The 70874-nt window shown below is 51.2% G+C and overlaps 2 protein-coding genes across 2 annotated transcripts; one reads left to right on the top strand and one right to left on the bottom strand.

Moving 5' to 3' along the window:
* Window positions 1-8135: 8135 nt before the first annotated feature.
* Window positions 8136-10298, top strand: Fam181a (family with sequence similarity 181 member A). The gene is made up of 2 exons (XM_008821689.1): window positions 8136-8322; window positions 8999-10298. The coding sequence occupies exon 2, from the start codon at window positions 9083-9085 to the stop codon at window positions 9959-9961; it is 879 nt and encodes a 292-aa protein (XP_008819911.1). The 5' UTR covers window positions 8136-8322; window positions 8999-9082; the 3' UTR covers window positions 9962-10298.
* A 4171-nt stretch (window positions 10299-14469) lies between these two features.
* Window positions 14470-52979, bottom strand: Asb2 (ankyrin repeat and SOCS box containing 2). The gene is made up of 10 exons (XM_008821688.2): window positions 52668-52979; window positions 39172-39448; window positions 30957-31061; window positions 28610-28776; window positions 27742-27897; window positions 26636-26881; window positions 23711-23882; window positions 17668-18232; window positions 16558-16711; window positions 14470-15097 (listed from the first exon to the last, which is right to left on the bottom strand). Exons 2-10 carry the CDS (start codon window positions 39375-39377, stop codon window positions 14961-14963), a joined length of 1908 nt encoding a protein of 635 aa, XP_008819910.1. The 5' UTR covers window positions 39378-39448; window positions 52668-52979; the 3' UTR covers window positions 14470-14960.
* Between the last annotated feature and the right edge of the window lie 17895 nt (window positions 52980-70874).

The raw sequence follows: 70874 nt of genomic DNA, 5'->3' as shown, positions 1-70874 counted from the left end.
CCACCTCACCAGCAGATGTAGTGACAATGTTGGTGGGAATCCTTGGCTGGGATAAAGGTAGGTGTTAACGAATGTCCTGGAATTGTGCTGTAAGAAAGAGTGCTGGCAAATGTGAGCCACCTGCTTGGCCAAAACATATGGACTTCCCAAGGACCCCGGTTCTGCTCAGGAAAAGGAGAATAGGTGACTTGGGGGTGGGGAGTAGAGGGGTGAGGGGGAAGGAGAATGCAGGGGGCTCTGTGTTTAGTGCAAGCACTGGGGTGGGAGAGGATTCTTGTCAGGATTCTGAGAAGGAGCTAAGAAGCTGCTGGCCTGAGTGGCTCCTAGCATGGCAGATGGATGGAAGAACCGAGTGAGTCACTGTTGCCCCCTTGTGGCTGCTTGAAGCCAAAGCTGCGCTCACAGAAGAAAATCTGCACTGTCCTGTCTTAGTCAAGGATGTGGAAAGTGGTTTCAGAAGTGGGGGGAGGAGCACTGGTCTCCACCCTGCCACCAGTTCACCATGTCGCTCAGAGCGACCACTGTACCTCTTCATCAGATGGGTAAGGGGATGGGATGAGGTGAATGGCTGAGCCCCACCAGCCCTGGGACAAACACTCTGCGTGCATTTTCTTTGCATTCTCCAAGGACAGTGTAGGTTGAGGCAGGGTACAACCAAGGCTCAGAGAGGCCAAGGCTGACCCTCGGCCACCCAACTGGTGAGGGGCAGGACTAGCACTTGAAGGCTAGTCTGTGACTCCAGATGCCCTCTCTCCCCTACCCTGTGTTTTGTTTTTGTATTTCTCATGGTCCCAGGTCTCTTCCATCAGTAACTGTGGCTCCAAGCATCTGCTGGGGAAAAGAGATCCGCGACAGACACTGGGGATGTGGTAGGCAGACAAAACGGGAACTAAAGAGTCAGTTGACAAGGTGTTCAGGCAGAGAGCAACCTCACAGACAGAGAGCCTTGAAGCATAAGAAGAAACTTTGGTCACCACCCGTCCATCCACCCCATCCATCCTCCATCCATCTGTCCATTCACCCACTTATCCATCCATCTACACACCTACATGTCCATCCAGCTGCCTACCCATCCATCCACCCACCCTTCCATCAAACACTGATCCTGAAGTCATACACCACTTCTCTTCCTAATAAAGAGAAATGAAATTCATTAGAAGAGAGTTACTAAATCTAGACTAAAGAAAGGAGTTTGGGCTCTAGCCCTCACAGGGAGAAGCAGCAAAGGAATTTTGCCAGCACATGTATGAAAAGGTCTGTGATGGCGGTGTACAGGGACTGAGTCACACACAATAGAGGCAGCTCTATCTAGAAGGATGGGGGTGTCAGAGGCAGTAAAGAATGAGCTTGGTTCTAGTCACTACTTGGGGTATGATTGTAACCAGTTCCCCATCCCTTCCTGCACCTCTTTGTTGTACAAATAAGTGCAAACCAGCAGAGCCCATTGCTAGTGGGCTTGCTGTAGCCAGGGAGCAGGCCATTGCCGATTGTCTTTGGCAGAGACGCAAAGGCAGGTGGGAATGTTCTAAAAGGAAAGGAAGGCCAATCTGGTGTCCACTTGGGGGTTGTTAGTATGAGATGAGAAAGCTGGAGGTGGGGGAATGAGAAGCAGGACATCTCTGTGACTGGTTTGGACTTCCTAGTTGGTGTTGAGTTGGAAGCTGAAGGGATCAGTGGGCATCTGTGGCTGTCTGAGCCTGCTGCCCTGGGCTCCTTGCTGCAGGAGCTGGCTGTGGCTGGTTGGGCCTTGGCTTTCTGGGCTGCTTGCTGCAGGGGCTGGAAATCTGTTTTCTATTGGGTGGGACACTCTTCTTTTTAAAAATATTTTATTTATTTATTTATTTTATGTGTATGAGTGTATTGCCTGCATGTATGTGAGTGCACCCGTCTCGTGCAATGCCATGGAGGTCAGAAGAGGGCTTCGGATTCCCCTGGAACTGGAGTTAAGGACGGTTCATAGCCGGCGTGTGGGTGCTGGGAATCAAACCCTGGTTCTCTGCAAGAGCAGTTGGTGCTCTTAACTGCTGAGCCGTCTCTTCAGTCCCAAGGGACACTGTTCTTTTATATAGTCAAGGTTTCAAGGTTCTGAAGATCAAGGCTCAGTCCCAAGAACCAACTCCCATAAGTTGTCCTCTGACCTTCACATGTGCACTGTGGCACATATGTGCCCCACCCTTCCCCCAGACAAAGAAATATAATAACCAACTAGTTAAATAAACTAAAGAGGGGCTGGAGAGATGGCTTAGCAGTGAAAAGCACTGGCTGCTCTTGTAGAAGACGGGTTCAGTTCCCAGCACCCACATGGCAGCTAACAGCTGTCTGCAACTCCACTTCCAATGGATCTGATGCCCTTTTCTGGCTTCTGCAGGCATTGCACATGAGTGCACTTACGTATCTGCAGACAAACTCATATACATAAAAATAAATACATTTAAATGTTTTAAAAAAGAAAGAAGTCAGGTGTGATAACGCACACCTTTAATCCCAATCCTTGGGAGGAAAAGACAAGCAGATCTCTGTGAGATTGAGGCTAACCTAGTCTACATAGAAAGTCCAGTCCAGCTGGAGCTACAAGGAGACCCTGTCTCAAAAAGACTCCAAAGGGGGGAGGGGCTAGAGAGATGGCTCAGTGGTTAAGAGCACTGGCTGCTCTTCCAGAGGACTCAGGTTCAATTCCCAACACCCACATGGCCTACAACTCCAGTTCTAGGGGATCTGACACCCTCTTCTGACCTCCGTGGGCATTGCATGATCTGGGTGCACTTACATACATGCAGGCAATACACTCATACACATAAAATAAAAATAATATTTTTAAAGAAGAAAGAGGGGAATGGCCAGGCATGGTGCCACACGCCTTTAATTCCATCACTCGGGAGGTAGAGGCAGGTGAGATCTGTGAGATCCTTGATCTCTGAGATCAAGGCCAGCCTGGTCTATATAGTGAGTTCCAGGCTAGCTGGAGTTATAGGGAAACCCTGTCTCAAAAAGACAAAAAAAAAGGGGGGGGGAGGAAGGAGGGAGGGAGGTTCCTCCAATAGACCCTCCTCCTTGGGAGCACTTCAAAGAGTTATCTCATTCTAGGTGACCTTCAGCACCCCAGGATCTTTGAGCCTTCAAGGTTAAAGATCACCTCAGTTGATTTTTTTTTCCCAGTGCACATTCGGTGCTTGGATGCAGGCCGCTGTCTCCCCTTCAAGCAGAGTCCACATTGCATGCAAAAATGTAGGAGGGATTCAGCATTTCTTTCTAAACTTTTATCACTTTACCGCTGCAGTCACCCCACCTCTGCATGGTGAACTCTTGTCTCCAGTCCCCAGAGTGCCAACCCTCTGTGTCTCAGAGTCTTCTTCTAGGCTACAACTGCTGTTGCATACTACACACAAAGCAGTGTGTTAGAAAGATCCCAGGGTCTCAAGCCAGGAAAGGCTTTGAACCTGTATCTTAGCTGTTAAGTCACTTAACCGCCTTGAGTCTTGGTATTCTCCTCTGCCAAGGGTTGGGCAATACTGGGATCCATCACAGAGGATTGTTTTGAGAATAAAATATGGTTAGACGTATAAGACACCTACTGTGGTTAATGGTTGGCCTGGTGTTGAAGCTTGTTAATAATTGTTTGTAGCTAGACAAGGTGATGGAGCCTATAATCCTAGCCCTTGGGAGACTGAGGAAGGAGGATCACATGTTCCAGATCAGCCTGGACTGTAGAGTGAAACCCTATCTTAAGAAAAACAAATGTCTGTTGAGTTGAACTGATGAATGTTCCCCTGGGAGGTAGAGACATGAGTCCTGGTTAAAGGAATATGTGGCTTGGATAAGTCACTGCCCTTCTCTAAGGCTCTGTTTGCTTGATTAAAAATCACAGGGATTAGATTACTGCAACACCAAGGTTTGTATTCTGTGATCTCCACACTGGCTCAGAGACCTGGCATTCAGAGCCTCATCTCCATCCACCCTCAGGGCAGACATCACTAGCTGATCAGAGCATTCCAAATTCAGAGCCATGCTGGCCTTGGAATCTTCCCACAAGGCCCCTTGGAGGCATCACCAATCAAATCCGAATTGACAGTTGAGAATAAACCGACTTTTCATTACTGGCTGGTGCCCTCGTTGGGCAGGACGAAGTGTCAGAAGGGCAGGAGAGGACACGGTCAAGGTGAACGGTCTGTGGTGGGTCTGGGGAAAGGCACAGGGCGGTGAAAGGTCTGTGGTGGGTCTGGGGAAAGGCACAGGGCAGTGGCAGGAGTGGGTGGAGAGTCCAATTGGGCTACCCATGGGGGCACAGAGCCACAACTGTCATGCTGTTTGTGCCACACCAGCCCCTCTTTACCAGGGGAAACTAGATCTAGCTCAGTGGAGTAGCAGAGGGTTGGGAAGGGTGTTGGCTACCCACCAGACAACCTGCTCTTTAATTTTTGTGGACTCTTTATCCTTGTATCAACCCTGCCAGGGACTTAGATTCCTTTACCTTAATGGTGAGGAATCTGAGACACAGTTCATTGCCATGATGAGGAGTTATAAACCTATCACAGTCAGTGTGGGCTGGATGTCAGCCTTACTCATCATTGTGAGGCAAATCTCATGGTCTGTGCCTCACTGGAGCAGGGGTAGCAGCCCGGTCCATATGCTATCCAACTTATGACAGTCCAACTGATTCCTCCAAGACCAGGAGGCAGACAATGCCTGCTCTGCCACCTGTGCCTGGAGCCTTCTGTCCTCAAATTCCCCAGCTCTGATCCCTCATCATACCCAGGCAAGCAATTGAAGTTAAATATGCCCTGATCTGTATTAGGAGAAACCAATGCATTTGCCAAGTTTGGGACTCCTAAGTGACCATCAACTAATAACACTCCAACCCCTACATGCATCTCTCTCTGCCACTCAGCAGCTAAGAATTGTTCATGACATTCATCAGGAGACCAAGGCCCAGAGATGGTGAGTGATGGTCCAAGGTCACATAACCAGAGAGAAGCAGAGTTGAATGTTATCTTCAAAGCCAGTCCTCCAGTCAGTGGTCAGGAAAACAGAGGTACCTGGTCACTCAGAGGGCTGCCTTTGTTGTTGCAGAGACTGACCACAACAGGCTATAACTATCCATGGAGTTTCTCTGTGGATACACTTATACTGGAGGATCAACCTTAGCCATGAGGTTGGGCAGGATGTGCTCATCCCCAGTAGCCAAGGGAGCTTACACGCCATGGCTCCCGTCCCCAGTTGGCTCTGATTGTGGTTGACACATGCTGCAAGCTGGACTTTGATAGAAATGCTTCTGTTATGTAAGGGGTTATATAAGTCACCGTGTGGTGTGTGTCCTGTGTCATCAAAGGTTCTGGCAGGTTGCTGTGCCCCACGTGGCCTTTGCATGTTACCTAAGTCAAGGTGGTCAGCTGTACTCCCTCCCCAGAGCATGGGTAGTTACAGTGAACCAGGAGAGCCACAGTGAACTAGCACATGGCATTGGCCTAGCAGAGAGGGGAGAGTCAGGGCCAGCCCTAATTGACAACCAAGGACTAGAATTTGCTGCCAGCAGCAATCTGTCATTCACTGCACACGGGGCCAGTCAGTCCTGCCTCCAATTGCATGGCTCTTTGTTGGACAGTAATCCTAGCACCTGGGGGAGTGAATGACTTCACACCTGTTCCCTTCTACCCTTGGATCAAGTAGGATTCCCTACTGCTGAGGTCAGAGGTCACAGGGAGTAGATCTAGCAATGGGGATGCCCCAGCTCTGTACTGGTTTAGTCCCAATCGCCTGAGCTCGTTGCTCTAATTGGGAGCCCCTAGCTGGACACCAGAGTCCAATCTGGAGTGTGCCTTCAGCTTTAAGTGCCATCCCCCCCGAGAAGCACAGATAGCCATTGGATATAATCATAGTAACTACCAATGCCCTTCACCAATGCCTGCTCCATGCCTTGGCCATTCTGGGCCCTGGAAACTAGAACAAACCTGAAAGCCAAGCTCTCTCCCCTATAGCATTCACCTGGCCAGAGACAGACCACAAAACAAGACACGAAGCAGCTGTTTCCAGTCAATGGGATACATGCTAGTGGAATGGATAAAATATTGAATTCAGCAAACAGTAAGAAACCACTCTGCCAGGCCTCGGTAGGACAGCCAACGTTACGAGCTCTGGAAAGGCTGGTTAGGGTTGTGTGGGGGTTTCACCACTGAGCTATAACTCCTGGCCTGGAAAGACATTTTAAGGTTGGACGTCTCTGGAGCACGTGAGCCGAGAAGTGTGGAGACAGGACCATGAGAAGGAGATGCTGAAAGGCGTGATGCGAACCTATAGGAAGCTGAGAGGTGAAGGGAGCAGCGATGCTCTTGGAAGAAAGCAGCCTCATTCCAGGGTGCAGGGCCCGTAGGGCGCAGGGAGGGTGCAGACTGACAGTGTAGGAGTGGGGCCAGGGTGTATGAGGCAGTCTCCCAGCAGAGCGGGAGCTGGTGGGGAGCAGTCCCAGATATTGAGATGCTGCAGATAACGTCTCTGTGCAGGCAGCAGGAGCCCTGAGGGGAGCTGGCAGGAGCCTGATCTATTGGCCACTCAGCCTCAGAGTGCATTAGTAGTACACTACACCAGGTGCTCAGAACATAAAGGATGGTGCCTGCCTATGTTGGTCAGGGTAGGTCGGGAGATGCTGCAGAAAACACCTTCAAATCCATGGGGTTTAAAACAGTGATGACACAGCCCTCAACCATGCCAAAGCTGCTGCGCAGGGGACAGCTGTCAGGAGCACTGATGGCTGCCACTACAGGGGTCACAGCCCAGCCTTGTCTATCCTTCCCCGGTCCCACAGCACAGGGGAAAGCACAGAGAACTTCACACTGGCTCTGGGTGTCTGAGTCACAGCTCAGGAGCCCTGGGTTAGCCCCTCCAGAGAAGGGAACCTCAAGTCACTGTAGGCAGGTACCTAGTCCCCACAACACTGTCTCCTGGCACCACTCCTGAGTGAGGTCACCTAGCCCCACCCATCTGGCATTTAGGCAATGAGACGAAGGTGTGGGCTAGTGTGCAGACAGGAGGACTAGAGAAGGTGGCAGAAAGTGAAAAGGGAGGAGGGGAGGAGAGGAGGAGTGTGGGGGGCACAGAGCTGGGTGCCATGGAGGCCTGGCTCATGAGCACTTCCCAGGCGACCCTCTTTGCCATGTTGCTGTCAGCCTCACCTTCCCTCTGGGCAGTTGGTGGGTAGGCCCAACACGGCCTGGGTTCCCTTGCTTGCTCCAAGTGAGTGGGCCCTGCTTGCAGCCCTGCCGGCGTTGGCACGGTGACAGTAGCCAAGTGTGCAAACTTGTGCCATTGTCCCCAGGCCAGGGGGAGCCATGGAGACTGGCTAATATGACACAGGAAAATGTTTGCTGATGGCAATTCTATGGGCTTTGTCCACCTCTTTCTCCATCATGACGACTCGATTTAAGTCCCTAACTGTTTGACTACAAATGCAAGGGGACCGTGCAACGCCACCCTTTTGTCCAGCCGCGCTGAATGGGCAATTCAGGCTTTGTGCAGCTCAATTGAGGAAGCAAACATAAAGACAAGATTCCAGAGAGCTGCGGTTCCCTTCCCATGGATATCCCAGCACCCCTTAGCCAGCCAGCCCTTCTAGGCTACCTTTCCCCACATCAGCATACCTCCCCACCCCACATGCCCTCAGGGTCCCCATCCCAGGGGTTCCTCCAGTGAGGGAGGGTGGGAGAGGGGAGAGACACGAAGACAGAGACAGTCCACACTCAACACTCAAGGGCAGAGGGAAAGCAGCCCATCCCGGCTTACCCCATCTGATTGTCTGTCTGCACTGGAGCATGGCAGCTGCAGGCCTGGAGTATTTGGGAAAGGTTTGGGTGCCTGTCTGCACTCCGTCCAGCCGCCCTCATCCCTGGCATTTCACACACACACACACACACACACACACACACACACACACACACCACCCCCTTGAGAAACCAGGGTACCGAGGTCAAGGGGAGGAGGGGCGTGGAGGCCGGGAGAGTGGGGCTGAAGGGTAGAAATTTACCGGGAAATGATTGCATTTGGGAGCTGTCTTTTTTTGTGATGGTCCCCATGGTGACAATTTGTGACGGCAAAGAATGTGGGACCGGGGCGCCGCCGCCTGATTGGGATGCTTTGTATCTGGAGAGGCGCTCCTGATTGGCCTGAGGGCCCCCCAGCTCCGGACTTGTCCTCCATTCAGCCCACTCAAGGGCTGCACAACTGCTCCTCACCCTGCACGGAGCTCGCGGCACGCCGGGCCTGCCAGGGAGGGTCTACCGGTCTACGGTGGGGAACCTGCCCGGCCACGTTGGCGGGGCCCGGCCTGCACCTTCGGTCAGTGTGGAGGCCCCAGCGGCTCGGCCAGGCTGGGCCGGGGGTCTGGGCGGGCTGGAGTCTGGGGGAGGGGCGCACTACTGTGGGTGGTGGCCGAGGAGGCATGAAATTGCGGCAGATGCTTCCACAGGGGAGTCCCCGCTGCCTGCCTGCAGTCTGGGATGAGTCCGCGAGGCAGGTCTCCATTAAGTGCTAGACAGGGGTCCTGCCTGGCCCTGCACGAGAGTTGGGGGTGGAGCGTGGGGACCGCGGAGGGGGCGGGGTGGTGGGAGGGGAAGGCCACCACCAGGAAGGGGGAAGGGGGCTTGGCCTTCTTTAAGTGGAGCGGTTGCTTTGGCTCTGAAAATCAAAACTTGGATGGCTAGTTGTGCACATTGGTCATGCAGGAGGTGGGAGATGCGACCAGCTAGGAAAGTAACCCCAGCAATGCTACTTGTAGCTGGGTGGCTTCGGGCAAGTTACTTTTCAAGAAGAGGGCGTCCAACCCCAGACTACATGACATAGTTGGCACCTGTCCCATCTCAGATGTTGAAGAAATGCTGAGTGATTTACAAGTGTCCCTTGGCCCACTGGCTATTTAGGTTGGCAGAGTGCTTTTTAAGCACCCAGTCCCCAGTGGCCCTGGGGAGGGTGTGGCTGCCCTAGAGAGACTCCAACTACCTGTTCTGTTCCCCAGGTCTGCTCCGTGCTATCCTCGGAGCTACCAGCCCCCAGCAGGACCCACACTCTTCATGGAAAGCCCCGCGCAGTCCCCCTGGTGATGGCAGCCGACAGTGACGTGAAGATGCTGCTGAATTTTGTGAACCTGGCTTCCAGTGACATCAAGGCGGCCTTGGACAAGTCTGCACCATGCCGCCGCTCCGTGGACCATCGCAAGTACCTGCAGAAGCAGCTCAAGCGCTTCTCCCAGAAGTACTCGAGGCTCCCTCGGGGCCTGCCTGGCAGGGCCACCGAGACCCACCTACAAAGGGGACCTGAGGACCGGCCTGGGCGGCTGCCTCTCCATCCCTGTCCCCATTCCAGCCCTGGAGGGGGTGGGAGCTGCAAGGAGAAGGCCCTGGGGACCCCCTTTGGGGAGGAGTGCCTTTCTAAGGAGCAGAGCCTCCAGGGACTAAGTCCAGAGGCTGCTAGGCCTGGCCAGGTGCCCATGAGGAAGAGACAGCTACCCGCTTCCTTTTGGGAGGAGCCAAGGCCCACCCTCAGCTACCCAATGGGGCTGGAAGTGGGCCTGGGAGCCAGGGAAGCATCTCTGTATGAGAGTAAGAAAAGTTGCAAGGGCCTGGAGTCCCTGGGTCCTGAGACTGCCCCGTTGCCCATGTCCCCTAGGGCACTGGCTGACAAGGAGCCACTCAAGATGCCTGGGATCTCCTTGGTAGGCAGCCTTGATGCCTGGGGCTACTGCCCCTTCCAGTACCATGGACAGCCCATCTTCTCTGGCCTTCCCGGGGTTCTGCCTCAAGGCCCAGTACCCAGCCTGGGCTTGTGGCGGAAAAACCCAGCCTCACCTGGGGAGCTGGCCCACTTTTGCAAAGATGTGGATGGCCCAGGGCCCAAAGTGTACAGACCTGTGGTTCTGAAACCCATTCCCACCAAGCCAGCCATGCCTCCACCCATCTTCAATGTCTTTGGCTACCTCTAGCTGGACTGGGAGGGCCTCCGACCCCTCCTTCAGCCTTCAGGATGGGGTCCCTGATGAGTTCTCTGCGTCAGAAGGGAGCTAGGCAGTGGCAGGGTCTCTTGGGCATCTTTTCTTTGTGTCAGAGGGCGGGCTGCCTCAGGCAGGGGCCTCCTCAGGCAGACACCAGTTTGGTCCTTATAGCCTGTGGAGCCAGGCACAGATATCCCTTACTCAAGCAGGCTGGTGTCCAGGCCGTTATCTCCCTGTCCCTGCGGAGACCATGGGTAGTGGGACCCTAATCTGGCAGCCACCCAGACACCAAGTTCCACACCTGTTCAGTTGCCACCCACTGCGGGGAGGGGCCTCTCAGTTCTTTTGTTCTTTGTAAATATTGAGAAAGTTAAAAGAATAAAAACATTTCTTTTGCAATTTCTACCTTTTGGGTGTCATAAAGTGGAACCATCCCAGACTCAGCCAGGGCTGATACAGAGGAACTGGCTACAGGGATGCCAGGACTAGAAGATGCTATGACTCAGTTTTCATAAGAGAGAGGTGGGGAGGGATGTGGGGAGGCCCTTAGGGAAATGTCCACATGTCAGAAGATAGAGTGAGCAAGGCCTGGACCCCAAGGGTGCATGATGCTCTGACCCAGGGGAGGTAGATCTATAGTTCTGTCTGGTCTGTGCTAAGGTGGTTGAGCCAACCCTGGCCAGTGGGAAAACCAGACCAAACAGGATTTCAGTTCCTTATGGCCAAAATAGGTGATTTGACCAAGCTGTCCCTTTGAAGCAGGATCATTTGTTATATGTCCATGGCAAACCAAAACAAGGCAAAATAAAACCAAAACCACCAAACTCTCAAACCCTTCTAAGTAGCAGTCTCTAGCTAACTCATGTCCAAGTTTTCTGATTGATCTCAGTCACTGTCATGTTTCAAGCACATGTCAACGGAATGACAAGACTTCTGCTTGTAACTGAGTAGAGGGGTGTGCTGGGGGCAAGTAGTGGGGGGCCTGTCCTGATAATTCCCAGACAGCAAAGTCACCGGAGGGGAGTCCTGAGCATGGGCCCAGGCATGCTTTGTTGTGGCAGTGATGTAGCTGAGGGGTTCCTGGGTCATTAGGCCACACAGTTGATCAAACCACCACCTTCACACCAAGCCTGGTGCTGGGTGAATCCCTGCCCTCAGCACAGGGGACTCTATCAGGTACATTGACCTCTTCTGCCCTGGCTTCATCGCTTAGCTTCTGAGTCAGTCTTTAACTAATGCAACCTCTAAGAGTAGAGACTGCACAGGGCCCTTCTGTTCTAGCCTGCTTTCCCCAGGACCCATCAAAGCTGGGAGTCCACTGGAGGGGGCAACTGGCCAAGAGGATGCAGGCAGTGTTCCCAGGCTTTGTCCAGTGGCCTCAGAAGATTTCAGTTACAGATGCTGATGTGTTATAGAGTTGTCCTGAGTCATTTTCTGGCATGTGGGAAGGGGGCAGGGCCTCAGCTTAGGCCCTGGTGAACATCGAGGGGTCAGGAGCAGGTATGTGCCTCTTTTGCCCCTGAACATTAGGACAAAGACCTCCTGAACCCACTGTGATGGGCTGGCCTCAGCTTCCTTCAGTCTGTACAGCAGGGAGTTAAAAACTCACATCCAACCCTGACACCTACTGCTGCATGATCTTGGACAAGCTACTTTTTTGTGCTAAGATTTCCTCACCCCAAAAAGTAGAATTGGGTGAAGACTTGCTTCCCAAGCTGTTGAGCAGATGAGCATCAGGTCTCCTGTATTCCCAGAAGCTGCCCCTTACACTTAGGTGCCTGTAAGCATGCTGATAGCTCAGTAATAGCCATATATCATGCTGCACTGAGTACCTGAGCCACCCTATCACTCCACCTGGAGAGCAGGAGTCAACCCTCAGAGGCACATCTCAGGTACCTCTGAGTCCAGGCCTGCCTGAGCCCTCACCCCAGCCTATCCATGCTGGGACTCAGCTTCCTCAGGAGAACCTGCAGATCCATTCATTCAAAAGCCAGATGACTCCATTTAAAAGCAGAAAACTTTGGTAAGGCATGACCCAACAGGAGCCCATGGCACCAAACCTTCCCCATGTGGAAAGCAGCTTGGAGGAACACACTGTAAATCTGGGGAGATTTGATATTGGCTGAGGAGTGAGTGAGGGGTGGGAACAATCTTAGTAGCAGCAGCAGACACACCCCAACCAAAAAGCAAGTTGTGAGGCTGGAGATGTAGCTCAGTGATAGAGTGCTTGCCTAGTATACACAAAGTCTTGGGCTTGGTCCCCAGCATTGCCAATAAAATAAATAAATAAATAAATAAATAAATAAATAAATAATAAATAAATAAATAAATAAATAAAATAATGGAAAGGAGGGAAGAAATGAAGGGGGAGGAGAAAATACCAACTTATGTTGATGTTGGCTCAAAGTCAAACCCGGAGCCAGGGGACTCGAGAGATGACTCAGTGATTGGGAGCAATGGCTGCTCTTGCAGTAGACCTGGGTTCAGTTCCCAGTACCCACATAGTGGCTAACAATCATCTAATGCCCTCTTCTGGCCCCCAAAGGCATTGCACACATGTGGTACACTTGCATACATGTACACAAAACATTCATAAACATAAAATAAAAATTGATACTGTTAGGAATGGCTTTAATTCTAACACTCAGCAGTCAGAGGCAGGCAGATCTCTGTGAGTTCCAAACCAGCCAGGGCTAGATAGTGAAACCTCATCTCAAAAAACAAAAAACAAACAAAATAAAACAAAACAATCAAACCCCCCTCAAAATAAAAAATAAAATAAAAAGAAAGAAAAAGAGAAAAGTCTAGAGTCAGCCTGGAGACTCTTATCTGTCTCTAGTTCCCTCCACTAGAACAAGCATACTCCTGCTCACCCAATGCAATTGAGATCAGACTTCCAAGACCATGTTTGTGATACTGTGTATCATCTCTAAGGTAGGCATCTCTAGGTGTGATGAGACTATGGAGCTCAGGGTGGTCCTAAGCAGTGACCCACTGGAGCAGGCCGCAGGCTAGGCTTTGTATCTGAGTTGTGAGGAGACAGAGACAGCGATTGAAGAAAGCACAAAATAGTTCTAGTGCTACCCAGCCAGGGCACTTGACACAGGATGAGTGGTAACTGTGTTCGGTGTGGTGGCTGAGCTCTGCTCCCACCCCTCCCTCTGCCTCCTCTCCTCCAGGGTACCCATCAGGTTCAGCACCTGGATTTCTCACTTGTGAAGCTGTATAGCTGCTACCTGGTAGATTATATGGGGATCTTGCAGTGTCATAGCCCACCAGGTAGGCACCCAAACAGTTCACAGACTAGTGATCTAGTGCCTTAACTCAGACCCCGCTTTCCTTCTGATTGCTTTTGCTCAGAAGTTAAATGTGTTTAGTGAGAGGCTTCTTTCACTCAGTCTCCTGCACTGACCACACTTAGCAGCGTCCTCTGTACCTTTGAGGCTGAGCATTCATAGGAGAAAGGATGAAAACTTCCTTCTAGACTTTCTCCAGCAAGACATCAAGGGACTACAGCCAAGCACAAAGCTGGAATCCACCTGCAGGGTCGTGCTGTGTGTGCTCAGACAAGTGCCTTCCATCAGGACCTTGGTAAGGGCAAGATGCTGTTGAGTCGCCTCTGAGCCTAGAAGACTTTTCCTTTCCTCTTGTTGCAGACACTGGGATTTACCGGTTTCGTGAAATCTTGGGGTGCCAGAGCCAGCAAGGCCATTCAACAGAAACTGCCTGGTCCCAGAAGAGGAAGCCAGACCAGGGCCTAGAGTCAGTGCCTCTTCACCGGCCCAGTGGCTTACATTTTGGAGGACCAGAAACTACCTTTGACTTTGGTGTGGACTTTCAGCAAGATGACCTGCTCTGGTGTGACTGCAGACTGGCCTGGCCTCACTCACAGCAGTTTTAGTCCCATGCTGAAAGAACACTGAGGAGTTCCTCCAACTACCATGGAAACAGTATGTGTTAGGTCTCATCTCCTGGGGCCCAAAGACCAGTGAGCAAGGGTGGTGACAGTGTCAAGTCTCAGCTGTCACCTGCACCACTGAGAAACAGGATACCTGCTCCTGCCCGGCCTACCCCACTGAAACACGGAGGCCAGGATTTCCTGCACTCCCAGCTGCCTCCATCAGGTTGACCCTAGCCATCCTGCCAGCTCTGGATTGTTTTACTTACTAGCTCAACTTCTATAGCAAAACAAGGTGAGCAGGCAGGTCAGGAAATGTGTAAGACAACCCCAGATATCAGGGAACTTGTGGGCATGGACCCCCTTCTAGTGATGAAGCTCCTGTTTCCATGGTGATTGGACCTGGAGAAGAAAACCAACTGGGTCTCTCTTGGTCCATAAAGGACACACTCTCTTGAGTCTTTCAGAAGCCTGGCAAAGGTGACATGTTCAGGAGTCTGCATGCTCTGTTCCCACCCCGTCCAGCCTCTACTGCTGCCAGAGGCAGGGCTGAGAACCTCAGGCCTGGAGAGTCTGATGGGAAGGACTTGATGGGACAGAATGTTTGTATGCAACATTTATTGTACTTAACAAAGCCCTCAGGCTGAGGGTCTCCCTCCCAGCCTCAAAGTTCAGAGTCCAGTGGGGGGTTCCCAGGGGAAAGAGTACAGGGATGCCCTGGACAAGGTAATCCCTGATGGGCAAACTCATTCCTATAAGTTCTCCAGCTGAAGGCCAGGTCCCTACTGGGCCTGCCTCTCCCAGATCACATCTGCCCTGGCTCCAGGTCGAAGGTCTCTGGCACACCCAATGGCAAAGCAGGTCTGGGGTCCACTCAACAGTTTGAAACTGGTGGTTCCTCTCCTATGCCACACATCAGGCTCTCGCTCTGGTGAGAGCTTTGGTACAGAGACCCAGCAAGATCACAGCTGCAGCCTGGCTGAGGCAGCACACTGCAGCATCTTTCTGTCCCCAGGTGCTCTTGTATGTAGGTCACCACCATCTTGAGCTATCTTGGAAACAGTCTGAGGGCCACTCCTCCTTGCTAAGCTGTTACTGGCTGTTCTCGTATTTCAGGTACCTGATCAGTCTGCCCGGGAGTGGCAGTGTGTCTAGGAGTTTTATTCGGTATTTTCCAATGGCCTTCCGAACCCGTAGCCGGCAGAGGTGAGCCAGAGGTCTCGGGGGTTCTAGGAAAAGGCAGAAATGAGAGATGCACATTGTTACTTGCACCAAGCCAGGTTTGTGGCCTGTGAGTTGAGCCAATGATGTGGCTAAGTCTAGCCTGCTGCTGCTAATCCCAGTCCCCAAAGCTGGGACTGGGAAATGTCTTCCTGCCTTTAGCCCGTATGGGCTGCACAGGTCATCAGGTCATCAGGGAGGTGTCAACCCACTTCCCAGATGAGGCTGTCAGCCTTGCTCAGGATGTCCCCAGAACTCATCCGCCCATCTCTGTGTCTTTATCCTTCTCTTCATACACAGCCCAGACCCCCAAACACAGCCTCAGCAAAGGGGTCAGAATTTGACCTCTCAGGTGGTCCCAGGCACAGACCTTAGCTCTGGGCTCCTGCTGACTGTTCATAAATGTTAACTAAAGGTCTGCATCCCTGAGATAGAACCTAGATGTGAAGGGTGATCTTTCTCTAAGGAAATCAAGAACAAGAAACAGAGCCCATGAGGCCCACAACTAGGCATGGGCCACTCCACCCTCTAGTGGCCAGGGATCATGGTGACAGCAGTCAATGATTCAATAGTTCAATGAAGGTTTATTGTACCCGTGGAGCTGGACCCAGGGAGGTAAGTAGATGACACCAATCCTCTACTGTTGCCCACTAACTTTGCAAAAGCATCAGCTGAGGGCTGTTCACCCAGCTGTGGATCCTGCTGTAGTTTAGGGCTCAATGGGTGGAACTGGACACATCAGAGTTGGGGTTCTAGGGAAGCAAGTGGTGGCACAGTGCCAACCTACTGCAGGCCATCTCTGTGTTACCGGCCTGAAAGACAACTTTTAGCCTCTTGGGCCTGAGCTAGCTAGGTTGCCCCATCTGAATGCTGGAAATGTGTAGGCCACTAGTCTGCCTTCTTTCTCTGTTCAGGTGGGGAGGCCCTGCTCATGGTGGCCCTGCATGTCCTTGCAAAGTCAACTCAGGCTGCTCCAAGGTGGTTGGCAGAACAACAGTCCTACGGCGTACCTAGAATCAGGTAGGGATGCAGGCTCTCGGCCCACACAAAGCTGTGGAATCAGGAGCAGCCCTTGGAATAAGGCTTCGTCAGCACTCTATTAGTTGCTGATACCCTAGCCCACCATCCCCCCTTCCCCTGCCACTCTGCATCTCAGGGACCCCAAAATTTGGGCAGTAGACTCCACAGCTCCCTTGGGGCACCAGAACATTTCAAATAGATTTGAAATAGGGACTAACACTTTGTCACGTCTGGATTGGAATCCAGGCTCTGCTACTGCCTAGCTATATGACTTTGGCTCAAGTAACATGATCTCTCTGAGGCTGGACATCCTCATCAATCACCCTGGGTGGCATGGACACATGGTATGGGCCTGGCACAGCTTGTGCTTGTAGTGGACACACTTCCCTAAGGCCTGTACCTCTGTGTGGGGCAGAAGATGAGCCAGTGGTGACAATCACAGGCCTACCTGCCTTCTCCTTGATGACCGCCCAGTCCTCGAAGCTGTCAATGTGTTCCTTCAGCCGTGAACACAGCTGCACATTGCCCACATAGTCCAGGAGGACATCAATGATGGGTCCTGCCCAGCGGCTCACCTCAGGGGCTGACAAGAATTCACAGAACTGAAAAGAAGCACAATACCCCTTACAGGTGAGCCAGAAAGGTGGAACATGTGTCCAAGACCCGACTAGGTTCCCTTCTCCAATCCCATCCCCTCAGCACAGGCTTCTGACACATGCAAATGGGCAAGTTGGGCTGTCCCATCACTTCTCTGAGTTTGGACTTCTTTGTCTATGAATTGGGCATATGGCATCCACTCCAAGATTCTTTTTTTAGGAATTCAGGTAATAGGAACATAAATTCCTTTGCTCATAGTAGGCAGTTTTTAGTCATAACAATGACCTTCAACAGAAACGTGTTTCCAGTTTCTAGCTTCGTTCTTTATTTTCATTTAAAGGAATGACTTCTGTTGTATTGAGCATCGAATTGGGGCCTTACCTGTACTAAACTAGTGCTGGATTCAGTTAATCCCTGGTCCTTTCTTTTACTTTTTATTATGAGACAAAATCTCATTAAGCTGTTAAGGCTGGCCTTTAACTTGCTCTGTAACCCAGACAGGCCTCGAACTTGGCAATCCTCCTGCCTCAGCCTCCCAGGATTACAGAAAGGCTTGCATCACCACGCAGTGCCGACTTTTAGTCCTGCATTCTGGAGCTTCTCCTGACCTTACACCAGCCTGCCCTGCTGCATGCTTCCTGACCACTGCACACCACATGCCGGGGTAGGTTTTCCAGGGGTGATGAGCCCCCAACTTTTGCAGAGCTCCTCTACCCCCAGTCCACTTTCTGAAGGTGTTAGGCCCCTGGTTCTACACCCTCCAAAGTGTGCTAATTCTCCCTCTCTCCAAAATCCATCACCTTAAGTGATGATCAGTGACTAACCCACACTGCCTCAGAAGTGTGCCCATCACCCTGTCCTGCCGCCTCTGGGGCCGTCCACACTCTGGCCAGCGCACCAGCTGCCACTGTGCCTGCCCCCCCACCCCCATGCAGACATCTGAGGTCCTCCTCTGGCGCACCTGCACCACACCAGGCGCCTTGTCGTCCCCTGGCGCGTCCTGGAAGCGGCTGGAACGTGGTGGGGCTGGAGGGTGCGGCCCATTGCCATACAGGCAGGAGAAGCAGGGCTCGCCGTTGCAGCCAAGATCCATGAGGAACTTGAGCAGCGACAGGCACTTCATGGCGAACATGATGGTGGCGGGGAAGGCGGTGGGGTGCGTGGCGATGTAGGCGTCGATGTTGGCACCGTGGTCCAGCAGCAGTTGCATGGTGCGCAGGCAGCCGTGGCGGATGGCCACCAGCAGGGGGTTGATGACGTCGCAGTTGGGGTCGGCGCCGGCCAGCAGCAGCAGCTCGGTGGCGTACACGTTGTTATTGACCACAGCGAAGTAGAGTGCGGAGCTGCGACGGTCCTCATAGAGGCGCGCGCGCTCGGGCGCCAGCGGCGCGTTCACGTCGAAGCGCGCGGCCAGCAGCGCCTCCAGCACCGCGTCGTGGTTGCGCTCCGCAGCCAAGTGCAGCGGGCTGATCCCACTGCGGCGCACGCGCGTGCGGCTGGTCACCGGCAGGAGCATCTGCACGATCCTGTGGGCGGCAGGAACACGCGTGGGTCAGGCGGAGGTGGGCACCTGGGCGGCCCTGCCAGCAGGGGTCGCCGAGAAACCAGCCGTGCACACGACCAACACTACGGACCCCACTTTACAGATAAGGAAACCGAGGCTCGGAGTTCGGACCACCTCACCTAAATCATATAGACAGAAAAGCGTTGAGCTGGGTAGTAAGCCCAGAGCTCTGAATCTTCAAATTCTAAGCTCTAAAAAACCTTAGCCAGATGGGCTGTGACTTCAAGAATCTCACACAGACTCATTCCAGCCTAGTAATCTGCAGAAAGGAGCAGGAAAGCCCACGCACCCGGTGAAAGCCCCAAGCTACTCTCTGCAAGAGGTCCTAGAGTTGGATGCTGAAGTCTGAAGCCAGACCCTTCCCTACCTAGGGGAGGAAGCCTTAGGAATTTGGTTTTATCGCTACCAGAGCCATAAAAGTGTCTTCTTACTCCTAATCTGCAGATGAGATCAAGGCTCAGGAAGGCTAAGGAATTTACTCAGGACAGGTGAGGCAGGATGTGTATGCCCTCTAACTCTCTTAATGTTCTGGCATCTGGTGGAGCATCGAGGCAGGGGGTGGGGAGGATACTGGGACAGGAAAGGCCAAACTTAGGTCTCAACCACTATCACCCCAGGCTCATTAGCTCACTGTGCCGGTGAGGCCCCTTCTCCCCTTGGTGACAAGATGCATCTTTCCCCCTGAAGGTGAGCACTAGCTTCTCCAACCCCTCTGTCCACCTTTGACTGGGGAACTGGGTCAGCCCAGGGTCCTGACTACTGACTGGAACACTGAGCTCAGCACTTTGCCTGTTTCAATCCACACAGTTCTCCTAGGGAGCCCCTTTAAGGTAGAACTTGCATAAATCCTCATCTTACAGATGAGGAAGCCCAGAGAGAGTGTGTGACTTCCCCCAAGGATAGGCATCCAGGAAGTGGTAGAGTCAGGATTTGAACCCAAGCTGTCTGATTCTTTAGGTCACACTCTTAACTACTCTCCTACTTCTAGTGTAGCAATTGAGGTGACAGCTGATATGTCATGGGGTTTTGCAATTTTCACAGTGTATTAACTTGCCTGGCCCGTTTTACCATCACTGTAGCCTTGGGGGTACCCAGAGCAAGCTGTGGCTGTCTTTTTTTAACAGATGTGCTCAGAAAGGCCCAGTGACAAATCAGAGGTCATAGAATAGCTCTGGGGTGCGACCCCAGGATCCCTTGTCTTGGCTTTCTTCCCTGGACCCCCGCCGCCTATGAGAACAAGCTCTTACATTGGCCCTGACGTGATTCCAACCCCTAATCCGCCCAAGTCCTGCTGGCAGGTGACCTCACAGTCTTGTGTGAGGGGGCTTCAGGGAGGTGGCTGTGGGGGTGGGGAGAGCAGGTGCCACCAGACTGGTTCCCACGCCTCTTGCCTGGCACTTTCGTTGCCTCTGGCTTCCTGGAACTTGGATGCCAGCGACCTCCTGCTGGGGTCTCAGAGGACAGCATTATTGTAGTTAGTGATGCTGTGTTTGGCTAAAATCTGCCTCTGAAACCTCAAAAGGAAATTCACACACCCAGGGGAGCTAATTGCCTCCTAATTTCTGTTTGTGCAGGCTCTAGAGACCTGACCTCCTCTGTAGAGGTGCTGGTCAAAGGCAGGGATGGGGCCCCTGGACCACCGCCATGACCAACAAATGCAGGGTAACAGCCGTGATAACCGTGACGCGCCCAAGCACGGGAAAGAACAGGATGGGGCTGGCTGGGCTGAGGGCCCACAGGCTGAGATCTCGGCAGGCCCCAGCTGGTCTCTAACAATTCCCTGCCCAGACCAGGGAACAGAGCAGAAATGTGGGAACCTGACAGTCCTTGCCCTAAGTCCCAGGAGCATCAAGTCAGCAACTCAGTGAGTCACGGCATCGCTGCTCGCTTCTCTAGGACTTTGTTAGTGAGGGTCAGCATGCAGTGCTGGCGGGCTCTGAGAGCTGTACAGGCAGCACTCCCATTTTATAGAGGGTGAAATAGAGACCCAGGATTTGGGTGGGGAACAAGCAGGGCTGGATAGAGGTTGCCAGAAAACCAGTACAGGCTGGAGGTGCCTGGACACCCAGAGCTGGGCCTTTCTACAGTGCCCCATTTTTTTTGAGAGGTGGCTTCATGCAGCCCAGGCTGGCCTCAAATAAACTCTCTATGTAGCAGAGAATGACCTTGAACTTCTGATCTTCTTGCCTCCCCCTCCTAAGCACTAGAGATTACAGGAGTAAACCACCATGCCTGGCTTAGGTCCCCCACTTCTGACCATTAGGATTTACCCCTGTGGATAGACTATTCCTGTATGTCTCTTCCCCCCGCCAGACCATTGGTGGGATAGAGATCAGGAAGTAAGGGGGTGACTCCAAGAAACAGGCTTGGATTAGCCCACTTCTACTAGAGGCAGTTGTTGGGACTGGTGTGGTGTTACTCAAATGTACCAGTAGAAAGGAACAAAAATGACCATTGCCACAGAGGCCCCACAGTCTGGAATGCCTGGCTCCTTCTCTCCCCAGTTCAGGGGTTGTATCTCCCAGTTCAGCTTTGCACTCAGGTCCCAAGCCAAGCAGACCCAGCTTAGCCTGAAAGACCCCTTGAAGCATCTGGGCAGGCCTTACAGACTGCTGGGCAGTCTCGGACTTGGGACCTCAGGCCAAGCCCCTCAGTAATTCACCAAAGTGAATTTGAGGCCAAAATGGTACCTCATACCCTAGTCTAATAAGCACATGGTAGACAGTGAGGGAAAAAAAAAAAAGTGGCTGTCGTGTCCTGAGCATGCGGTGACAGCAGCTCCTGCCCTGTTGGGCCAAGTCAGAGGGGTTCCTAGTTACAGGATTGCAATGCCCTGACAACTATCCACTATCAACGTGATGGTGAACTTGACTCTCACCCAGAAACTGTTGCCCATCTGGGGCTCTCCTGTCAGCATACTAAACCCCACTGCCATGCACACACTCACAGGTCACATGTTGTAAAGAAAATAATATTTTAACAGGTGAGTCTGGGCTGGAGAGGTGACTCATCCGTGACCAGCACATACTGCTCCTGCTGAGGACCAGAGCCTGGTTCTCGGCACTCATATTGGACACCCTACAACCTCCTGTAACTCCAGCTCTGGGGGATCCAATGCCCTTTTCTGGTTTCTTGGGCACCTGCATACACCTGCACACACACACACACACACACACACACACACACTCGCACACACACACTCGCACACACATAATTTAAAATAGCTGGGCATTGACACACACTTTTAATCCCATCACTTGGGAGTCAGAGGCAGGCATATTTCTGTGAGATTGAGGCCAGCCTGGTCTATATAGCAAGTTCCAGGCCAGCTGTGGCTACAAGGAGACTCTGTCTCAAAAAAAAAAAGAAAAAGATAAGTGAAATAAAAATCTTTAAAAGGCAGGTCAGACATGAGGCCTCTCTCAAATGCAAGTCTGTATTTCCTGTTAGCTTATAGGAACCATGGCACCGCTCCCCAGCCAAGCTCAATTCCATGAACATGTCAAAGGTGGGGCCTGGGTTTCAGGTGTTCAATAGTCATGGTTCTAGTACACACCCACTGCTCTGGGGCTGCCCTTGTCTAAGTGTAGTTTACCAGATTCTTTGAAAGCCCACCTGTGCTATTTGTTGGTCTTTAATTCATAAGGTCCCTGTGCCACAATGGAAATGGAAGACTAGAAAACGTGCCCCTTGGTGACTACGGTGTGGGAATGTTAGGGCTCTTCTCTCAGCCATGCCCAATCCCCCGACTCCAATGCACTGAAGAGCAGGCACATCTGTCAAACAGCCGCAGGCTCCAGTGCTGCACTCCAGGCAATGTGAAGCGGGAGTGTTTGGGCAGGTGGCTGAACTTGGAATGCCTATGGAATGTCACATCAAATCCCCGTTCAGCCCGTAGGAAGCCAGCCTTTGGAGGGCCTCTAATGCCACATGCCCAGGGTGTGAGCAAAGACACATGGGCCAGCCAGGTGGCAAAGGCTGCCGGGAACCAGATTTAACCCTTCACTGGGCAGCCCTCAGAAGCTAGCCATGTGTGCAGACAGCCTACAGGAAAGCCCTAAGGGACAGGATGGGCTCCTGTGGCTTCCACTTCATTTTCTGTGACGTCACTCTCCCCCCCCTTAGTGATGATGACAAATGCAATCTGTTCTCTTTCTACTGCCTGAGAAATTAGAATGTTTTCCAGTATGCCACCCAGGGCACAGGGATGGGCTTTTAGCTGCAAGTTTTCTAGTAATTGCAAATTATCTTCCTACCACACCACTGTGGTTAATGTTTTCTTTGAAAAACGTATTTAAAGGAAAACACTAAGCAATGAAAATATGTCTAAAATGCAAAGAAAGGCTACCAGGGGTCAAGGCTGGCAACCACCAGAGCAGTTGGGCATAAGTCCTAACCCTGAGGGAATGGCCTGCTGAGGCACGAGGCTCTTGGCTACCTGGGCATCAGTTTCTTGTTCTGTAAGAGAGGCAATCAAGGTGGAACTGCACACTATGGCTCTTCAGTGAGGCCTTAAGGCAGCCAGCATCACACCTGTCAAGCATCCTTCCCCACCCACAATGTGTACTGAGTGCTTAACAACCAGCTCTCAGGTGGATGGGGTGGTGGGGGGCACAGGGATAAGCTGACTTCCGTGGTATATTAAACTCTCATGGTGTTCAGTTTTATGAAACCAAGAGAGGCAGGTGAACACAGAGCTGGGAAGATGCATGAAATGGGCTTGCATGAGCCAGCTCCTTCTAACCCACAATGGTCCCTTTCCATCAAGCCTATGTCTGTGAGTGCTTGTGCATGACAGTTATGCATATAAGTGTGACTGAGAATGTGCATGCACAAGCATGCATGTACCTTCCCTCTTTGTAGATTTAGCCCAGAGAACATAAACTCCCCCACCCGAGCATGTAGTACATGGGGGGGTTGTATTGCTGTAGGCATTCCCAACATGCTCGCTAATTACCCAGCAGGTTATCTTTGCATCCCCCACCCCCTCCCCCGCACCCACCGCCAAATAGGAGTTCAGTTCTCTGGGTGTAGCTGAGTCATTTGGAGCAGGTGAATTCCTGCCACCTACAAGCTGTATGACCTTGGGCTAGTCACTCAACCTCTCTTTGTCTTAGTCTCATCTGAAAATAATAGTTCATCTCTGCACCCACCTTCCGCAAGCTGTTGAGAGGACAGAGCAGGTTGGCCACGTAAAGCAATGGTTTGAGCTACCTCAATGTGTGCTCTTATATGGTGTTTGTTACAGAGAGTCACTGCATGCTGAAATAGCTGAATGGCCTCCTCCTTCACAGGGAGAGAGAGCACTTTACACACTGACCACTGATGGCCTTCCTGCCCCTGGAGACAGGCTGGAACAGGTGCCCTGTCTCACCCTACCCTTTCTGGGCATCCCAGGAGAGCTCCGCAGAGCAGTGGGGATGGCTGAGCCTGGGCTGACCTGTAGTTGCCCTTCTTGGAGGCCACGTGCAGCGGAAGCAGGCCGTCCTTGTTGGCCTTGTTGGCGTCTGCGCCCTGGGAGAGCAGGAACTCCACCACCTCCTCGTGCTCATTCTTACAGGCTTCATAGAGGGCCGACGCACTGTCACTGGCCTGTGTATTGATGTCAGCACCTGGAGAGGGAGAAGCAGAGATACATGTGATCATTGGCCTTGTCATAATGTGGTGGCCCAGTGTGCTAGGCACTGCTGAGCCAACCACTGTGTGCCTAGCCCTGTCTGCTCTCTGCACTGTCTCTCTGAACCCATAATGGAACACTGGAAAGTCAAAATTACTGTAAGTTCTTCTCACAGACCAGAACACCACAGCAGGGAGGACCCAGGACCACCCACTCATAAACGTGGAGTCAAACTTGAACCAGCCTCTCTGACCTCAGTGTGCCTAAGGGGACCCAGGCTCTACCTTCTGCCTCAGTTACCACTAGAAAGAGTTCTTCGAAGAAAAACTCCAGGGGTTGGAAAGATGGCTGAACAGTTTAGAACACTGGCTACTCTTGCAGAGGACCTGGGTTTGGTTCCCAGCACCCACATGGTAGCTAACAACCATCTGTAAATTGAGTTCCAGGGGATCTGACACCCTTAGGGCTTCTGCGGGCTTTGCATGCACATGCATGCAGGCGAAACACTCATACACATAAAATAGAAGTAAATTTAAAAAATTCTTTAAAAAGGAAAATCCCAATGACATTATTCATTGGATTGGGTGGGTTGATTGGTTGGTTTGAGGTTCAGTCATATGTAGCCCACACTGGCCTCAGACTCCATCTTTTGATCCTCCTGCCTCTACCTCCAGAGTGCTGGGATTACACACACAGGCCACCACACTGGTAATACAGTGTTAGGAATGGAACCCAGGGCTCTGTCATGCCAAGCAAGCACTCTACCAACTAAGCCACATCCCCAGCCCTGAATTGGTTATGTTCTCTACCAGAAACAAGAGAGAAATGACTTCATCTCTCCTCTCAAGATGTCTCTGATGTCTTGGTAGGAAAGGCAAACAGAGCCTGGTGACAGCCTGCCCTCAGCTCAGTCTCCTACACCTTCTGCATCGCCTGGGGGTGAGGGAGAGAACCACCGGGCACATGAATTCTCTGCAAAGGGAAGAGTCTCAAGCCTTCCTACTAGGGAAGCAGATGGAACTGAGGTAGCTCAGTAAGGGCTGAACTCAAAGGCACATTTCAACCATGCAACCCATCTCACAGAGCCTGCTTATCTCAACTGTTCTGATCACTTCGTTTCAACAGTGGTGGGACCCACTTCTGGTTTAATGGGAAGAACACAGGCCTTGGTGACACACAAGGACAAGCTAAAGTTTGTACTCTACAGCTTCCAAGCTCCGGGGTCTTAGGTCACCTTTAGAAGCCTCAGTTATCCACCTGTTGACCAGGAATTATAGCCCCACCCTCTCAGGGTTGCTACAAGGTATAAGTAAGATAATAGACGCAGAGCTCCTGCACAGTGCCAGGCTCAGAGGCTGCTCAGCAGATGCTAGCTGTCTATCCAGACACAATCCAGGGCAGAGGCTAGCCCTGACCCTCCCCCCAAAGAGAGAGAGGTGAAGGGCAGCTTTGACAAGCCGCTAGGCCTGAAGGTCAGACTCCCCGGCAGGCCTAGACTCACCAGCAAAGCAGCATGCTCGCACAAGGAAAATATTTATATAGAAAAATGGCCTCAGTGCCCCCCGCAAAGGGAGCAGTCCCTGCCTCAGTGTCGGCAGGGGGCAGGACAGCTGCTTGGAACTGGGGGCTTGCCCTCACCTGCTGTGCCCTTGCCCTCGTCATGGCCTGCTGGCCTGGGCTTCAGGACTCTGCCTCAGCCCCTGTGCTCTCATACTGGTCAGTGCAGATTTATCCCTGACTGCAGGGAAGTAAGTACCTCATTCTGTCCCAGCACATGCTGAGGATGCTGAGGACGTGGCTGCTTTTCAGAATAGAGGCCCCAGGATCCGTCTCCTCAGCTGAGATGTGCGCAGACACAGGTCAGAATCCAGAAGACCCCCTCTCATTGTGAGCAATCTCTTAACCTCTCTGAGCCTCAGTCTAATCATGTTGATAGTGGGGATAAGACTGCCTAGCTCACGCTCTGTCCACCTGCCCTGGGTCATGCTTAGCAGGAGGGCTGACACACAGAAGGTCCTTACCAACTCACCCCAGCACAGCACTGAGGTCTGCAGAGCCTCAGCCTCTCCTGCTCCAGAGAGGCCACCCTTCCATACATAAGAAAAGAAATCACAGGGGGACACAGGAGGAGGCCAGAATACTAAGCTCTTTAGTTGTGGCTGCGGTGGGAGGGTTTCTGCTACTGGGGCATCATGATGCAGGCAGTATTGTTTTAGTTTCTCCTGTTAAGATTTGTCATAGGTAGTTGGGGCAAGAGATCGGGTTCAAATCCCAGATCTGTCACTAACTTGCTCTGTGATCTTGGACAAATCCCACTTTCCCACCCTGATCCTTGGTTTTATCATCTGCAAAACAAGGATGTGATCTCAATCTGAGGTTCCTTCTGGCCCAGAAGTATGACGTGGTAGAAAGTGTAGTGGTTGGGGCATCAGGAGTCCAAGAATCTAGATAGTTCTACAGCTAATTTGGTAGATAAGTCACTTCCTCTTTCCAGCCTGAGATTCCTCATTTGTGAAAGGAGGATGTTGGGCCTAGGGAGGGACAGCAAGATGTTTGTGCACAACCTCAGGTGCACAAGAAGCTGGACACTGGCTCTACCAAGCCCAGACACAACCCCAGACTCCTCAACACTGCCCTGAAGGACTGGCTCAGAGCATGACCACCGGAAGACTCTAACACACTTTTCCCTCCCAGCTGACCTCTGAGGTCATTACCAACTGTGCCCTAGGGCACTCTGTGGCCACTCACCGTGCTTGGCCAGGAACCGCAGAGCCTCCAGCTGCCCGCTCTGGGCAGCCACAAACAAGGGGGTGATGCCGTAGGCGTTCTTGGCCTCCACCTTTGCCCCGCCGCCCACCAAGATCTCCATGACCTCCAAGTCATTACGGGAGACAGACTCATGCAGTGCAGTCCAGCCCCGGTTGCAGCGGTGGTTGGTGTCCGCATTGTGTCGCACCAGTATCCGCACTGCCTCTGCGTTCTTGCGCTCACAGGCTAGGCCAGGGAGAAGCAAGTCAGTCAGTGAGGGTTTGACAAGATTTGATAGTTAGCTAGTTTAATCCTGTCTGCTACCCTTGAGAAGACATTTGTACCTCAGGCTTATATGAACACAGGTACCTGCTCCCCAGTTCCTACCACCAGTAGAACATTATATTTGCTGGATACATGGAGGGCAAGCCTTTGGTCCTTATTCATAAAATGAGGCACTAGCAATGCTTACTGGGTATGTAGAAGAATATGAGGCCATAAAGAAATCACTGTGCCTGGTACACAGAAAGCACTCAACAGGTACCAGGGATTGTGACGTTCATAGACACTGGGCCTCACTAGGATAACCACTGCAGGCCCTTGAGCAAGTACTGAGTGAGCCGGAGGCTTTTTTGCCTAAACAAATATCTCAAAGATACACTCTTGGTCCTACCTCCTGGCCTTTGCCCAGGCTGTTCCCACAGCTTGGCCAGCTGGCAAATCCCTCTCTGTCTGGGTTCAGCTCAGGCGTCCCTCCATGAGGCACCCCTCCCCACGCTCCCACCTTTCCTCCTGCCAAGTTCTGCATGGTTGTGGTCTGAGTGTGTGCCCATGCTTGGGATAGCCCATAAGCATAGGTCACATCTTTTCATCCCTAAGTCCTCAGAGTCCCTTGGCATGCTGGCCTGGGGAAGAACACATGGAAAATGTTGTGTGGTCACATGCATGACTGAAAGATTCAATTATACACACCACGCAGCTTTCGGGAGGCTGCACTCTGTAAAGTGGGCCCCTCGGGAGGCCATGCATTCATGGGAGAAACTTCAGGCTGTCCACCTTACGTCTGGACTTCCGCTTCCCTAGAGATGCCCAGCCCAGGGGCTTACCTTTGTAGAGTGGAGTCTCTCTGGACTTGTTGGAGATGTCAGGCTCCGCCCCCGCCTGCAGCAGCGACAGGAGGCAGTCCAGGTGTTCCCTGCATGTGGCTAGGTACAGTGCTGTCTCTTCCTGCAGTGTGCGCTGGTCAATGGCCCCTGGGTAGGCTAGGGGACACCAGGAAGTCTATGAAGAAGGGAGGTGCCCATTCTCCCAACATAAGTTTTCTGACTTCCTCCCAGTTCCAAGGATGGATGTGGAACAAATGGTATCCTCTGAAATCTACCAGTCACAAACTTCCTTCACCTCCCCTTTCAGGGGTCTGTTGGGATTTCCTGAGTGTAGAGGTGCTGCTAGGTGCCACCTCCTCTGGGAAGCCTTCCCTGGTTGAGACACTAGCCCTCAACTGACTACTTTTTCTTTGCCCTCTTAGCCACTGCTAGAAACATCACATCTTGTGCAACAGCATGGTCAGCTTTTTGGAGTCCAGGCCACTCGATGACCAAGGGGACACCTTCCTATAGGTAGGTGTCATTAATCTGAATCTAGCCCAGCAGGAAGATGGGGCTCAGAGATGAGGCATGGCTAGCCCAGGGTCCCACTAGCAGAGTACAGGCGCAGCTGCAGGGCTTTTTTCCATGTCAAATCAGCTCCTGGAACATTCTGGAACAAGCTGGCAGTGGCTGTCCCAGAGCTCAGCTCTCCTCTCTTCCTTTTCTAGGAATGGGGCTCTCCTGTCTGGGAGGCCTAGAGAAACAGTGGGAACCAGTCACCCCTCCACCAACTTAGTGATTTTTAACCATCCAGGGAGGAATAACCTAGTTCTCCTCACCAAGGCAGAGGCCTGTCCTCCTGCTGGCCCTCCACAGCCGCCCTCACCTCGCTGCAGAACCTTCAGGCAGCCCAGCTGGCCGTAGTAGGCAGCCTCGTGCAGTGGCAGCCAGCCCTCCTTGTTGGCTTCTGCAAGATTCTTCCCATCCTTGATCATGACCTTCAATGCCTCTTCATCACCTTCCTTGATGGCCTTCAGCACAGGGTCTGCAGCCCTGTGAGGTCAAGGGACAGCCAGTCCTCAGCCGTGGGTACAGGTAGGGCCAGGTAGCCTCTGTCCTGAGGGCAAGCAGGGCCTGCTGGAGGTCAGGAGCCAGTGTCCGCTCTGGGGTCCTTCCTTCCTGGCCCTCCAGTGGATGTAAGAGTATCCGGATAAGCCCTTCCACCCCTGTGGCCTTCCATGGTTGTAGCTAATGTCATGCCCAGATTGTTTCTACCAAGAGCACTCAGGCACAGAGTGCCAGGAATGGCTAACAGCCACAGAGGCATCCGTGATAGTTACGGGCCTTCCCTAAGGTTGGTGCTCCAGTGTGTGCCAAGCACAGCTGCCTACAGGGCTATCTGACTGCAAGGACTCTCAGAGGCATGGACCTGTGGAGGTCCCCTCCCTACCCATCTCTCTATCCAGCCCATTATCCCTACTCCCAACTGCTGGGAAATGCCAATACTTGAAGGATTAATAAACTGAAACCATCACAAACTATAATTTGTAAATGTCAAAACAATTTCAGGGCTAGTGTGAAGGGCATCTTTACTCGGCTCATTAAAGTCGCTTCGTTCAGGTATCCACTCACTCCTCCATCCATTCACTGAGCTCCTTCCCCTTCATTGCTGAGTCAGTGGGGACCATGACTGCGGTAACACCCATATCCACTTCTGGGGAGGGTTCTGCAGAAGCAACTCCATCCACAGATGGAGACGGTGAGGCTGGAGGCAGGCCTTGTGCTCCAGACTCCTAGTATCACGGCACGGGTCAGGGGGGACTCTGAGGGTCTCTGAGACCAGTCCCAACCCTCCCAGCTGCTTCTGCCATCAAGCGGCACTTCCTCCTGCCTCTCAGCCTCTGGGTTATTTATAGTATCAGGGCAGAGATGCCAACGAAGCCGGAGACCCAACAAGGACAGGGGACTGACTAGCTAGGTCCTGAAGGCCCATCAACACCACCACAGCCACCTGTGTAAGTTCTATTTGGGAGCAGCCAGAGCGACTACCAATGGCCTCAGGAAGAGTCCCTGTGGGGTATGTGATGCAGTTGAAGTGGAGGGGAGGGGGGCAGCTGGTCTGGTCTTGGTGACGGGGAGGGTACCTGCTGTGCAGAGTCATGGGACTACTTCCTGTCAGGACCCAGCACCCAGGGTGGGTCTCTCTAGGTGATGTTCACAGACCCTGGGGCCCTCAGCACCACACACACACACAGCTTCTTCCCCATGCATTAAGACATAGTCGTTGTGCCCCGCCCCCCAAGTGGGGAAGAGGATGCTGGGAGTATCAAGCTACCAAGTACTAGCAAGTTGGATGGACCCCTGGAAGGTCACTTTGTCCTCCCAACCATGCCCTGCAGAGAAGGGAGACTCTGGGCACCAGGTCTTCCTTGGGCAGTCTTGAAGGGAGGGCCAGTTGTACTGACACCAGAACTGGGACTCTTTTATCAGCCCCCCAAAGTCTCAGGGACAGTGTGGTGCCTGACAGGTTTAGAGAGCCCAGGAAGGAGGGCAGAACTTTGGCCAGCTGCCTCCTTCTCCCTCTGTCATACAGAGATGAGGTGTCAGCCACAGCCCCCTTTTTTGGCTTTTAGCTGCTTGCATGGTTGCTCTAGCAGATGAGCAGGAAAAGGCACTGTTTCCCACATATCCCATTAGCTTAGTGCCCGGGGTCAGACAGACAGAACCCCTCCTGCAGCTCAGATTCGTTCTGGGTGTTGGCATCTGGCACTTAAATGAAGTGTTGTGGGTGGGGATTTCAGATGTGCTCAGATGAACCCCTGGAGGTGGCATGGGGGAGACATGAGACAAGAATAAATAGAAGTCAAGGCCAACCCCTCAGCTCCCTCTCCCAGCTTTTCTAAACTGCTGGGGTTCCAAGGCCATCTCCCCATTCTCCCTCTTGCTGGGTCCCATGCAGCTCCCCCAAGTGCACAGGTCACAATCTCTGGGGACACCTGAAGGGTCAGTCCCAAACACAACCTGAATGCCACCCCTGAAGGACCTCAGTCTGTGGCCCCTGAGCTCAGCTCAGTAGAAGCATTGGAATCCAGAGGACACAGCTACAAAGGGGTTTCTGGGGAGGTGTGTCCATAGTATCCAATGTCCTGGGGGCTATGGACTTGCCCCCCTCCCTGCTGCCCCAGTTTTAGGTGTGAGCTTGACAGTCTGGCGGCCAGGCAGGAGTCACTTACGTCATCTGTGAGGTCTTGAACAGGCTGCTGCTATACTTCTGCATGACCCCTTGGAACAGGCCCAGGGGGGCACGGGCCGGTGGGCTCTCGGGAGGTGCAGAGGACCTGGAGGGTGCAGATCCAGAGTGAAAGAGAGAAAAGTACTCCGCATAGGAGAATCGGGTCATGCTGGAGGCAGGAAGGAGGATGGAGGGCGAGCCGGGAGAAAGAGGCTGAGTGACAGACAGACACAGGGCTCTGAACCAAAGCAGATGGCTGGGTCCTCTCTGTGTGCTGGACACAGCTGCTGTGTCTCTGGATTATTTTTGGCCCTTGGAGGAAGCCCTTGGAGATTTAAATGACCATATAAGACAACAATGAGGTTAACCTCACCCCCGCCCCCACCGCCCCCCTCCCCAGCAAACCACAAGGGCACAGATATGAAGCAAGGTGACATTCCTCACCCTGGAGGATGTGAGAAGTGGTTGGCGCAGGCTTCAGGATGAAAGGCCAGTGGGGTCCTGGTGGGGCTGGACAAGAGATTCATGGGCAAGTAAAGGAACAGAGGAGCCCGGCTGGAAAGGCAAAGTACATGGGCCTCTACTCCACCTTGTTGGGTCCCCATAGTGTGTGCCTGCCTCACAGTCCTCTTGAGAACCATCAGACTAGAAGTTACAACAGAAGGTTGTAAATCAGATGCTACTTAGCTGTGTGACCTGGATACAGGTTCATCCTCTCTGTGCCCTAGTTCTCCTACCTATATGGTAGGATGGAAGCAGCCCTGTCTCCAGGGCCAGGGAGGCCTGAGCAGCACACAGTGCGAAATGCTTAGCTCTTATGTTCAGAGAGTCGTGTCCCTCAAAGATGCATGTGTTGAAGGCTTATCCCCAATTCAGCAGTGCTCAGGGGAGGGACTTTGGGGAAGTGATTGGAACTTGAGGGTGCTGGCCTCATCTGTGGCTTTCAATTCATTGATGGTTCGTAATTGGATGGTGTGATGGTTTGCTTTGTCAACTTGATACAGCCTAGAATCACCTGGGAAGAGACACTCAATGAGAGATTGTCTACATTGGCTTGGCCTATGGGGGATTTCTTTAAGTTAATTGATGTGGGGAGACTGAGTCCAGTTGGGGGGCACCTTAGGCAAGGGGTCCTGAACCAAGAGTGGAGGAACACCGAGCACAAGCCATCAGTGTTCATTTCTCTTGGCTCTTGACTGTGGATGCAATGTTTCAGGCTCTTAATGCTGTGACTTCCCTGCAATGATGAACTGTAATCTGGACTTACAAGCTTTTCTCCCTCAAGTTGATTTTTGCCAGGATATTTTTATTGTAGCAACAGAAATAAAAGTAGGACAAATGGTTTTATAAGGAGATGATGGAAATATAGGACATGGGATCCAGTTGAAGGGAATAGATAATTGGCCCCTTTCTCTCTCTGCTTCCTGGCTCCTTTGAGGCGAGCAGCCTCTGCTGCCACTTGCTCCCACCTCTGTGATATTCGGCAACACCTCAGGGCCCGGTTGCTAACCATGAAACCTCTGTAATAGTGAGCTCAAATGAATCCTTACTCCTTTAAGTCATTTCTCACAGGTTTCAGTCAGAGGTGCAAAGCCGGTAAACACATTTTCCGACTGCCAGACACAGCGGGCACCTAACGTGAGTCAGCCATTCACTTTGTTTTCACCTTGCTAAGTGTCAATTACCCTCTACTGGAAAAGCTGAGGTGCTGCAGTCACTCCATTCAGGGTTTAGCTGGGGCTTCAGCGGGAAGAGGAAACTTGGCCCCTGTTTGTCTCTTGACAGATCAGCCCTGGTACCCCAGACACTTCAGTAGTACCCACCTTTCTGCCTGGACAGTGAAAGATACAGGCTGTCTGTGGGACTGGGGACATCACTCCATGGCTGGCACTCTGTGGGGTACAAGTGCTGTAATGGAGACCCTGAGAAGGATCCTGTTCTTCCAGAACAACCCAGAGACTCAGACTCTGTGGACCCCTTAGCAACGCTAGGTAGTGATGCAGAGGAGTGAGTGGGGAGAGAAGTGACAAGGGGCTGAGGGCTTTGGTTCAAAACGGGCTGCCAGCCTGACTACCTTTGTCCTCCCAGTCACCACCGTCCTTCCCCACCCCCTCCTGTCACCATCTCTGACAGACACCTCCAGGCTGTGCAGGTCACCTGCCTACGTTCATTCACCAGTCCTCATTCGGTATGCCTCAAAGTGGGCATCAATGTTGCTGCCTTTTACAGATGAGCAAACCGGGGCCCTGAGAGAGGGAACTGCCCAGGGTCCCAGACAGCAGGAGGGCAGAGCCAAGAGTCAGACCAGCTCTTAACATCCTTCCCTCCTCCAAAGCCTGGCCCCCTCCTGCCTTTTCATCCTCCCTCCAACTCCAAGGTCTCCACACTAACTGCTCTGTGTCTTTGAGCAAGGCTCTTCCCCTACTTTATGCCTCAGTCTCCTTATTTGCAAAGTAGGGGCAAGACCAGAATGGAGGTTCCTCACTACATGTGTGGCTGGAGAAATTTGGTATGACACAAATACAAGAGCCACCATCCTGGGCAGGGGAGTTCCCAGCCTGGCCCACTCAGCCCCTTTGCACAGGCCCTGTGCTCCCTGCTGTCCTTCCCTGGCCCACAGAAGGTAGCTGCAGTCAGAAGGCCTGGGCTTTCCATGAAGCCCTGGGCCTCCTCTCGTCTCTTACAACTGTCCAGAGGTTTTAACAGGATGATGCACACTGGTAAAAACTGCTGCCTTCACCTAAAACTAGGACTGGTCTCTGAAAAGTAATAGCAGCAAGGAGGGTAGGTGGGATGAGGAGCTAAGGCTGATGTGGTACAGTGACATGGTTAGGGTGACAGGTCTCTATTGTGCAGGGCAAATGTTCACACAGCTATTCCAAGCATTATCCCGTGTCTGTCCATAGAGGCAGGTGTGCACCACTCCTATTAAGTCAGATGAAGAAACAGACACACTGGGTTCCATTCAACAAAGGTGTGCCAACTCTAAGCCCAGTGCCAGGGCCGGGAGTTGCAGGTATTTTTGTGAATCGTTAAGATGGTCAGAGTGCACAGATGCGTGACAAGGACACATACCCACAGAACCACAGGGAGGGCTTGAGATCAAGGCAGGAGGACTCGTTCTAGAAGCACTGAAATTAGGGTGCATGAACTTGGTTTGGGGGTCCAGCCATGTGGTTGCTCACAGTGCCCAAGCTGTGAGTCTCAGGCTGAATGGGAAGCCAATCGGCTTTCATGCTTTCACACCAGGGTTGGAGGCCCCACTTCCCTTCTGCTGGCTGAGCAGGGGAATTCCCAACAGAGCAAACCACTGGGCTGAGTCATCAGGGTGAGAGGAACCTGCACCGGTGGGATGTGACTGCTGGTCATGCCCTAGCAGACATGCAGGTGGGACTTGTCTGCTCCCCTCTGAGATTCTACAAATACCACCACTGCTCCTGCTCTGTTGTGTCCCTGCGCACCTTAGCCTGTGCCCTCTTCAGGCTGCACTCATAAAGAGGGCATGCCCAGGTGCCAGGCTGCATGCAATGTGGTGGCTTGTTTTGAACTGTCTGCAGCCATGCACATCAGCCCAAGTAAGTCCCTGTTCGTGTGTTCCACCATGGTTTTCCAAAAAGTGCAAGCTTTAATAAAATACAGGCATTTACAAGCCTTGAAGATCCAGCTCTGGGTGCCCTCTGCTGGTCCATCCTTGGTAGTCTCTGGCTCCCTACTTCATGGGTGTAAGGACCCCATTTCCCCATGAAATGAGAAGCTATGTGTGTCTCTCAGGGACTCTCGGTGGGCCAAACTTGGCAAAGGATCCTCATGACTGTTATGTTTCGTCGCTTCCCCTGGTGAGGGCTTTAAAAAGAGATCTTGTTGGGCTGGAGAAATGGCTCAGCGGTTGAGAACACTGGTTGTTATTCTAGAAGACCCAGGTTCGAATCCCAGTACCCACATGGCAGCTAACAACTGTCTGTAACTCCAGTCCCAGGAGATCCAACAGCCTCTTCTGACCTCTGCAGACATTGCACAACATGGGTGCACTTACCTACATGCACGCAATACACGCATACACTAAAAATAAAAATTAAAAATGAAAAGAAAAGGGATCTTGCGTTTGCTTTGGGCCACTGCTCTGGTTTCCTTTTCTAGGACCTTTCACACTATCAGCTGTCATTTTTGTCACAAGACAATGACAAATTACATCTCCAGTGCATTTTATTGAATTTGAAGTGTGTTTATTTTTCTAAAAACATTCCTTGGGTATCTGCAGTGATTCAGGCTCTTTGGCAGGCACTGAGACACAGGAGTAAACACATCCATGTCTTGTCTCCAAGAAGTCACAGCATAGCTGGGGACACTCTCAAGAGACCTTCCCAAAGCGAGACAGAAGCTGACCTTTGAAACTAAGGCAGGCATGAGGTTGGGGCCGCAGAGACACACTGAGGAGCAGAGGGAGGCCAATGCAAGCTTCAGGAAGTGGGAAAGGTGCTACACCTGTTTCATCTGACTTGCTGCCTCATAGTGTGCTTGCCTAGCAAAGGGCCCGAGTTCCATCCCCAGAGTATGTGCGCACACACACACACACACACACGCAAGCACACATGCACACACGCATGCACACGCACACACATGCACACACGCACACAGCATACTGCAAGATAAGAAAGCTTGGTCATTGCCATTTTTTTGAAGGGGGCAGCCTCAGGTGACACAGCCAGTAAATAAATGATGGGAAAGAAATGAACCCCCCAAGCCCACCCCCCTTTTCATGGCTTCTGCATTTCTTCTTTTATTTACTTCTTCATGGGTGCCTATTTGGGATACCCAAGAGTCAGGCCCAGGTCTTTGTAGGGCAGAAGAAAGACTCGAGGCTCCCAGAGAAACACATGGGCTGCTTGACCTGGGAATGGTTAGGGAAGGCTTCACTGAAAAGGTGACATCTAATCTGTGATCCAGAAGAGCCCCTTGGGACCAATATGATATCCTGGGTCTGTTTGATGGAAATCGTAACATCTAGGCATAAAGGTGAGCGGAGCTCTTGGGTCCTACGCTTTCTATAACTCAGGGACTTTGTCATGATTCTGAGGGGACCCTAGACTTATAAATGAAGGGTGATGTAACAAGGCTGAAACCTGGCTTCAAGATGGGGGCAGGAAGAGGAAGAGGCCTCCCTGTGCAGGATCAGCAAAGCCAGAATGTGGCAGCCTACAGACTGCCTGGTCCTGCTGAGCATGTGTTTTGTCACTGCGTAAGGGACAGAGACAGCACACAGCTCTAAATCTGGGTGGGATGGGAGTCTACAACCAGAATGGTGTTCAATGTACCTTCAAAAGTCAGATCTTAGGGACTGGAGAGATGGCTAAGCAGTTAAGAGCACTAGCTATTCTTTCATAGGACCCAAGTTCAATTCCCAGCACCCACACAGTGGCTAACAGCTGTCCGTCCATACTGTAGTTCCAGGGGATCACAACTCCCTCTTCTGACTTCTGCAGACATTGCATAACACAGGTGCACTTACATGCAGGCAATACACTCATATACATTAAAAAATAAAAATAATAAATAAAATATTTTTTTAAAGAACCAGATCTTTGATGACAGCTGCCTTACCCTGGGCAAGTGGTTTCACTTCCAGTGGGTCCTTTTTTCCCAAGAGGTCAGACAAATGTGAACACCACTGTGTGTCTCTACCTCCTTACCTCACAGAGAGGGCAGGTCTGGAGTTCCAGGTCCTCAGTTCTAGGACCACCACCCCCCGGAGGGGCAACTGAGGGGTGAGGAAGCTGCAGGTGCCCAGCGGATGTTTGGCCTCCTGCAGTCACCCTATCTCTGGAGATCGAAAGCCCTGTTTCTATCGGGTCCCTCCTGAGAAAGAGGAACCTGTGGTCTGACTGCAGCTGAACCAACCAGAACAGGAACTACATGAGCTAGGTCCCAGCACAGGGCTTCTGGGGCCCCAATGGGATGTCCTCGGGGCCAGCTTAGGAATCTGAACCTTAATCTTCCTCCTTCCAGCTGCCCAAGGAGGTTGCCTGCCACCTCTTTAGAGAGGACTCCAGCACTGGGTGCCCTGTCCTTGGCCCAGCCAGCTAGATGGAGATGGACTAGCCCAAGTAAGGGACAGAGTTGCTTGAGGTAAAATTCTCATGAGTGTCACCCCGGGGACAGGGCTGAGAGGCCCCATCCCACCATGGAGTCTTGTCTGTTGTGACTAAACATTTGGAAACTTTTATTAATTTAGATTGTTGTTAGATAAGGAAGCAGGGCTTTCTGAAAGGGTGAGGGACTTGCCCAAAGTCAAGGTTACAGAGGGGTTCACTGGCGTCTGAAGACACAGAGATGTGATGCTCCAGGGCCCATAGTCACATGGATACACCTGTTAGAGCAGTTAATCTATACCTAACTCCAATACACATGAGCTTGGCTGGAGGTAGGGAACAGGGCAGCAAAAGCATTTTCCAATTTATATATTTCTGTCCTAAAAGTCCTTGAAAATCAATTGCTGATTGTCTTTCCAACTGTCTCTATAAAGAAAGCTTCCCATAGATCCACACTGCCCAATATGGTGGCCCTGGCCACCTGTGGCTAATGAGTACTTGGAATATGGATGCAGTGGATGGGACCAGGCTGTGAGTGTGAAATACACATGATTTCAAAAGCTTGACAAGAAAGTTAGAAACCCCATATGTAATTTTAAAAACTTTAACACTGACTCATTTATTTTATGTGTGTGTATATGTGTGTAGGCACGCATGTGTCACAGTGCACATGTGGAGGTCAGAGGATAACTTGCCAGTTCTCTATCAATTGTGTGAGTTCTAGGGATTGAACACAGGTCATCAGACTTGGTGGCAAGCACCCTTACCAATTGAGCCATCCTACCCACCCATCATGTGCAATTTTTTTATATTGGTGATGAATGGGGATGATTGTTAGAAATAAAATATATGCAAATTGTGGGTCATAGTGGTGTATGCCTTAACCCCAGCACTGAGGAGGCCAAAGATTGGGAGTTTGAGGCCAGCCTGGGTTACATAGTGAGTTCTAGACCAGCTTGAGCAAGGCTCTGTCTCAAAAATAAATCTTTTAGGACTGGATAAATGGCTCAAAGGTTACGAGCACTGGCTGCTCTTCCAGAGGACCTGGGTTCAATTCCCAGCACCCTCATGGCAGCCAAGAGCCATGCATAACTCTTGTTTCAGGGGATCTGACGCCCTCTTCTGGCCTCCACAGGCATTGTACAACACAGGTACACTTACATATATGCAGATAAAATACTCATACACATAAAATTTAAAAAGTATTTAAAATATAAATAAAAATTTCAAAGCTATACAGTTTTTCATGTTTCTCTGTTTTTTATGTGATTCCAAATGTCTGAGACGTACTGTGGATTACGAACACAGCTCATCAGGTTGACTTAGATGGCAATCTTAGAAAGCCTAAGATGCTGAGAGGGTACTGAGGCAGGGAGGGGGGCAAAATGAGGACTCGGGGTAGATGATGTTTGTGTTGCAGGTGTGTTTTCCCGGACACTACCCAGCAGGGCTGGAAGCACTGGCCCCACTCTGTACACCACTCCCTTGCTTTCAAGCATAGAGCAGTAGTGTAAACCCAACCTGGGTTTTGGATTTAGACAACTCCAAGCAATCAGCTGTGTGACCCTGGGCCAGTAATTCAGTCTTGGGCTTCGAGTTCCTCATCTTTAAAATGGGACAGTAGAAGGTTCTTAAGAGAATTAAATGAAGGGAGGAATATAGAGTCCACCCTATATATTTTTGTGTAAGTTCCACACTCATGGAGTCAACCAACTTGAGGTCAAAAATATTTGAAAAGCAGAGTTCTATACTGAGCATGTCTAGACCTTTCTCCTGTCATTATTCCCTGAATGATACAATATGACGGACTTTTGCATAGCAATCACATTGGATTCAATATTATAAGAGATCTATAGAGAAGACGTGAGTCGGTTATATGTAGATGTAATGATATTTATGTAAGGGTCTTGGTCATTACAATTCTGTATCCACAGACCTCCTGGATTCCATCCCCACCAACACCAAAGAATGACTGATACTGTCAGAGCTCAGTGTGTTTAGATGACAAATGCAGACAATTAAAGTGTCACAAGGTCCAGGATAATTTTGTTTGGTTTGGACAGCCTGGGGCATCTGCAGCTTGTGGATGCCCAGAGGCCTACCTCCCCTCATCAGTCTTGCCTTACTCACCTGGTCCACGGGTAGAAATGGCTTGGCTGGCGGTTGGCTTGAGAGGACACCGCAGCTTCAGTAGGGGCTGGGCCCCGCGTCTTGTCTGCCAGGCTTTGCTCAATGGCCATCTGGATCAGCTCCTCCTCGCTCAGGCTGCTGTACAGGCTATACTCTTCATGTCCAATGGCACGCTGCCTGCCCCGAGCGCTGATCTCTGTTGCCATCTCGGCCACCTCTCCCCCAGCTTCCAGAAGAGAAACTCAGCAGGGACAAGGACACAGCGGGTGAGAAAACCCTGTGAGGAGACCCAGACCACCCTGGTCACTACGTGCTCTGCAAGACAGCCATGTTTACCCACAGGGAAGGCTGTGCAATCACACATTTTTAATGTATATGCATATGTGTGTACATATTAGTTTGTGCATGTGAGTGTGGGTGCCCTCAGAAACCAGAAGAGGGTGTCAGATCCCCACAGAGCTGAAGTTATAAGCTGTTGGAAACTACTTAGTCTGGGTGGTGGGAAATGAACTCAGGACCTCTACAAGAGTAGCAAGCTTTCTTAACTGCTGATCCATCTCCCCAGCCCACACGGTTTTTTTTAAAATTTGTTCATTAGGCTGTGGGATCCATCTAAATGCCCACCAGCCAGCTATCCACTCATCTATCCACCAGTCCACCCATCTCTCAAACCATCATCCACTTATTCATCCTCTCATCCATCAGTCTATACACAACTGTATTCATCCATCCTCCCATCCATCCTCCCAATTGCCCACGTGTCCAAGCATCCAACCACCTACCCATCCTTCCATCTTCAACCCATTGATCAGTCCATACATGCAACCATTAACCCCAATTCTCCCATACACCACTATTCATCTGCCTATCTGACCTGCCAATTACCCATCCACCCATCTACCCAGTTATCCACCCACCAGTCCATCAACCATCCTCTTATCTGCCCACCCACTCAACCATTTATCCACACCTCTTCCTGCCCATCCTTTGCTACAGCTATCTGTGCAGACATCCACCCACCTACCACTCATCTTTCCCTTCCAGGAAGCCTTATCTATACAGGTATGACTGCATACATTAACTGGAGAGGTTATTTTTTGTGCAACTACTTTGGGTCAGGCACTCTCCTGGGGATACAGAGATTCCCACATCCTGAATCCTGCCTCTGGAGCCTACACAGCCGCATGTGCATTCCTCCAGTAAGGTCACAGCTGTGGCCCACCCTGGCATTTCCCCATTGCTCCTCACAGTGGGAGGGCTGAGAACACTGGAGATGAGTCAGACACAGGCTTATGCTTGGGATTGCATGATCTAGTTAACACCAGTTATTAAACAGTTTCATTAGGGGGACCTTCTTAACAGATAAAAATGCCTCAAAGAGAAAAGAGCAGGCTAAGTGAAACCCTTTCATGGAAGGAAATAGAGTCTGTCCAGCCTGTCATGTTTGCTGGCTGGCTTGCAGCATGACTTCAATGGTTCTCAGCCTTATCTGAGCATCTGAATCACCTGAGGTCTTTAAAAACTACCCCCAAATGCCAGGGTTCTGCTCTGGGTGGTTCAGGAAATATGCACCCATTTCCCTGGAGACAGATGTGTCTTCCTTTCCCTGTGATATTAGGACCAAGCCCACGTGACTTGCTCTACCAAGTGGATGCCAGTGGTGTCACAACACACCAGGCACATGAGAGAGCAAGCCTGTCATCCTCAGGGAAAGGAGGAGTTACATCTGTTTCCTTGGAGCCTGGGCCCTGCCCTGTGTTGTTCTTGTGGCTCTAGCTAGCCAGTACCCAGGAGACAGTGTGGCACTTCTCAGAGAGCACATCCAAATGGTCCAGAGCCAAAATGCCAAAAGGCATTCATGTCATTAGTGTTTGGGGAAATTCAAATTCAAAGCAACACAACTCCTCCCAACACACACACACACACACCCTATGTGAAAATGACTGAAAATGCAGGAGGCAGGGAGGATGTAAGGTTACTGGGGAGGAAGGACATAGGGTCACCAGGGAGGGCGTGGGGTCACCAGTACCTCCCCAATATCAGGAGAAGTAGAAAATGGCAAAACCACTTTAGAAAACCAATGGCATTTGCTAACACTGAACACACACATGTCCTATGTCCTGATGATCCCCTTCTGGGTGTGTTCCAAAGAACAAGGGACATCTGTGCCAACAAGCAGGGGCTAGAATATTCATAGCAGCACCATTGATATGAATGCAACTGGAATGCATGGGGTGACATACACTGGATGACAGTCCCAGGATGACAGTCACAGGATGGACAGTGTACACCCATGAAAACACACAGCCGTATACAAGGATGAATCAAAACAATACTGAGCCACAGATGACAGGAAGTTATGTGCATGGTTCATGTGTATATACATTCCATGATGATGCTTTTATCAAGTTCCAGAACAGACACAACTACCCACAATAATGGAAGTCAGAAAAACGGTTCTCTTTGGGAAGCTGCAGTCTGCAGGGGCATGCCAGGACCACAGTATGGGACAGGAGATAGGTCCCTCATGTCTCCCCAGCTGAGTGCTTGCATGGTGCAGTGGGCCCCCCAAGAGTTCCTAAAGTCCTTCACATGTGACTTGTGCACACATTGTTCCACGTGAGCACACCACACTGAGATGGCCCAGCTACTTAATATGCACATCAAGTACTGATCAGAAAGTATGGGTGCCTAAGCCCCACCTCAGCCCTTGGGAATCAGAGTCCTGGGAGTGTGGCCCAGCTGTCAACCTGTCAGCCTCATCTGAAGATGAGCCCAGGTGACTAGGAGTTGTCTATTTTCATAAATATCGGGCCAGAAAGCACAGGCAAAGCCGGGCCAGTCCTTGGAAGGTCACACACACACACACACACACACACACACACACACACGCACGTGCACACACCACAAAGAGAGGCCCCCTTGGAGGAGCTCTTTGGTTTAGACCCTACAGCATCCCTGACACTTGCTCTATGGAGCCCCAGAAAACAAGAGTCTTTTCCCAACACTTCCGGGCTCTTCCAAACATAGCTGGCTGTGGCTGCAGACATCAGAGACAGCAGAAGGGCAAGAGGGACAACCGGGACACGAAGCTGCCTTCCTATGTTCTCCCCTGCATCTTTCTCCCCAGCCTCTGCAGACACTTCCAGGTGGTCTCCCTACCCTGACTTCCCCATTTACCCACCCTCTGTGCCCAGAGCACACCCAGCCCCTGCTCTGCCCATGAAGGAAGCTCTTGCCACGACTTCCTGCCCCTTTACTCTCTTCCTCCCTGTACCTGACCTTCCATCCCACCCCAGTGTCTTTACTTGGCTTGGCCTGACATGCCTCCTCTCTTCTCTGTGAGTTCTCTTAGAACTCCTCTTCACTTCTCAAAGCCTCTGAACAAGTGTCCCTCTTCTGGAAAGTCCACTCTGACTCTTCTGAAAGAAGAATTCCTGGTCTGTGGCCAGAGGTTCCAGAGTGAACTTGACCCTGGACCCCATTTTAGCAGCCAGTGCCATATGTAAAGAGGTTAAAGTTCGTTGTAGGACTAGCCCTGCTGATGCCCACCTGACAGCCATTTCATCTTCCTTGAAAGCAGAACTTTGCTTTGTCCAGACAACCATGTGCCCTGTGCCCCGTCCTATGGAAGAATCATGGCTGTTCCAAGACAACAGAAAATCTCACCCTCTTGGCCAGCGACTAATCTAGAGGTGGGCTTGAAGCCTAGGTTTTTCCCAAAGAGGTGAAATGGGAATTCTCCTGAGGTGTTCCTGGGAAAGACTTTCTTCCCTAATAAAAGACAGAGTAGTGAAGGAAATTACTCCTTGCTTCAGCCCCATCTTGTGAATAGAGGACTTGATGTTTGGCCAGTGGCAGCCACTTTGTGACTATGGGTTTGACAGAGTAAATGATAGGTTGGTGCAATGATTTTGACAGAGAGAACAACACTGAATTTGACAGATGGAAGGATGGTTTTCTGAGCTACTGAATCAATGCTGGCTGTGCACCCTAGTATACTTGTTAGGTAAAGATGGGAGCCTTGAGGTTTAAGCCAGTGTTAGTGGAGCTTTGTTGAAGGCAGCCCACAGGCCTGGCTGAGACTTGAAAACGTGCTAAGGCCCTGTCCCACCCTGAGCAATGCTGTTGTAAAGCAGTGGTGTGAGGGCACTGTGCTCCACACTAGGGGAGAAGAGGGGTGTAGCCACCTCAACTACTTTGTGCCTGATACTAGGGGCATGTATTCTATAGCTGCGCAGCACGGTTCTGTTTATTGTGGAAAGAGCTGGGACTGGGACTCAAGAGGCTTGGGTTTGTGTCTCTGGTGAGCTACAAGCACCCGCCTTCCTCTCTCAGGTCTCCGTTTCCCCATCTGTGTTTTGGGTTGGTTTGTTTGTCTTTTGAGATAGGATCTCACAGTGTATCCCTGGCTGGCCTGGAACTTACTATGTAGACCAGGCTGGCCTTAAACTTACAGAAATCCTGCTCCTGTCTCCCTCATACTGGGATTACAGGACTGTTCCAATAAATCTGGTTTCTCTATGTGTTAAATGGCAGTATGGACTATAGCCTATGCTCTGGCCCTCCTGTCCCAACCTGGGCACTTGGGCTGAGGAGGATACATGTGCTGGGCTTTGAAAGGGGCCCTCCAGGCAGCATCTGGACAGTTTTGACCCTGAACCTGGCAAAGGCTGATTGAAGGCTCTGGCAGCTCTGGCTACAAGTGTGCTCCCCACATGCTCCCTCCCAAGCCCAGCAGCGGCCAGTGGCCACCTGCTGGACACTGGATGCCATCCAGGGACTTCACATCTGTCACAGGCCATCAGCTCACAGCAGCCCCTCCAGCTAAGAAACTCTTTCACTGAGTTGACTTCATGCTCCCACTGATCCATCTTGAAGAACTCCAGGGAACCTGGCTCCATTGTAGAGTGCTTCCCTGGAGTCTTCAAGGCCCTGGACTCCATCTCCCACACCACCAAAAAATACGAATACAAATTGAATTAAACAATTAAGTTAAATGGAGCTTGAGTTCCCTGTGTCATCCACCTCATTTTATGGGTGGGGAAGTTAGGGTTCAAAGAAAGAGGAGAAAGGCGTGCCTGGGGGAAATTGGGATTGAAATCTTGAACCCCAAACAAACCTCAGACCTAGTGTTTCTCCAGGCAACTCCAGAAGTGTTGATCAGAATAATAGGCCCCTTGTGGGTTCTGAGCAAGTGGGTAATGTCTCTGGGCTACTTCCCATTCCAGACCTGAATCCCACCCCCACTGGGAGACCTCCAAGAGTAGAAATAGCCTTTTCCCAGGAAGAGTAGGTCCAGGGAGCCTCACCAGCCAGGCCCTGGGCATGCAGGAGTGGTCCAGGGCTGACCAGGCCATAGCTGCAGGGGAGTTAGGCTTCCCCAGAGTTTCCTGAGGCACCTCTTGCTCTCTGTGGCACTCTACAGTGTTGGTTCCTGGGGCTCCCCTCCAAGGCAGCCTCTGTAAAGCGTCAGAGTCAGCTGTCTGGAGGACTTGAATTGGCATACAACAGTGCTCTTCTAACTGGGCCTCAGTTTCCAATCTGTGAAATGGGCCAAGAAGCTGCAACCCCAGTTGGGTTGTGGTAAGGATCAAAACCAGCATTGAAAGGCGACCTTTCCTCCCTGCTTGGCCTCAGGGCTCCTGTGCATGGTTGTGTGTCATTGTTGGGGGCTACAGTGGGAGGCGGTCACATCCTGGATGAGGTCCTATGAGGAAACAGGACAAGGTTGGAAGGCAGAGGCAGGAGTATGGGCTGCAGCCATCCTTCTGTGTCCAGCCCCTCTAGCCAAGGCCAGGCATGTGGCAGAGAGCCGCTGTATTTGTTGGTAGGCTGACCAGGCAACTTCTCAGCTGCCATCCAGACTGCCTGCAATGGACCCACCAGCCTACGGCATCCAGAAACTTCTGGAGAGCAAGACAGTTTCACATACCTGTCAAAACCCCAGGACCTAACCCGAGTCCAGGCACACAGCAGATGTTTAATAAGTGTAGAGTGGTCATTGCAGTCAATAAGGTTTTAGTCCCTTAAAAGACCAATGGTTTACCACACAGGGGAAGACACTTCATGACCCTGGCCATCACCTGCCTGGCTCTAGCTCTACCCTGCCATCTGCTGGCCATGTGAGGGGAAGCAGTCTACTCAGAAGCAGGCCTTGAGCTGCCCGTGTGTGAAGTGGTGACACACTAACAGCCTAGGCCTGTGGCTGCCTTTACAGATGACATGATGGAATGGTAAACATGTAGAATAACATCTGACACACAGATCAGGGCTAGGAAAATCTGAATGTGATTCCCAGCTCCGGTAGGCAGCCTCCACTTATTCCTATTCACTTGGGTCCTGCCCTGGCTGGCAGCTTTCAGTGAGTCCTTAAGGGATTCACCCTCTCCCTGGCTCCCCTTAAATGGGAAAGGCCAAGGTGAAAGGAACCCCCAAGCCAACCTTTTCTTGGCACAGAGGTGACTGTTGCCTCCCAGCCTGGCCTCATGCCTGCTGAGCAGTGCTTCAAGGTGGGATGGTGTCAGAGCTGAGGTAGATGGACACCTGACCTCAACCCAGCCTTGTGAAAGATCAGTCTACCCATGTGTCCCAATTCCTCCAGCCCCAGGGCCTCATGCCCCTCCACCCCCTATTGTCCTAGACCTTGGGGAACCCCTCCCCCATTTCCAGCTTGACTGCACAAGGTGACCATCTGCACAGGACAACAGAAGCTCTTAGGTGACTCAAGTTATATAACAGTACACGGCACATGTAGCGAGAGCTGTATGTGGTTTCAGCTCCGGTCCACTTCACGTGTCCACTGGAACATGAACGTGAAGGGCACGCTGCTGTGCTCTGCTCTTGAGCAAGGCCCAAGGCTCTGAGCCACATTCCACCTCAGAGCTCTACTGCCCAACACAAGAGTCTCAGAACCAAAGAGCCTTCCCTCGCCACCGTATGCACACTGACATTCGTTGCTGTTTGAACAACAGCATGAGTCTGTGGTAAAGTGTGGCTTTTTCATCCAACAGTAGGGAAACAGAGACATGCCCAGAGAGGTCATGACAAGAAAGGGGCTGGAGGCTAGACCTGACTTCACTCCGGACTCTCTAGTCTCATGTAACTAAGAGCAGCCACTTGCTGCATTTTTTTCTTTTTTCTTGGTGTGTGTGTGTGTGTGTGTGTGTTATGGGTACATGTGCAGGTGAACCTGTATGAGTGTATCTATTTTTAAAATTATTTTTATTTTCTGTGTATGAGTGTTTTGTTTGCATATGTGTATGTGTATCCAGTGCCCACAGAGGTCAGAAGAGGGTGTCGGATCCCCTGGAGCCTGAGTTACGGACAGATGTTAGCATTCTTGGTGTGTGTGTGTGTGTGTGTGTGTTATGGGTACATGTGCAGGTGAACCTGTATGAGTGTATCTATTTTTAAAATTATTTTTATTTTCTGTGTATGAGTGTTTTGTTTGCATATGTGTATGTGTATCCAGTGCCCACAGAGGTCAGAAGAGGGTGTCGGATCCCCTGGAACCTGAGTTACAGACAGTTGTTAGCAGCCATGTGGGTGCTGGGAACTGAACCTGGGTCCTCTGTAAGGGCAGCCAGTGCTCTTAATCACTGAGCCAACTCTCCTGCCCCCTCTCTACTTTATTTATTGAGACAGCCTGTTGCTGAATCCAGAGGTCACCAATTCCAGCTAGTCTACCTCTCCAGCTTACCCAGGGGATTCCAGGGTGCTGGGAACTGAACCTGGGTCCTCTGTAAGAGCAGCCAGTGCTCTTAATCACTGAGCCAACTCTCTGGCCCCTCTCTACTTTATTTATTGAGACAGCCTGTTGCTGAATCCACAGGTCACCAATTCCAGCTAGTCTACCTCTCCAGCTTACCCAGGAGATTCCGTATCTCTGCCTCCCAAGTGCTGGGATGGCAGGCAGCTGCCACACCTGCCAAGCTTTTACATAGGTTCTGGAGAACTCCATACACATGCCTTACTGAGTAAGCCATCTCCCCAGTCCTGCTGCTGTTGCTTTTTAAGGTTTGAGGAGAAGCTAGGGCCAGAATAAAGACTATATTTTAAACACTCCCTAGGGGCTGGAGAGATGGTACAGTGGTTAAGAGCACTGGTACTCTTTCAGAGGACCCAGATTTGATTCTCAGCACCCACATGGTTGCTAACAACTGTCCAAAACTCCAGTTCCAGGAGATCTTGCGCCCTCTTCTGGCTTCCTCAGGTATTGCATACACAGATGCACTTAACATGCATGCATGCATGCAAAACATTCATACACATAAAATAAAAATAAATAAATAAATAAAATTCTTTAAAATACTGTCTATACATGTGTGTGTATATGTCTGTGTGACTAATTTATACTCTCATATATGTTTGTAGTTTGAACCACCTGCTATATAATATAATCCTTTTAATAATATATACTACATTCTATACATATATAACATAACATATGTACGCCCATCTTACTGTCTAAATATACAGTATGAGCCCCAATATGAGTCCTTATATATGATACATATAAGGATAATATTTGCACGTATACATATATATGTACATATATCATCAGCCCTCTGTATTGTGGGTTCTGCACCTATTAAATCAATTAACTTCTGATCAAAAATCTTTAGAAAAAATTGCTCAGGTAACTGTGAATATGTACAAATGTTTTTCTTGTCATTATTCCCTAAACAATACAGCACAACATCTATGGACATAGAGTGTTACAAGTAACCTCGGGATTTCAGTGTATGTGGGAGCATTGCACAGGCTCGATGCACATGCTACACATCTCGTGTAAGGAACTTAAGCATCCTGGGTTTTGCTCTCTGTGGAGTCCTGGTACCCATCTTTTGCAGATGCTGAAAGATGGCTATGTATACAATACTCACATATACAGAGTATCTACCAACCAATTCCTAAAGTTTCAGGGACTCCCAATAGTCCAAGATCCTTAGCCTGAGGTGACCTTAAAACCAGCTGCTTGGGCTAGCCTGGAATGCAGAGGAAATGGGGAGCAAACTGGTTATTCCTTGCTCCATCCGTCGGTCATGCAGTTTCACTTCAGTGCCCACCTACCATCAGAACTCCTCCTCCTTCTGCTGTTCCCCAAGGTCCAGAGGACCCGAGGACACTGAGGCATACTCCAGCTGTGGCTCATGACTAGAAATGTGGAGGCCTTCTTTCCTTTCTGGCCCTACTATTCCGAAAGCTAGTCTGTGGGCCCTGGACTGTGTCTAATCACTGTCCTGTACAGAATCCTTTGACCTCAGTACCCCTGGGGGTATATTTCCTATTGTGCAGATGGGGAGACCCAGAATGCAAGTGGCAGGGAATCAGAGAGCATGTCTGCCTGCCTCTCTTTTCATCAGACACTCTGGCCCCGAACACTGAGGCAGGGGTGAGGGGTCCTACAAGCAACCCTATGCCTCACCCCTCTGGATCCAGGTTTCTGCTCTGGCTAAGATGGGGGAGGAGTGAGACCCAAGTGCCCCCAACCCCAGGATGGGCCTTTGGCAGGAGACAGGGCTGATGGGCCTCTGGGGTCAGAGCCTTTAATTACCTCTGTCCTCCAATAAGAACGTCCATCACCATCATCACGGAGTAGCTGTGAGTACTTATAAGAGATCCCCAAGATTGGGTCCATTGACCTTTTCTCATAGAAGGAAGGGTAGGAATGTCATCAGACCCTCACCTGAGGTCTAAGACACTCCCTCCTGCATTCCCCCAGCCAGCTATATGGAATTCTGCCCATGTTACACATGGTCTTGAGATGTGCTAGAGTATACAGACAGTGGGAGGTTAACTGAAGGGGGAACCCCACCTATGCATGGGGAAGCCATCATCCATGCTGTGGTGACACTTTCCAGTGCTACAGCTGTTTTGGGGTCACCCATACTCCTGTAAGTAGCTCCTCACTTGTGCTCTGTAAGTAAGTCCAATAAACTCATTGATTGGCCAAGTTGGGCTTTGGTCAAATCATACTTTGGTCTGCCACTGAAGCCCTATCTGGAGTGTAGACATTTTCCACATCACCCTGGGAGAAGTTCCTGTAATAGGCCTCAGGACTTCTGGGAGTTTGATTCCTCCATCCAGCTCTGGGATGTCAAGGCCTTAGGGATTTAGAGGCCTGGTCAGGGGTTTCTGGAGGTGATGAAGATAGGCTCAGGGCTGCAGAATGCAATCAATACCACCACACTGGTTTCTTCTCCCTTTGTATGGAAGGGAAACTGAGGCTCAGAGAGGGGACATCACTGCATAAGGCTACCCAGTGGAATTTGATCCTGTCCAAAGCTGGCTCTGCCTTCACTCCACCATACCCTAGACCAAAGGCCCATTACACAGAAGGAGGAAACCAAGAGTCTGTCTGAAGCAGAGTGTCCTACTTTCCCTTTGCTGGCCCAAATCTGGGCAGACCTGTCTTGAGTTGTCTGAAACCCTAACAATATATCTCGGTAATTTATTGGAGGGGTGTTACATTGAGGAAACCATTTCAAAAAGATAAAGAAAAGGAAGAAAGAAAAAAACTGCTTTTTTTGTGGCAAATACTGAGTTCAAAGGAGTAAGTTCCACATAGACCCAAAGGCCTGGCCTGAGCCATTGCAGGTCAGCAGCAGCTAAGAGGCATCAGAAAAGCCAGGTTTCCCTCCTGCTCTCCCAGGGCCTCCAAGCTTTGCCCCTCTAGACCCTTGTGTCACCTTCATCCTAGCTGCCCGGATGGAGGACCCCTCCTCTACCTCCTGACCCTGCAGAGACCAGCCAGTGTCCTGCACTCTGTCCTCCCAGCACAGCCAGACATAACAGTGTGGCTCAGCCAACAGAACTGGACACAGGATTCCAGGTCCCTGACCCAGTTTCTGCCTAGGCTCGAGGAATGCCAAGCTCTGCCATCTGTGCCAACAGCCTGAAGTGACGGTGATGGGTGGGAGAGGCTAGCCACTCCACTTCTGAGCCTGCGACAGTGGCTGCCCCCAGCCTGCCACGGTGCTCCAGCCCAAGGGCCAAGCTGGCTCTGTTCTGTTCTGGGGGCATTGTGAGGCAGGGGTCCTGGGTGGCAGGGCACAGGGGTTCTGAGTAGGAGGCTTGGCTAGCCACTCCACTTCTGAGCCTGCGACAGTGGCTGCCCCCAGCCTGCCATGGTGCTCCAGCCCAAGGGCCAAGCTGGTTCTGTTCTGTTCTGGGGGCATTGTGAGGCAGGGGTCCTGGGTGGCAGGACACAGGGGTTCTGAGTAGGAGGCTTAGGTTAGGTAGGGGCTCTCTCAGCCCTACCAACTGCATGGGTCTGCCTGAGAATATTTTAACCCAGGTCTTGAGGGCTGGAGAAATGACTCAGCAGTTAAGAGCACCAACTGCTCTTGCAGAGGCCCCGGGTTCAGTTCCCAGCACCCTCATGGTGGCTAATAACCTTCTGTAACTCCAGGTCCAGGGGATCCAATGCCCTCTTCTGTCCTCCACAGGCACTGCACAGCACAGGTGCACTTACATACACACAGGAGATACACACACACACACAAAATTAAAAGTAAATTGTTTTTTTTTAACCGAGATCTCACCAAGCCAAGGCTCTTCCTTTCTTTACCCTCCCTGCTTCTGAGTTCCTGTTTCCACCTCTCTATTTAATTCTTTTTCTTCCCCTCCAGCTGTTCTGTCTCCTTCTCTCCTTTTATACTTCTTTTAAAAAAGAAGAAGAAGAAGAAGAAGAAGAAGAAGAAGAAGATGAAGGAGCAGCCAGGCAGGTTAGAAAATCAACTTTTATTTCACTAGCATCTCCCCTAAACATTCCTGGCACCTCCAGACCCCTCTGCAGTTTTTTCAACATTGATTACTCCAAACCATGGGGCTTAGGAAAGAGAACTGGGGGTGGAACCTGGCTGGTGACAGCGCCCCCTCCAGGCAGACTGAGGCCCTGCAGCTCAGAAGGGGAAGGGCATGAGATAATTGAGAGGTTTTTCTGTGCCTCCTTATGTAAGATTCTTAGATCTAGCCTACGTTGTGTCTTATGATGCCCTGAAGGTGCCAGGGAAATTTCTGCTGGCTTCACAACGATGCTGATTGCCACTACTCCTGCCCCATAGGGCAGCAGGAAGCTGTGGTTATAAACATGATTCCCTGAGGCCAGGAGGCCTGGGTTTGAGTGCTGATTCCCAACACCTTGTAGGTGGTCAGCCTAACGCAAGACCTTTAACCTCTCATAACCTCCGTTTTCAAATCTGGAAAATGGGAATAACAGTCACCTCAAACTCGTGATGGCCTTGAGAGGGGATCTAGGGAGAAAAATTATCCATATTATGTGCACAGTGGAAACTGGACCGTTTTCATTGTTTGGTCATTGAAGACCTCACTTGGGAGAGGAAGAAAATTCCTGAATGCTGCCTTGAGGCTCCCACATTAAATACCCATCCCAGTGTTTTGGAAGTGACCTGGGACATTAACTGGTTGTGACTGAGGTTTGACTGTGGCTGGGCCCTGGTCTGCAATCTGCCTGAGCGCCTCTGAGCTCCCTTAAGCCCTGCCTCACTGAGAAGGAGTCTTCCTGCAAAGAGTTTTCCTGCCCCAGGCAGGGCTCAGCCCCTGCCCTGCTTCAGAGCTCTGTCACATCTGCCACTTCTCAAAGTCACTGGCCTCCTCATTCCTGTCCAGCTCCCTGGCTTCCCAGGAAATCCCACCTTCCTCGCTCTGCTCAGACACTTTTAGAACATGTTCTATCTTCCTCTTGGCCTGGAGTAAACTGTACCTCCCCTGAGCCCCCGATCTGCCTCCACTCTTCACCCCCAGGACTCTCCCTCAGCAGCCACATCCCTCTTCCCATGACTCATCTGCCTTTGCCCCAGATGCTCCTTTACCTGGAGGACCCTCACTCACCCCGAAGACCTTCCATCTGTCCTTTCCAAAGCCATCACCTCCTTGAATGTGGCCTCGAGTGTACGTGTGTATGCATGAGGTATTTTTCATCTCTACATTCCACAGCTTTTTCAAGTCTCATGTAGGCAACATTTCTCATTCTGTACTCTGTCCTAACCCTCCAGAAATGGCAGGCAGAGTCCATGGTGCCCAGGTTGCCACAAATCCCATGGTACTGTTGGTGTGTTGCTTTCTCAGTGTGGTGTGACATTGAGTCCCCAGGAAGGAAAGCATCTATTATTTACTTGACCCGAAAGCATTCCTCAAAGTCACCTGTACAACAGACCCTACAGACCCAACAACAGCATTGCTGATCGCTGCTTTTTTGAGTCCACATTCAGAAGCACACAGCAGAGTGACGCTCCAAGAGTCCTTCAGAGAAATGGCTAAGTGCATGCAGATTGCTGATTCTCTGCCCCCAGACCCAAAGTCAAAGTATCTAGCATGCTGCAGAGCTGGAGAACAGAAGCAGAGGGAGAGGCAGGGATAGTTTGGCTCCTGATCTCCAGTGAGCCCAGGACCTGCAGCTGCAGGTCCCAGACCACCCAGCAAGCAATTCTTTGCAAGGTCTCTCTGACCAAGTGAAAATCATGCATTACCTGTGAGGCTCTGTGGCAGGGACACAGGTCAGGGTAACAGAGAGATTTCTCCGGTGTCTGGACTCAGAACATGCCCTCTGAGTTTGCCTCCTGAGCTGGCCATGAACTTCCAGCTGCTGTGCCAGACACTTCTGATACACTCTCCTTTGAAGCAGGGAGTTTATTTTGGGCCCACCTCATGATCACGGATGTCAAGCCAAGCTATAAGATGTTATGAATCTCAGATTTCTCGTTTGAAGACTGCACTGAGGAAGCTGAATCCCGCCTTCCGTTCCTCTGGGGGCACGGGAGACAGACTTGCCTCAGAGAGCATCTTGGGCTTCGGCCCTCACGTGATGTCATCATTTGTGATCCTTGACATGGAGGCCATATATGGGTATGTTTCTAGAACTACCCAGGAGGGAGCTAGAGAGGCGGGAGATGCAGAAAGATGGGACGGGAGTACAGAGACAGAATTGGGAAAGAGTGAAAAGGCGGAGAGAAAGGAGAGAGAGAGAGAGAGAGAGAGAGAGAGAGAGAGAGAGAGAGAGAGAGAAGACACACGGGGGGGAGAGACACAGAAAGAGAGAGAGAGAGAGAGAGAGAGAGAGAGAGAGAGAGAGAGATCAGACAAGGGAGGAAGATACACTGAATGAAGGAACGAGGCATGAAGGGGTCTGCATCAGAACTCCTAGGGAATCAAAGGTCAGTGTTGGATATACAGCAGGTGGCTGAACCTGACATTGGAGTGCCAGGTGTCCAACACTGGATGCTGTGGGGTAGAGCTGAGGGATACAAGATAGGACACAAGCCAACTGACCAACACATAGATTGGGGCAATCCTGGGCAGAGTCAGCCACAGAAGGGACCTGCCCCCAGAAACAGAGTGTCACTGTTTCTGGAATAGGACATCTAAGAGGAAAGTATGTTCCTTCTTTTTCCTTGGATTTAAGGTGGCCCTAGCCATGTACTTAGCAATAGAACACAAAGGACGTGACGTCCAAAGACCTCCAGGCCTAGGTGGGAAGGTGATTTGTAGCTACCATGCTGTGGGGAAGTCTCTGCACGCCACACACAACCAAAGGGCCAGGGAGAGGACGTGCCGAGGGAAGAGCGGACAGGGAAGACGGTGGCGGCAGACAGAGAATGAGGAACTGTTTTGGAAGTGGATCTTCCTCCATCCCCAGCAGCCGCCCCAGCTAATGCCAGAGAGAAACCACCCAGGCTGACCCTTCTTCACACACTCCTGCCCCTCAAAATCATGGGATGGAATGAGGTGGTGGTTTCATGCCTCTGGGGACTGGAGCTATTGATATGGACGGACAACCAGCTTCAAATATCTACTAAGAAGTCAGCTTCAAGGCTTGAGGGGTTTAGAGGGCTTTTTTCTGTATTTTTCAACAGTTGCATACATATATACAATGTATTGGGCTATCAAGACAGCTCAGCAGGTAAAGGTGCTTGCTTTGAAAGCTTGATGGCCTGAGCTTGTTCTGTGGAACCCACATAAAAATGACAGGAGAGAACTGACTTCACAAAGTTGTCCTTTGGCCTCCACATGAGTGCTGTGGCACATGAGTACCCCAATCATATATGCACTAATAATAATGATGATGATAATAATAATAATAAATTTAAATGAAAAAAACCCACTACCCCCTAACCACCCGCTACCCACTTGGGAGTTCTCTCTCTCAAATTGCTTTCCAGGAAAAGGGTGCATCATTCCAGGCCTTCCTGCTTTCCCCCACGTTTCCACAAGAAACAAAATGGATTTGTCTATAATCCTAGCACTTTGCAGGCTAAGGTAGGAGGTTTGCCTCAAGTTTGAAGCCAACCTGGACTATGGATTGAGACCCTATCTCAGAAAAAAAATTCCAAAGAAAGTTTGTTTGAACATGACTGTGAATGCTTGTAATCCTGGCACTTAGAAGGTGGGAGCAGGAGGATTAAGAGTTAACGGCCAGCCTGGGCTACAAGAGATCCTGACTCAAAAAAGCAAACAAAAACTGTTATTCTATTTATTTTTCTTTTCCTGTTTATGGAGGGATGCAGTCCTCAATCGTGCTCCAGGTCTTGTCAGACTGGAAGATTCCACTGTCCTAGGGAGTGTTGTGACTCCTCTAACAGGGAGGGCTCTTGGATGTTGTGTCCAGATCCCTTCTTTCTCATTGAGACCCAAAGAGGGGCTGGGACTCCTTGAAGGTCACTCAACAAATAATGGGCAATTAGCACACTGAGAACTGTGGCCCACGGGATCAGATACTTGCTTTGCAAGGTAAAGCCTCCTAGGACACAGGCAGGGACAGAAATTTCGAGACCCAACTCACTGTGGACAGGTGGTGTGAGCCCTACAGAAAGACGTTTGCTGGGGCAGGACCTGGCTTTGACCCTGCTGCTTCTCTGATCCTCTAAACCCCAGTGCTCTGGACCTGAGCTGATCTGTGTCCCCCGAGTGTGGCTAATGGTTCCAGTCACTTCACAGCCTGCCTGCCCAGCACATGGGATTTTTTCCATCTCTGCATATTATCCACTTCTGTGGCTATTAGCAGTGTTTTGTAGTCATTTTGATCTCATGTCTAATCATACTGAGTATGATTGCCTGGCTTAGTAATTTCTCAAGCCTTCCATGAGCCCCAACATCAAGTCAAATCCAGAGGTGCCTCTCCAGGGGGCAGAAAGGGTGGATGGGAAGTGATGCAGAAAATCATAGGCAAGTCAGCCTGTAGAGGGGCAGGAAGAAGGGTATGGCCCCCTCTGGAAGGCCCCAGGACCCCAAGGCACCCAAAGCATCTCTCCTGTACCACCTCCCTGGTCTGCCCCTCACCTGGCTTTCCCTTCCCTCAGGGCTCAGCCCCCCTTCCCCATTAAGCCCACTGCCCATTGTTTACTGTGGTCTCCCTCACCTACAGATCTTCATCCTCCTGTTCACGGCAGTGCCTGATACATGATGTGTGCCCACTATATAACTGTTGTGTGGATAAGCTCATACTCAAGTCACACCTCTGGGGTAGAGTTGGGAGGGGACTCAGTGCTATTTTCCAGCCCAGGCTTGCCTTGATACTCAAGTCACACCTCTGGGGTAGAGTTGGGAGGGGACTCAGTGCTATTTGCCAGCCCAGGCTTGCCTTGAACGTACGAGAGAGAGAGAGAGAGAGAGAGAGAGAGAGAGAGAGAACTCTTCAGACTTATGTGATGGTTAGTAATTAATTGTCTTCTTGGTGGGATCTAGAATCATCTTGGAGACAAGCCTTGGGCATGTCTATTTTCTAGAGAAGGTTAACTGAAATGGGAAGACATGCCCAAAATGTGGGTGGCACCTTTCCATGAGCTGGGGTCCTAAGCAGGCTGCTCCTTTTCTTGGGCTGGTGTCCTAGGCTGAATACAAAGGAGGAAGTGAGATGAACTACAGCATTCATCCCTCTCTACTTCCTGACTACAGGTAAAGTGTGACTAGCTGTCTCAAACTCATGCTGCCATGCCTCTCCACCATGATAGACTGTAGCCTTGAACTGTGAGCCAAGATGTACCCTTCCTTCCTTAGATTGCTCTTGTCCGGTATTTCTTTTACAACAACGAGAGAAGTAATTAAGAAATTCTGCCATGTTTATGTATTATAATCTTAATGACTAAAAGTGTGTGTGTGTGTGTGTGTGTGTGTGTGTGTGTGCGTGTGCTTATGCATGTGTGTATACTGCGGGGCCTGAGAGGCCACATCTAGCAGGACCCAACAGAGGAATGAATTTTCTTTTACCAATGACCTGGCTTCCAGGGAGGCTGGAAGGAGACAGCATGCAGGAGGAAGAGCCAGCCAGGGGCCACGAGAGCTGGGCTGTGACAGTGCCAAGGCCTGGGATGACGTGGGCCCAGGAATGGAACATCATGGCTAAATTAAGCACCCTGTATCCCCACATCCTGGCCCAGTTCTCACTGCTTCTCGATAGCCTAGATGAAGAGAAACAAACAAGATTTTGAGTCTGGCTCTAGGCAGGTTTAGAGGTGGAGAGGGGAGAAGACAAAGGCCCAGGTCTGGGAGGAAGGGAAGCGTACAGGCACTGTGAGCACTAGAGACCACAGAGGTCAAGATGAACTCCGGGGGGGGGCTTATTCTCCACATTGACAGGCAGCAAAGTGACACTACCATTCCCCCTCAAATGCTTAGGAGTGCACCGGGCTAGCCCATACATACAGGACCACCCTGCTGAGCAGAATGTCCACTGTATTCTCAATTTCCAGCGTGTGTCCTGGAAGCAGATGACCCCAGTCTACCCCTGGATTTTGGGGACCTGGCTACAGCCCTGCCTCCTGAGAGTAGTTGTTAGATGGCCCCCTTGGTTTGGTGGGAGAGTCAACGGTATGAGTTCAAATTGTCCCCAGGGCCGAGCTGGCAGCACTCTGAGCACACTTCTTTCTCCTACAGCCACCTGCAGAAGGGAAGGCGTCTCCTGCTGCTCCGGGGGTCAGGGAGCCAAGGCAGTCAGGGAGTCTGAGACTGAATTATCCCAGGGGCTGCTGGCCCTTTTCAGCTGGCCAAGGACTGATCTCATGATGCCTGAGCCACCCTGGGGAGCTCAGTAACAAAATTAAACCCAGAGCAGAGCAGCCCACAGGCCTGGATTAGCTGCTGGGAACAGGTTTTCCACAAACATAAATATGTACCGAGCAGAGCTGGGAGCCCTGTGTTTTCCAGCTGGAGGGACGGCCCCATGCAAGAGCAGAATGCGCAGGCCCAGCTCCTTCCCCTGAGGCCAGCTAGGCCATGTGGGACCCTACCGGTCCTACCGGACACAGCAATTCCTACCATCTGTGCAGAGCTGCACTAACGATCCCCTGACCCTCCTGCATGACTCAGTTGGGGGAAGGGAGGAAGACAAGGACCCAGCACAGCCACCATGGAGCCAGGCTTGCAGGGACTAAACTCCAGACACACCGCGGTCACCCTTTTGGCACCTCTGTAGGGACAGACAGCCACAGGGCAGCCGTTCTGCTTTTCAGCTTCCACCTCCACCTTATTCTCCAGGGAAGCCAAGGGGCCAGAGACGCAGCACCCACTGTGCAGCCTCAGACAGATGTGACACCCTGTGCAAGGCCCTGGGTTCACTGGGTTGCGCATGCTGGGCAATGGGTGTGAGGCAGGGCTGGGGGTGTGAGGGTGGGCATCGGGGTCCCGATGTCCCGAGGGTGGACTGGCTCTTTTTTCCTGAAAGTTGGGAAGAGATTGTGGGCCACTCCTGGCACTACAAGGGAAATGTTGTCATCCTGGGGACCCACCCAGACTCAGCAGTGGTAAGCCTCAGTCATGCACCCTGTGAGATGCAACACATCTTTTCGCAAGGAAGGGGAAACTGAGTCTGTTGAGGCAGAGGAACAGGCAGCCCTGGTGGGGCCCCAACTCCAGCCCTTGGCAGTGAGCCTCCAGTAGCTCCTGCAGCAGGGGGTGATAATCCCAAAGATCTGAGTTACACAACTGGGCTGGAACCTCATCACATAGCCCCAGAAGGCTGGACATTGGCTCCTGGGAGACTGTGCTCCCCGGAGATCCAGAAACTTGGAAGTGGCCAGGTTATGGTCTGCAATGGACCACAAGCCCAACAAGTGGCTGGAGCCTTCAAGCCCAGACAATCTGGGTGTCAGTGTCATTGTGCCTTACATCTATATACAGGTCAGGCTTGTGGACACTCCTGGCACAGAATCACTTGTAAAGTGATGGTCACTGACACCTCAGTGAATCCCAGTCCCTCAGAGACACAACTCTGAAATTATCTGCCAGATACAGCTCTTGCTGGCTGTGTGACTCTTTTAACCTCTCTGAGCCTTGGTTTCTTATCTATGAAATAAGGAAAAAAAGGATAGTGCTCACAGCTTATAGAAAGATTGAAAGGTTTAAATTTTATACATGTATTATAACACCCAATGTATTCTGTATATATGTGTTCTCATACAATCACATATGCATATATACAATGTGTGTACATGTTATATTATACATACATATAATTTATTGTTTTATATACTATCCTATATATGTCTAAATACATATGTGTATGTGTGCACGTCGATCCCTTGGAACAAAGATTTATAAACATAAGAGGCTGTTACTAGCTTAGCTTAAACTTCCTAGTAGAGACAGAAAGGATGACCACTAAGTAGTTAGAGACTGAGGACACTTTTCCTCCAGAGGGCAATTAACAATTCCAGATCATTTTGGTTGTCACAGTTGGGGGTGGGGTAGGTGTACCTCTAGTGAACAGAGACTAGGGATGTTGCCAAGCCCCCTTCATTGCGCCTACCCCCAGCACAATGCCCATGGTGTGGCCTCTGCACTCCCAGAGGGCAGCTCTGAGTATCAGGGGGGTTGAGTGCTTGCATTCCCCGAGCCTTATGACTGTTACATAATGGGAAAGCTCACTGGAAAACTCATAACCCAGCTCTGAAGGTCACCAGCACTGAAGAGCCCACTGCTGTGATCACCACAAAGGTTGGGGTCTCCCCTAAAAGGAAAGAGGCCCAAACATGTCTCAGCCTTTCTGGGCTCAGGCCCCATCAGGCACATGCCTGTGAGTGCTGAGCCAGCCCAGCTCACACATTTCACACAAATACTTTACATTCTTCAAAAGAAAAAACAAGGTGGCTGGAGCCCACCAGCTAGTAGGAATGAAGGAACAAATGAGTTCTCTGAAATACTGAGCATGTTACCAACTACGCTACCTCCCCAGGCCCTTGGTAGGCAATTTGGGGTATGTGTGAAGTGGCCTCTTGGTACTTCAAATACCTGCTTTAATCAAAAGTGACTGTATCCCAACCAGATGGGAGCCAAAGTCTGTGGAGGGCCTAGTGGGACTCAGGATGGCCAGGAGACACAAAGCCAGAGAGAAACAACAGGAGGTCCTCCAGCTTCTAGAAAGGTCTGCAAGCCCCAGAGAGCTCCACAGTCACTGCAGCCCCAAGAAATGGTCTTCCTTTTGGGATCCAGTGTTGCAAACACTGCAACAGAAGCTTCTGAGGCACCTATCAAGCCTGGCCTAGCTGTTGGTCTAATCCCTTCTGGGACGTTCTGTGTGACTCTTTGAAGACCTTCCTGCTATCAGGAGTTCTACACTCAGAGCCGTTCAGAGTGTTAACTTTGTGGGTTATGGTGGTGCACCACAGGTAGCAAACAGCACAGGGGATAAGGCAGGGGAAACATGAGTTCAAAGCCAGCTCGGGCTATACCGTCTAAGACTAAGGATGCAGCTCTGTGGTAGAGAGCTTACCCACCGTGCTCGATCCCCAGCTCCACAAAACAAAGCCAGAATGCACCCCAAATTCGGAACAGCTGCCAACTACTTTGCCAAAGTGCTCTGTTCTACAAAAACAGAAATTCCAAATGTAAAGCACTTGGTATTCCAATCGAAGTTACCCTGCCAGGCAGGGTGGCGCATGCCTTAGAAAGAAGACACAGGAAAATCTCTGTGAGTTCCAGGCCAACCTGATCTACATAGAGAGCTCCAGGCCAACCAGGGCAACATAGTGAGACCTTGTCTCAAAAAAACAAAACAAGCCAGATGCGATGGTACCTTTAGTCCCAGCACTCGGGAGGCAGAGGCAGGCAGATCTCCGTGAGATCTAGGCCAACCTACCACACATTCACACATGGGCACTCTTGCACATAGCGCACATGTGGCCTTGAGCACACTCCAGTTAAAGTCCAAGGACCCATGGCTTAGGAAGAAGGCTGTGTTGTTTCCTGCTGTCCCCAGGATGGAGATGACGTGCATGTCACAGCCCATGCCCAGGTGGCACAGAGGCTCTGCCTCCCTGAGTGTTCTAGCTCAGCCTGCTATTTCAGCTGCAATGTGTCTGTTTCCTCCTCCCCTTCCTCCTCCCCCTCACACTTTCCTTGGTGCCACTAAAGCCAGCGTCCCCTCCAAACTGCACTGTCATACTTCCTGGCCTGGCCCTACAGAGCATGTGACCAGGCACACAGGCCTGGCCCATTAACAGCTGGGGCATGCTCAGAGGGTGGCTGTCTCGATGCACAAGTGAGCTGCCAGCCAAGCTCCTGGGACCAGAGTTGACTCTGAGTCGGTGCAGGGTCTGTTCTGGGGGCTTCCTGGCTGTCCAGCTGGCTGTCCCATCTGTGCCCTGCCCTCCGGCCCCTGCCCTATATTTAGTGTCACTCCTGGCCCAACAAGATCAAGTGTCTGTTGTGCCACATGTCCTAGGATCCTCTCCAAGCTGCAGTGCCCAGTGGCCTGGTTTCTGACCCAGGTGCTTTTCAGGCCCAGGGACTACTGTGTGCCTAGAGGCTAAGGCTGGTCACAGAAGCCGGCTAGGCTGATTGCAAGGGCCTTAGAGGCCTCTGGGTCAGCAGAGTGACTCCCTTTGAGCTTCCACCCTTGCCCCACCCGCCTGCCACTTATGGGCCCAATGAGGAAGTCCAGGGCAATGACTGCTTGAGGCTAGCGCCCAATAAATGTAGCTATTATTATTTTTATCCTCAAAGCACAAGTTAAATGTCATGGGCCCTCTTAGGAGCCAGAAGCAATGTCAGCTGCTGGGACATAGAACTGTAGTCATGCCTGGAGCTTGGACTGAGTTGCAGGGAGGCTGTTGGGGACGCTGGGTCAAGGGGCTCTGTGACCACACCAGGCTTTGGAGGCAGGGAGGAAGCTTTCAGAAGAATTATCCTCTTTTCTTTCTACTACCTGTACATGGTACTCCAGGACTCAGAGGCAGAGCAGTGGCCTGTCTGTTGGGACCTGTTAAAGATTTGGTGGGTTGCGGGGGGTAATAATGGTGTGTGTGCGGACAGCAACTGGAGCAGGGGGCTTGGGTGGGAAAAGATGGGCCTTGGAAGGCAATAGAAATCTTGGGAGAAGTTTTGGGACAGAAGAGCCAAAAAACCAGATGAGCTCCCAGCTGACCTCAACAATGATATTAGAGGAGACTGAGGCCCCATCAGCATCTCGTCACATCTGCCAAGCCTTGACCCTGGGCTTCTTGCGAAGTAGAAACACTGGAAGCTCTCAGGCCTGTGTGTGGCATCTGGGACTCTGTCCTCACCTACTGTCTGCACCTGACCTGGCCGGATCAGGCCTCTGTAGTATTAGGGGACAGAACCCAAGGGGGGCTGAGCAAGCCTGCTGCTCCATCCAGATTTTGCTGGTCCCTGGGGGCTGCCAGATCCAGGCTCTAACTTCCTGGCACTGCCCAGGGCATTCTAGTGATGGGAGGCCTTGGTGGGGGTGGTGAGGACAAGTCAGGGCGGATCTCTCCAGCTCTTCCTCTGTTTGGGGCTGTGGGGGCGTGACAGGTCAGTCTGTGGGGGGATGCAGCACTCTCATCAGGCTCTGGGTCACTGTTTCCTGCTCCACCTCTCTGGCCCTGGGATGGTACCTCTCTCAGAACCCTTGACCCTGCCCACACCTGTCTTTCCAGTAACTTCTCTACAGTTGCATGTGCCCACTGCATTTTGAAGGTAGGACCATCACATAAAAGACAGAATGCCTGGTTAAATTTGAATTTCAGATAAACAACAAACACTAACTGTAATGTAAGTATGTCCCAAATATTACACAGGATATTCTTATGCTAAACCTGCAGCTGATAATCTGAAATTCCCACTTAAGTGGGTAGCCTGTATTTTCTGTTTGCAATCTGGCTATTCTATTTTTCAAGGTCCCTGATTGATGTGCTAATGAATCCCTTGGGTCCCAGGGAACTACACACACTATGTATTACAGATAGAAATGGGCTCAGAAGCCCTACCCTCTGCCACATAGGGACAAAGTTTGGGTGACTTCTTAGGCTTTCCTGGGGACAGGAACCATGGCTTAATGGTGAGGTGGTATGGAGACTGGCTAGGACATCTTCCCAGTAGCCTGGCTTCAGCTCAGAAGTAGGTCCTGGACATTGGCCGTGGCATGGTACCCATGGAATCAGGAGAGGGAATCAGGAAGGCCCACAGCCCTTCTGTGGACAAGATATTGGCTTTGGATTCATCTCTTAGCCATGGGACTCTGGGCCTCAGGTTCTCATCTATATAATGCTCAGCCTGCTCACAGCACTCAATAAGTAGTGGAGACAGACTGAACCAAGGCCTCCCCTCCTGGCTTCTGAACTTGTCACGGTTTGCTGCTGGAACAAATGAACTCCAAAATTTATCATGGCACAAGCGCCTAGAAGGTTTTACTCTCAAAAAAACATCCACCTACTTGGCATTTTTGATTAACCAATAGCTCCCTTCTAAAGGATTCGGGGTCTAGGCTATGCCCACAGATTCTTCTGCCATCTAACAAATGCGGGTCTCCCTCAGTTGTGACATTCATCTGCTAAGCTGGAAGAGGCAAGGGCAGAGAGTATGGTACAGGAGCGTTTTCTAACCGTCACATTGTACTGGCTACTTCTGACAGGCTAGAAAGGCTTTCTAGTTCTGTTCCCAGACAGAGGGGCAACAGCTTGGTGGCAACCACAGGCCTCACCCACACTCCTGGAGCAATGCCACACTCCACTAACAACTCTAGGAAGCATGGAAGGAAGCCCTAGGAGAAGGATACTCTTACGTCCCCTAAGTGAAGCCATAATAGTGAGATGTCAGGCAGTATCTTAGTGTAGCTCCCCCAGAAACAGACCTTGAGACAAGGCAATTTGTATAGAAAGATAATGTCCTGGTAGTACCCTATCTGTATTAGTCTGCTTTCCATTACTATAACAAACAACTGAGGCTGAATAGTTCGTAAAGTTTGTTTATGCACCAGCATGGCTACCCACATGCACTAGTGGAGTTGTGCCAGCATGGCACACACCAGGGCAGGGTGGAGCTGAGCTGACCTGTCCACTTAGATACCCATAGCCAACCAACTATCATCACCATCACCCAGTGGCTGGCAAGACCTGGCTGCAGTCCTCGACAACATCAGGAACCTGAGAAGTCCTCAGATTTCAGAAAATAAGCTAGAGGACACTGGTATAAAGCTGTCATGTGACACTGTGAAACTTCCCAACAGCCACTCAGAGGATCTTGGGTTGGAGGTCTGCGAGCTAACTGCTGCCTGCTGTGAGGACTCAGCTTCTGCTTTTACCCATAGCAAAATCCTGTGGGGACTCAACCTGTTGGAGAATGCCTTGGTCCACAGTGGGGTCACTGAGCTGAGTGAGACCCAGAAACATCCAAAGTGTAACCTGCATGCAAGGGCTGCAAACAACTAACTTTGATGAGAAAAATCATCAATCATCTGACTCCTGAGAGAGAAATTCCTACTTGACATTCCTAAACAGTGTGTAAGAGAAACAGAAATTAAGAGTGAAAATTCCATTCCAAGAAACCTAGGCATATTCTGACCCAAAACCATGTACAAAGAAAAGGGAGTGGGCCCTTACTTTGGCCCACCTCTGTGTAAGGATTATAGATCACAGGAGCTGGAGGGATGGTTTAATTGTTAAGAGCACTGGCTGCTCTTACAGAAGATCCAGGTTTAAATCCCAGTACCCACATGGTGGCTAACAGCCATCTGTAACTCCTTTCAGGGGCTCCAATGCCCTCTTCTGTCCTCTGTGGGCAATGAACAACATGGGTGCACTTACACACATGCAGGCATAACACTCATACACAGAAAATAAAAATAAATAAATAAAAATAAAAAAATTAAAAAGAATTATAGCTCACTGTCACTCTATTGAGATATGATTTCTATGACACCCAGTTCAGAAGTGTTATGTAAGAAGGATGGGGTTTTTCATTTGCTAATAGAAGACTTGAAGTTGGGGGTGAGGGGGTGTGGGGTGGTAGGATGAATGTGGAGATGGGGGAACAGGTCTGAATATCATCAAAATTCATTGATTGAAATTCTTAAGTCAATAAAATTTCTCTTCAACTGAAAAAAGAAAGTTTATTTAACTCAGTGTTGCAGGCTGAAGGTCCCAGACTGGGTAGCCTTGGGCGGGTCACTTAGTGGCAGATGACATCATGGTGGGAGTGCATGCCAGAGGGAGAGATTGCATGGTGAGATGGAAAACCATAGAGAGATTCAAGGGTTAATTCTTTTCCAACAACTCACGCTCAAAGAACTAACCAGAGATCCCATGAGAACTATGTTAATCCCTCCTAGGACAGCATCCCCAATGACCTAACCACCTCCCACTAGGCTCTGCCTCTTAAAGTCTCCACAACCTTAATACTGCTATATCAAGGGCCCAGCTCTGACACCTGAGCCCTTGGTGGGGACAAACCATGTCCAAATCATAGCACAACTCCACAAAACATGTCAGAGGAGGAGGAAACTGAGGCCAGGAAAGTCAGCTAAGAGCCTGTCCTCAGGTGAATTACCACACAAAGAGACCCTCTGGGCACCAGCACCTCTGCGTGTCCCACTAAAGGACGGGGTCTGGCATCGGCACTCCAGCTTGTGGCTGAGGGCTGTGCCTAGGGACCATGCCTTCTCTCTGGCGTTTCAGACAGGCAGACAGGGACTGGCAAGTGGAAGCCAGGAGGTGTGTACCCAGTGGTCAGGATGATGTGACAAGGACATTTAATATCTGCTATACTCACTAATCATGAAGGGGGCACTCAAGTCCCCTCTCTCTGTTGGTCCCATGAAGATACAGGGCAAGGATCAGTTCCCAGCCTCTGGCCTATGTTCACCACTTGTACTTCTGGTTCCCATGGCCCTGCATGTCCATGAGATGCAGAAGGTCTAGTCTGCCATGTTTAGTTCATATGACAGAGGGGGACAGGCTGAGGGTACTGCCTGTAAACAAGCCATCATACCCAAGGCCAAGCACCATGCTCCCTGGTCAGAGGCATGGGCAGCCTCAGATCTACAATAAAAAGCATAGACTGGATGGGAACTGTAGGCTGATGAATGACCACCTTCATTCTACCACCCCACATCCCCTCACCCCCAACTTCAAGTCTTCTATTAGCATGGTCATGTCCAATACTGGGAATCCCATCAGGGCCAAAGCACACCACTCAGGTTATCAGTCACAGGATCCCAAGCCTCTCCCTGGGCTGAATGCTGCTCAGAGAGCAGGGCTCCTGAATACAGAGCTCCTAGGGACCTGCAAGCTCAGCTGGGTATGTAAGAGATCCTCCTGCCCACCCCCTCCCACCTTCCTAAAAAGCTCTCAGGAATTTGGCCAGATCTGAAATTCTCCTGGCTCTGGGATGTTTGGAATTGAGACCAGCCAGATGACGGCTTTGAAACTCACCTTGATCTTGCTTCTCATGTAACTGGGTCCTTAGAGCCCTGAAGCTTGGGCTCTTGATGTCTTTGTATGTCTCCTGCCTAGACCTGCTTATATATGCTACCAGTCCAAAATCTGGAAGGGTTCAATGTAGTCCACTTCTCAAGGCCTCATAAGGCCAGGGTCAAGGCTGGCGCTTCTATCTGGAGGCTCTCCAGCTTCCAAACTTCCTCAGCATGCTGGTGGAGCGCTGGTCCTTCGTCCACCATTGACAGGAGCATTCTTACGGCTTCTCTGATCTTTGCTCATACCCCTGCCATCTCGGCATCAAGAACCCCCATTCTCTGTCCCTGCTGATTCCCCTCAGTCCTTCAAGCTGGATCCTCACAGTCAGCTAGGCAAAAAGGCTCAGCTGTTGAAGGGTCGCTGTGTGGTCAGGTAGACTCAGGGGTACCTCTGGATCTCAAGGTCAACTGATCTATGACCTTCATGGCTCTTGACAAATCCCTGACACAATGGGAGGAAACACAGCTGTACGACCATGCAGAGCATCCATAGCCTCAGGACTTTGAGGATAATGGCAGACAATCTCAGAACTGGCCTCCCTTCTTGGCTCTCTCTGGCTTCCAGAACACCCTGTTCTCACTTCATCCTCGCTGAGCTCCCATATGACCTCCTTCACTGTGTCCCCCCATGATCAGGATTTTGAAGGACACTGGGAGCCCTGAAAAATAATAATTTTAAAAAGGCCTGATTCTGGGCCACCCAGGGAGCTGGCAGAAACCACCCAGCTGGGGACACTCAGCTCTGGTTCCAAGCAGCATATTTCTTAGGGCTGGGGAACTTCTCTTTTCCTACTCACAGGAAAGGATGGCCACCCAGAGCTTGAGTAGCTCCCAGGGGTCTAGGGAAGGCATAGAGGCACCCTCTTGTGGATTGTGCCAAGCAGCCCTGATGGAAGGGGTAAAGTAAGGGTGCAGACCCAAACAGCATTGACTGGAGAGCATTCTAGACAGGGACAGACTTCACCAGGGAACAGCCACGATGTCGGAGGTGGATGTGGGCCCTTGAAGATGGGCCTAATGCAATCTTCACAACAGCTCTAAGGAAGATATGACATCACCCTCTAGCCCTAAGAAACTACTTATGACCCATCGACTTCCAAATGTACTAAATGGAAATTCTTAGAAGTAAACAATACACACATTTTAAATTGCAAGTCATTCTTTTGAGTTTATTGATAAAAGCTTGCCACCACTCTAGTCCATCCAGGCCCAGATTTGAATCCTCCTTTTGTTCAATGTATCTGTGCTGTATGAGCTACCCACCTGGTAGTCACTTCCATGTCTCCTTTCCTCAGTTGGCTGTTGTGGTACCACACACAGTCCAGTGACCTTCTTCTTACCCACCAGCCAAAGCGAGAGTAGTGATGCTGGCAGTTTTATTACAATATCTTGTCAAGTCACAGAGTTGCATGGCCCAGCTCTGGCCAATTACTCTTTCTTTGTTTTGAAAATGCTGGGCACAGTTAGGGGTGGTTTGGGCTACCTCTTTATTTCCTGCTGCCTGCCTCTCCGGTCTGCCCCAAGCCCCTGTGGCCTCCCTGATGGCCTGTCAGCTTATTGGAGTCTCTGCCTCCCTTAGTGCCTTCCATTCCGTCCCTCTTTTCCCACGGCAGCCTAGTCCCTTTCTGTCACCCTCGGTTCCTGCCAGCGACTTCTCCAGCCCAAGCCAACCACACACACACACACACACACACACACACACACACACACACACACATACACACACACCACCCTGCCTTTGCAGCAGCACTGATCTTCCTCTTCAGGTTCTGCCTGTGGCTCTCACAGGCAGTGCAGGCTCTTCCCAGCCTCTGAGCCTTTATCTTGCTGATCCTGTTGGCAGAATGCTGGGGCCTTCACCACCTCGCCCAGCACAGAAAGCTCTGAACCACCTGGGAACAGCCTTACCCCTCACGGAGGGCTCTTTCCATCCCTCCATCTTCCCTGCAAACAGATCTACCACCCTCCATATCTGAATGCAAAGCCAGAACAGGCTCTTCCCATCGTGCTCAGTCAGGGCTCTGCACACAAACTAAGGGGCTCTGGAACCATGGGGACAGTTCTCTTCTCCACACTTGGAGGTCACCTAGGTTAGTGGGGCTAATGAATGCTGTTGAAGGGAGTGAGGCATAGGAGATGGGGTGGCCTCAGAGCACCCTCAGCCCAGTACTATATCCATAAGCCACTGCCCAGTCCCACCCACCCCCTCCAACCCCAGCTGCTGCCTTGAACAGGCCCCAGTACCAACTGCTGCCCCAATCTCTGCCCCGTCCCTCTGTGTCCTGTCTCCTGCCTGGGCCCAGGCTCCTACCTCCCCCTTGTCCATCTGACCTGCCTGGACCACAGCTTCCCACAGAGGCCATCGGCATGGTGATCAAATGCAGATGGTACGGAGGCCTTCCTGGGCAGAGCATGAGGTAACAGGGCACCAGGCCCAGCTTCCCGCAACAACACGGGGTCTCCACCAAAGGGTGCCCTTCACGGTGCATCCAGCATTGTGATGTCACAAGGCTCAGCTCTGGGTGGATCGCCTGGGTCCCTTCCTCCAGCTAGTGATCCTGAATCCCTACGGGATGCTTGGAGGTGGAAGAGTTGAGCAGACAGTCCTCACCTTCCCTCTCTGCTGCCCCTATGCACAAGGTGGCACAGCAGATGACCAAATCAGGTGGTGCTGTGTAATTCGGGAAGCAGCACGGGACCAGTGGCTCAGGGAACTGTTGGCAGGGTGGTATTGGAACGCTCTGTAACGCAACCATCTTCTAGGCTTAGTTGTGATCTGGCTGGAGGTGACCCTGTCTTGGTCTCCCTACCGGTTCCCTAGGCTCTGCATGAGTTTAGAATGCCTGGTGCTGAAGAATGAGTAGCTTGTGGCTAGAGGGCTGAGGAGAGTCAACAACAGAGCGGGCTCCCTCTACAGGCTGTTCTCTGAACCACCTTTGCTCTCACCATGAGGTGTTTTCCTGAATGTTCTTAGAAAACAGCACCTGTTACTAAGTCTCCCAGGCAGCTTGATGCTATAGTTTGATTGATGGGGCTCTACCAATCACAGGGTTCTGAGGACAGTAATAACACTATAGAATGGCACTCCAGGCTCCTCCCGAGCTGGAACGTACCTCAGGGCTCCTGGGTTTAGATTCAGTGAGCCCTGAGTCCAGACCTAGTCCTGCTGTGTGATCTTGGATTGGTTGATACCTCTTTCTGGGACTCTGTTTCCTTTACTGTGAAGTGAGCATGCTAACCCAGGCTTCCAAGGACTGTCAGAAGAACCCAGAGAGGAAGCCACCATCGGGTCTGTCTGGCCCCTGCCTGGTTCCTGAGTGGCCTGGGGTGGTGAGGCACACTGCCAATGGCCACTTACATAACCCAGGAGGCTAGCCCCAGCAATTCTGGTAATGAGGAGGGGCACCTGCAGGTGCTATGGCAAGAACTCAGACATCTACAAGCTAAGTGTGAATTGTTCTGTGTCCTGCCCCTACCCCCATCCCTGCCCTGGCCCCAGTGCCAACCTCCTGGGGTGGGGGTGGGGGGTAAACAGAGCAAAACTGCCCCAGAGCAGGGAGGGAGCAAGAAGAGGCATTACCCCAGGCAGAGGGAGGTGAAGTACTCAGATGAGTCACTGCAAAGAGGGGTGGCCCGTCACTGAATTGGCTTGCCGCCACCTGCTCCACCTTGGGAAGGTGAATTATAGATTTCAGCTCCAGAAGGTCCACCTCCCTCTCCCCATGTCCTGAAGGGCTTCTGCTGCATTTCACCCAAGTGTCCCACACTGTCCAACAGGAAGATGGGGTTGAAGACCCATGAGTCAGTGGCCGCTGACAAGTGGCAAGTGGCCAGTTAGTCCTACAGGGTTCTGAACAGGACATCCACAGAGGCGGCTCTGGGGAGGGTCAGGGAGGCCCTGGGTCTTCACACCATGTTTCTGTGTCTGGCCCTGCAGGCAGAGGAAACTAAACAGGTAGGTGAAGAAGCACAGATTATTTGAAGACTACCTACTGAGGGCTCTTGACAACCTTTCCACAGATACGTGGTCTCCTTGGGCAGCCTGTCCCCTCTGGGGCTGGCACAGGGTTCTGAACAGGACATCCACGGAGGCGGCTCTGGGGAGGGTCAGGGAGGCCCTGGGTCTTCACACCATGTTTCTGTGTCTGGCCCTGCAGGCAGAGGAAACTAAAGAGGCAGGTGAAAAAGCACATATTATTTGAAGACTACCTACTGAGGGTTCTTGACAACCTTCCCACAGATACGTGGTCTCCTTGGGCAGCCTGTCCCCTCTGGGGCTGGGACACGGTGTATGATCTCTCTGAGCACCCAGATGCTCATCTTAGAGTGGAAACACACCAAGACCCATGCTACCATGGTAACTAGTCCAGAAGGGAACAGATGCCTGAGTAGGGCTGCCTGGCCTGACCCTAGCCCTGCCTTGCAACTGTATGACCTCTGGCAGGGTCTCAAGATCTTGATCTCTTTCTGCCTGGCCTGAGCCTAGCCCCACCTTGCAACTGTGTGGCCTCTGGCAGGGTCTTAAGATCTTGATCTCTTTTTATACCTCAAGGAAGTCATAGATGAGGGAAACATGAAAGGCTAGCATGCATACATATTTATATCATACAAATAAATGCATATAAAATACATATTTATACCATTATTCTAATAGCATCAAAAATTATTACAGACCAAAAAACAAATTATTACTGTGATATTCAGTTTTAGTTGTCAACATGACACCACCTAGAATCACCTAGAGAGACAGCCTCAATTGTGGACTTGTCCACGCTGGAATGGCCTGTGGACATGTCTGTGGGAGATGTGAGTTCCAGGACAGCTGGGGCCACAGGGAGACCCTGCCTCAAAAAGACCAAAAAACAAATTATTACTGTGATATTCAGTTTTAGTTGTCAACATGAAACCACCTAGAATCACCTAGAGAGACAGCCTCAATTGTGGACTTGTCCACATTGGAATGGCCTGTGGACATGTCTGTGGGAGAGTTTCTTGA

The sequence above is a fragment of the Nannospalax galili genome, unplaced genomic scaffold, assembly GCF_000622305.1.
Source record: "Nannospalax galili isolate Female #2095 unplaced genomic scaffold, S.galili_v1.0 scaffold107, whole genome shotgun sequence".
In the NCBI taxonomy this organism is placed as follows: Eukaryota; Metazoa; Chordata; class Mammalia; order Rodentia; family Spalacidae; genus Nannospalax; species Nannospalax galili.
Note: the sequence above shows the minus strand (reverse complement) of the source record. Positions and strands in the feature narration are given on the sequence as shown.

Coding starts and splice junctions, on each gene's coding strand:
- Fam181a (XM_008821689.1), top strand. CDS start 9,083: ATGGCAGCCGACAGTGACGTGAAGATGCTGCTGAATTTTGTGAACCTG.
- Asb2 (XM_008821688.2), bottom strand. CDS start 39,377: ATGGCAACAGAGATCAGCGCTCGGGGCAGGCAGCGTGCCATTGGACAT. Junction 26,882..27,741: donor AGAGACTCCACTCTACAAAG/GTAAGCCCCTGG, acceptor TCCCTGGCCTAG/CCTGTGAGCGCAAGAACGCA. Junction 16,712..17,667: donor AGGCGCCTGGTGTGGTGCAG/GTGCGCCAGAGG, acceptor GCTTCTTTTCAG/TTCTGTGAATTCTTGTCAGC.